The following is a 72,089-nucleotide window of genomic DNA, read 5'->3' as shown; positions in this document are numbered from 1 at the left end:
GTCTATAACCTATGGTTTTTTCAGTGAATTTTCAAGGTTTTGTAAATGCTAATTCCTAACTATATATGGTCTATAACCTATGGTTTTTTCAGTGAATATATATATATATGTATATATAGCATAATGTTATCAGTTGAAGTCATGTATAAATTAATTGACTCATCCTTACATACCACAATGTGCATTTAAGCATTTGAAAATGATATACCAATAGGTTGCCGTTACAAAATAGAATTTATTCTGTAATATGATCATGTGGGCATGCCAACTTCGCTACAGAGATTGGCCTTAAAGTGTTTCTTCTATGTTTATAATACCACGTGGAGGGGGTTGAAAGCATCTCAAGAAAAAAATGGAAAAAAACAAAGTATATAAAAATAGAAAGCGGACTGCGTTTCACTAGTGTATAAGGGTACTTCGGTACTCGAAACACGTCTGACGGTGGCAAAACAAATTAAAGACCTGCTACTAACCACGAAGCTTTGGTGTCCGTTTTCCCATTTTTCAGCATTTCCGGCTGGAGTGCAGGAGAGTGACTGGGATAACACAAGTTGATTGAGATATATATATATATATATATATTACCTACTGGCGGTCGCCAGTAGGTATATATAGTTAGGATTTTTTCTCTATGGGTTTTTTGAAAATTCTATGTCTAATAACTTTGGCGTTTGTGGACGGAATTGGCTGAAATTTTCAGGAAAATGGCACATTTTGTTTCTGAGCAGCCCCTGAAAATTGGGGGGGGTTTCGTCCAGGGGGGGTCGAGAAAAAAGGGGGGTCCCAAAACGTGTTTTTAACATTGAGTTTTCCATAGGGCGGTTGGCCTCACTTTTAGCCCGAACGGCTGAATGGATTTGCACGAAACTTGGCAAAATTGTAGGGACTGGTAGCCCGATGTGCCTTTTGTAGGTCTCAATATATGTGCTCCAGTGGATTTTGAGAAATTAACGTTTAAAAAAAGATATATATCTGTAACAGCGGACTGGGCAGCGGCCCAGGACGCGTACTTTTCGCGCAACGGAGCTTTGTGAAGCGAAGCTGATTGGTTCTCCGGCGTCTGTCAACATTCCAAACAGTCCGTAGCGGCCGCCATCTTGTCTCTCGGTAGGATCGAGAGACAAGAGGAGGTCAAAACAAAGGGGGAAATAACTATAAGGGGGCATAGTAGATCCTCGCTGACCCCCTAGGTTTGATGTGGAGGTTTTAAAAGGGCCCCGCGGGGCAAAAAAAAATAATAATAATAATAATCGAACGGCTGAATGGATTTGCACGAAACTTGGCAAAATTGTAGGGACTGGTAGCCCGATGTGCCTTTGCTAGGTCTCAATATATGTGCTTCAGTGGATTTTGAGAAATTAACGTTCAAAAAAAGATATATATCTGTAACAGCGCACCGCTTCGCGTACTTTTCGCGTTACGGAGCTTTGCGAAGCGAAGCTGATTGGCTCTCCGGTGTCTGTAAACATTCCAAACAGTACGTAGCGGCCGCCATCTTGTCTCTCGGTAGGATCGAGAGACAAGAGGAGGCCAAAGCGAAGGGGCAAATGACCATAAGGGGGCATAGTAGATCCTCGCTGACCCCCTAGGTTTGATGTGGAGGTTTTAAAAGGGCCCCGCGGGGCAAAAAAAAAAATAATAATAATAATCGAACGGCTGATGACCATAAGGGGGCATAGTAGATCCTCGCTGACCCCCTAGGTTTGATGTGGAGGTTTTAAAAGGGCCCCGCGGGGCAAAAAAAAATAATAATAATAATAATCGAACGGCTGAATGGATTTGCACGAAACTTGGTAAAATATTAGGGACTGGTAGCCCGATGTGCCTTTGCTATGTCTCAATATATGTGCTTCAGTGCATTTTGAGAAATTAACGTTCAAAAACAAGATATATATCTGTAACAGCGCTCCGCTTCGCGGAGATAAAATTATATGTGTATTACCTAGCTGTTGCTAACACCAGTTAGCGACGGCTAGTAGGAGATAGCGACCATCTTGGGTCCCACTTTGCATGTGAGTGATATTTATCACTAATGACATGCAAAGTGGGCATGCCAAGATGTTAGCGACTGGAAACAGTCGCTAACATCGCTATCTCCTATTATCAACTTTTGGAAATATTCGAGATAAGCGCGAATATCTCCAAAAAGTAACAGCTGCCCTGAGCAGTTCTTAGCCATGTTATCCAATGGGAGGTGGATAACATGGCTAAGAGCATTAGCTCGGTAATGCATGAATATCGCGGAGTTTTCAGCGACATTAATGCATTGCGCTCGTTTTTTATCGTATTTGCGATAAACCTTGATAATAGCAAGGTTTATCTGCGATAATTTCTGACGGTAAAAAAATCTTTGCAATGCATCGTTAGGGATAAATATCGCTTAACTTTGGTAATATGCCCCAACGTCTGTTAACGTTCGATTCGAAGGAAATCAGGAATTGTTGAAAAACATTGTGTGCGCCATCTTGTCTTTTTTCAAATGCCACACTTTTGTCGTGCACGGCAGCCATTTTAGATGCCTTGACCAGATCCACTCTGTGAACGCTGTCGATCCTTACCATGGCTCCCCACCCTCGCAAGCATCTCCCCCAGGCAGTGGTCACCCCCGCTCTCTGTTTTATGCATGGGTAATAAACCTCCCCCCATCTGCGCTGTTCTTCCCTGAGAATCACACCCTGTGCCCGCCCGACACCTCCCTTTCGCCCTATTCACTACCGCACCCTCTGACACTCCTTTTCCTCTGTGTCCGATTGTCCAGGCCGGTCCTAGGCTATCAGCTAGCCCTGCAGATGTAGTTTATGGCCACAGCTGTAAAGAATCACCCGTCTTCAAAGGAGTTATAGTAGATCAAGGCCCACACTCGATGAGATCCGTCACAGCAGAAGCGTTGCTATTATCTGAAAACCATCCTGTATTGTGATTGGGGAGGGGACCGAGCGTGAAGCGGAAGATTCCAGGGATGACTCTTTGTACATCAAAGTTTTTACAATTATGTGTCACATTAAAAATATATAGCACTCCGACAAAGTAGTAAGATTATAAAACTTTAATAATTTATAAATATATACAAGAAAACAAAAATAGTAATAACATATAAACATTTTTAGAGAAAAACAACGAAGTAGCGGTCGGCTGTGCGAATAGTCCCAACGCAGCACAACGTCCAGATTTCCGGCGTGGGGCGTCGCGGGGGGTGGGTGATCAGTAGCAAACTGTTGTGCGAATAGTTCCAAGGCAGCAGAACGCGCCGAAATCTAGATGACACAAAAGTGATGTCTAGTAAGTTGCCACCCAGCAAATAACGGCGTGGGGCGTCGCGGGGGGTGGGTCATCAGTAGCAAACTGTTGTGCGAATAGTTCCAAGGCAGCAGAACGATGGCACCAAGGTGATGTCCAGTAAGTTGCCGCACTGGTTTTGGTATCCTACAATGCTGCTCCGAATAACGGCGTGGGGCGCCCCGGGGGAGGCGGCGTGAACGGGCCTCTCCAGGTGGAGTGTCATCTGTTGTAGTGGGGCGCCCCTTTACCGTTTCAGTTGCCATTCCGTCCGCTTTTGGTCCACTGTGTCAAAATCCGCCATTCAGCTGAGTTGCGCCCACTCTTGCGGTGCAGCGATAGGCGGCTGCCACAGGACTCTCAAAATGGCGGCAGGCTGTTTCCTTTTTGGGCCTGGTCCACTGAAATGGCCCTGGGACACCTTGGAAATCGGACGCTTGTCTGCTAGGTCTTGGACCCCATTCTCGAAAGCGTCCCCTCCGCCTTGAGAATTCATCAAAAGTTTTGGGGGCCCCGACTCCTGCAGGCTTCTGGTGGGGAGCGGCTGCCATGATTGCTCGCGGAATGACCACGACGGAGCTACGAGATGGTGGTGCTCTCATGGTGACGCCAGCTTCAGTCTGAAACATCCAGAAACAAGGTGGGGCTTTCATCGTTTGGGGGGAAAAAAAAGTTTTCATCCAATGAAAAGTGTTGTTTTTAGGTCATATGATCAAGCCTTCCATCATTAGGAAACCAAAAGTAAAATGAACCAATGAAAAGTTTTATAAAGAAGTCACATGACCTGTTATGCGGCATAGGGTATAAAATGTGGAGAAAATACGTTGGCACGTGAGGCGGTGTCAGTAGCGGACCGATGTGCGAATAGGCCGAAGGCAACACAACGCGCCAAGATCCGGATGGCATCGAGGTGGTGTCATAGTTGAGAGTTCTGAGCAGCGGTTGTAACACTGTCTGAAGCTTATTTGCAGCTGCTGCAGCTTCACTACGCGCGAAGATCCGGATGGCACCGAGGTGGTGTGTAGGAAGTTGCCGCACTGGTGTGGCCATCCTACAATGCTGAAAGTCGGCGTGGGGCGCCCCGTTGGCCTGTGAGTTTGCGTCAGTAGCGGACCGATGTGCGAATAGGCCGAAGGCAGCACAACGCGCCAAGATCCGGATGGCACCGAGGTGGTGTCTAGTAAGTTGTCGCACTTCTGTGGCCATCCTACAATGTTGAAAGTCGGCGTGGGGCGCCCCGTTGGCCTGTGAGATGGTGTCAGTAGCGGACTGATGTGTGAATGGGGCTAAAGGCAGCGCAACAATATTTTCTACTATATTTCCGGTGTAGAAGAGACCACAAGGCGCTGAGATGCCAAGATCCGGATGGCACCGAGGTGGTGTCTTGCAAGTTGTGGTACTGGTGTGGCCATCCTACAATGCTGAAAGTCGGCGTGGGGCGCCCCGTTGGCCTGTGAGATGGCGTCAGTAGCGGACCGATGTGCGAATAGGCCGAAGGCAGCACAACAATATTTTCTGACTGACACCACAAGGCGCTGAGATGCCAAGATCCGGATGGCACCGAGGTGATGTCTAAGTTGCGGACTGGTGTGCGAATGGGGCCAAAGGCAGCGTAACAATATTTTTTGTATGGAAGATACCACTAGGCGTTGAGATGCCAAGATTCGGATGGCACTGAGGTGATGTCTAGCAAGTTGGTGTGGTCATCCTACAATGCTGAAACTCGGCGTGGGTCACCCCATTAGCCTGTGAGATGGCGTCAGTAGCGGACCGATGTGCGAATAGGCCGAAGGCAGCACAACGCGCCAAGATCCGGATGTCACCGTGGTGGTTTCATAGTTGAGAGGCACTTCATCTGCAGTGGGGCGCCGAGATCCGGATGGCACCGAGGTGATGTCTAGCAAGTTGCTGTACTTGTGTGGTCATCCTACAATGCTGAAACTCGGCGTGGGTCGCCCCATTAGCCTGTGAGATAGCAGTTCTTTGGATTTGCGAATAGGCCGAAGGCAGCACAACAATATTTTCTGACTGACACCACAAGGCGCTGAGATGCCAAGATCCGGATGGCACCGAGGTGATGTCTAAGTTGCGGACTGGTGTGCGAATGGGGCCAAAGGCAGCGTAACAATATTTTTTGTATGGAAGATACCACTAGGCGTTGAGATGCCAAGATTCGGATGGCACTGAGGTGATGTCTAGCAAGTTGCTGTGGTCATCCTACAATGCTGAAACTCGGCGTGGGTCACCCCATTAGCCTGTGAGATGGCGTCAGTAGCGGACCGATGTGCGAATAGGCCGAAGGCAGCACAACGCGCCAAGATCCGGATGTCACCGTGGTGGTTTCATAGTTGAGAGGCACTTCATCTGCAGTGGGGCGCCGAGATCCGGATGGCACCGAGGTGATGTCTAGCAAGTTGCTGTACTTGTGTGGTCATCCTACAATGCTGAAACTCGGCGTGGGTCGCCCCATTAGCCTGTGAGATAGCAGTTCTTTGGATTTGGGCCTGGCTCGTCTGCTGTAGTGGGGCGCCCCTTTACCGTTTCAGTTGCCATTCAGCTGAGTTTCGGCTGCTCTTGATGCTACAGCGACAGGCGGCTGCAACAGGACTCTCAAAATGGCGGCCTGTTCTTTGGATTTGGGCCTGGTCCACTAAAATGGCCCTGGGACACCTTAGAACTCGGACGCTCGATTTTTTTTTCCTTTCCTGTACATGCAAAAAAAGGTAAATGCCCGGTACGTTACACGCTTCATCTGCCACGATGAACTCTCTAGAGGAACCGAAAAAAAATATAGTTGTGGTAACTATACCATGCATCGTCATATGGAGAGGTGGCAACAATTAATTATAGTGCTGCATAAAAGAGAGATTTGGAGGAGAACCCCTGACCTGCTAGTACATTCATCAAAGAAGTGGCACTGAGAGCTTCAGAGGCAAGGGAAACGGTCCCAAATATTTAGAAGAACTTTGGAAAGATTAAAATGACATGTTTAGATTGTGGCAAATTTATTTCATGTGGACATCTGAGTGTTACTCTAATAAATACAGCATATGAACATCATCATAGTCGATGGTTGGTAGAGACATTTTGACTATATCCTGGACCTGCCCGTCCTCGCCCAAAATGGCGCCAGAATAAATGGGACTCGTAACTCCTTGTTGTGTACTGGTTGCAGAACCTTGAAATCACGAGATACGTATGCAGTTTTGAAGCACATGGCGGGCGGGGACGAGAATTGATTGAATATTTCGACATCCCTATTGATATTAAGTTCTGATGTGTTATTGATTACTGTACTGTTGAAAGTTCGAATTAACGTCACCCATGGTACTTGCCCGCAAATGTATATCTAGATAATTTTATTGTAACTGGCCCTGTCGTATTTTAATTATAAAATGTACGTCCACCGATTCCGTAACTGTTAGACACCTTAGTTCTTGCAACCTAATGGCCCGCCCGTTACGTTCCTCTACAGTGTAAATGTCTATTCATCATATACGATTACAGTTTGCTCCGTGGCCGGCCCACGTGGTTATAGGCTCGTATTTGTATAATGAAATTTTCACAATAAAGGTTTTTAAAAGAAAACATGGTAGTAGTATATACATTGGTAAAGTTTTTAATAATAGTCACTGTTTTAGAATCATTAAAAGGCAAGTGAAATAAAGCAGACCAATTACATGAAGGGTAAAAGGTATAATACGAAGGAACGCAGTAAAGATAAATGGTCAAGGGCTGTTGTGTTTTCTATTCCTGCAACATAAAGTGATCGATAAGAATCTCATATTCAGGCGTATCGGCGACTAAGACAGCAGGTCGACCCTCTTTTGCTCAACGGCTCCGTCATGGGACGAAGAAACGCTCTTTTTCTCGAAAAAAGAATATATTTTACTTGCAGGACAGTTGTAAAATTTCCGGGAAAGTACATTAGCCTGGAACATTATAACATATATTTAAGAAAAAATAATGTTCGGAAGTAATGAAAAGCGTAATTTTTAGGTCATATGATCAAGTCTTTCATCATTACAATAAGAAAAGTAAAATGAACCAATGAAAAGTTTTATTAACAAGTCACATGACTTGTTATGCTTACGTTACGCGCTGCGCGCCCCGGATGACTTCCGGATGCGCTAACGCGGCGCGTCATATGACGCATTACGCGACAACGCAGGTACAGAATATAGTCAAAATGTCTCCACCAACCAGCGGTCGGAACACAACCCCTTTCAGCAGGCTAAATAGTTCTGTTAAATGACAACAGAAGGGACAGGCAACAAGAACCATCAGTCAAAGAGGGGAGGGCTAGTTCTTCTCTACCGGGTTACATTGGGGCGCTACCGGAACTGATCGAATTGGTAGTCTACAGTGTTTCTGGATGTTTCAGACTGAAGCTGGGGTTAGCATGAGAGCAGCACCATTTCGTAGCTCCGTCGTGGTCATTCCGCAACCAATCATGGCAGCCGTTCTTTATCGTTATTTTGGGCGGGGTGGGTGGCGGAGCCGAGCTGTTTTGCAGCCATCATTGTGTGGAGTTCAGTTCATCTCACTAGTTTTGTATTTGTCATGAGGGGTTGTTCCTAATGTTTCTATTTTTGCGAGGTCAAAAAGAGATCCCATTAGTGGCCTACTGATTTTGCTCGATTCTTTTTCTTTTTTTTTACACGATTTTTCGTTATCTGCAAAGACTAAACAGAGTATTGCGACTCTGTGTTTGTTTGTAAATAGAGAATGAACCAAAGAGAACTAATTCTAAAACAGTAAATACTTGGATAACAATGAATCAAATGGAGAGAGAAGCAGGCACGACGGATTACAATGGGGGCAAAGACCTGCGTTAACTACCTTTCACTATCTGCAAAGAGAGAGTACTCCTAATAGAAATGAGGGGGGGGGGCACCATTCAAAGCAGATCAGTGTGCATAAACACGAAAATGTTTTCACTTACCACGTACTTGACATTCGACAGCTTATGATATTTGCTATTAAAAAACCATTGAAATTCACTGAAAAAACCATAGGTTATAGACCATATATAGTTAGGAATTAGCATTTACAAAACCTTGAAAATTCACTGAAAAAACCATAGGTTATAGACCATATATAGTTAGGAATTAGCATTTAAAAAACCTTATTTTACTCACACAAAACCATTGAAATTCCATATATAGTTAGTTGCACTAACTATATATCGCGCACCTGCAATCCACTGCTGATGATGTCACATATTACATCATTCATGACATGGTCAGTGACATCACTGATGACATCACTGATGACATCTCAAATGACATCACTGATGACATCACTGATGACAACATCCAGTGACTGTATGTTTCTGTAAAGTTAAAATGTGTCTTACATATTGAAGAATGAGTGGAAGTATAAGTGTCTGGACAAAGGATTTAGTAGGTGCATGACTGAATGCATGAGTGAGTGATTAAATGTGTCTCACTGAGTGCATGGGTTAGTGACTAAAGTGTCTTAATTTGTGCATCATTATGTCTGTTGTTCTGTAAACTGCTGCATGTTTTGATCAGTAGCTATATGATTAACTATATGGGTTACTGATTGATTGTCCAAGTATTTGTATGGGAGACTGAGTGTGTGTGTGGCTGGCTGGGAGGTGTGTGACTCTGTGCAGATCAATGTGTACTTGTATCAATGATTGTATAACAAGGTAAGTATGTGTTAGTATATGTTTGAAAATGTAAGGTGCTCTATGTTTAACTGTATAGACAAGAAAATGGTAGTGTCATTGATTCTTTACAGGACTGACTAGGTGTGTGAGTAACTCCATGGATGAGTGGCAGACTGTGAGTGTCTGTATAGGTGTATGAGTGCATATGATAGTGTTGTAAAGATGAGTGATTGTATGTATGAATGATAGTATGGGTGAATGAGTGAAGGTGTGTGTAGACGTAGGAATCAGTGAGTGCGTATGTAGTAACTAGTATTGGTGTGTCAATGGTTTCAAAAATTATATTCTGTATTTAACACTGGGTGAAACAGAGGTTATATTAAAATGTGAGGAGATGCATTGTATTGTCACATGAATGATATCATCAGTGATGTGGTCATTGATGTCAAATGAGATGTCATCAGTGATGTCATCAGTGATGTCATTTGAGATGTCATCAGTGATGTCATCAGTGATGTCACTGACCATGTCATGAATGATGTAATATGTGACATCATCAGCAGTGGATTGCAGGTGCGCGATATATAGTTAGTGCAACTAACTATATATGGAATTTCAATGGTTTTGTGTGAGTAAAATAAGGTTTTTTAAATGCTAATTCCTAACTATATATGGTCTATAACCTATGGTTTTTTCAGTGAATTTTCAAGGTTTTGTAAATGCTAATTCCTAACTATATATGGTCTATAACCTATGGTTTTTTCAGTGATATATATATATATATATATATATATATATATATATATATATATATATATATATATATATATATATATATATATATTCACAGAAAAAACCATAGGTTATAGACCATATATAGTTAGGAATTAGCATTTAAGAAACCTTATTTTACTCACACAAAACCATTGAAATTCCATATATAGTTAGTTGCACTAACTATATATCGCGCACCCGCAATCCACTGCTGATGATGTCACATATTACATCATTCATGACATGGTCAGTGACATCACTGATGACATCACTGATGACATCTCAAATGACATCACGGATGACATCACTGATGACAACATCCAGTGACTGTGTGTTTCTGTAAAGTTAAAATATGTCTTACATATTGAAGAATGAGTGGAAGTATAAGTGTCTGGACGAAGGATTTAGTAGGTGCATGACTGAATGTATGAGTGAGTGATTAAATGTGTCTCACTGAGTGCATGGGTTAGTGACTAAACTGTCTTAATTTGTGCATCATTATGTCTGTTGTTCTGTAAACTGCAGCATGTGTTGATCAGTAGCTATATGAGTAACTATATGGGTTATTGATTGATTGCCCAAGTATGTGCACGGGAGACTGAGTGTGTGTGTGGCTGGCTGGGAGGTGTGTGACTCTGTGCAGATCAATGTGTACTTGTATCAATGATTGTATAAGAGAGTAAGTATGTGTTAGTATATGGTTGAAAACGTAAGGTGCTCTATGTTTAACTGTATAGATTAGAAAATGGAAGTGTGATTGATTCTTTACAGGACTGACTAGGTGTGTGAGTAACTCCATGGATGAGTGGCAGAGTGTGAGTGTCTGTATAGGTGTATGAGTGCATATGATAGTGTTGTAAAGATGATTGATTGTATGTATGAATGATTGTATGGGTGAATGAGTGAATGTGTGTGTAGACGTAGGAATCAGTGAGTGCGTATGTAGTAACTAGTATTGGTGTGTCAATGGTTTCAAAAATTATACTCTGTATTTAACACTGAGTGTAACAGAGGTTATATTAAAATGTGAGGAGATGCATTGTATTGTCACATGAATGATATCATCAGTGATGTGGTCATTGATGTCAAATGAGATGTCATCAGTGATGTCATCCGTGATGTCATTTGAGATGTCATCAGTGATGTCATCAGTGATGTCACTGACCATGTCATGAATGATGTAATATGTGACATCATCAGCAGTGGATTGCGGGTGCGCGATATATAGTTAGTGCAACTAACTATATATAGAATTTCAATGGTTTTGTGTGAGTAAAATAAGGTTTTTTAAATGCTAATTCCTAACTATATATGGTCTATAACCTATGGTTTTTTCAGTGAATTTTCAAGGTTTTGTAAATGCTAAATCCTAACTATATATGGTCTATAACCTATGGTTTTTTCAGTGAATTTCATTGGTTTTTTAAAAGCTAATATCTGTAGCTGTAAAATGTATTCTTCTTTAAATCCCCAAAAATATTTTATATGTTTATTAATAATTTTTTAAAAAATATTTTTTTTGTTTCGCTCCCGGTTCGCGAACCGGGAAGCTTTCCGTTAGCTCAATTTGATGCCGTGACCCGGTCCGCGAACCGGTAAACGTTCCGTTAGCGCAACTGCCGCGTTAGAAATCAACATCGTGACGCGTCGCGGAAGCGCGACGTATCACGTTGTCGCGTAATGCGTCTTATGACGCGCTGCGTTAGCGCACCCGGAAGTGCTCCGGGGCGCGAACCGAGGCGCGAAGCCCAGCTCCCCGGAAGCGATCCGCGGCGCGTCGCAAAAGCGCGACGTATCGCATTGCCGCGTAATGCGTCTTATGACGCACCGCGTTAGCGCACCCGGAAGTGCTCCGGTGCGCGAACCGAGGCGCGAAGCGCAGCGACCCGGAAGCGATCCGGGGCGCGTTCCGCAGCGCGTAACATAAGCGTGAGAGGTCATGTGACTTGTTAATAAAACTTTTCATTGGTTCATTTAACTTTTGGTTTCATAATCATGTAAGGCTAGGTCAGGTGACCTAAAAATAACACTTTTCATTGGTTTAGAACTATTGTTTTTCCCAAATGATGAAAACCCCTCCTTCTTTCCTCACTCTGACTTTCATCATTGTGAGAGGAAGACCTTTATTCATAGTAGAGCAATGGCTTCAGTACTTGCTTCAGCTGGTGCACCCCCACCACCACCTCCACCTCCTCATGGGAAGAGAGGACCACCTCCCCAGGTCATCACCAACACAGAGGAGGAAGAGGAAGAAATAGAGGAAGAGGAGAGAGAAGGACCACAGTTCTTGGAAGAGGTGCCCCGGGTTTCCCATAGGAAAGCCAGTTTCATTTGGCAGTTTTTTTCAATCCCTCCAGGGCAGAAGAAAGTGAATGCGAGGTATGTCACCTGCCTCATTTGCAAAGAGAAATTATCAAGAGGGACTGATAAAAAGTATAGCTATGGGAACTATACCATGCATCGGCACATGAGCAGGTGGCATCCACTCAATTACAGCCGGGCGGAAATTCGTGACATGGAACAAAACCCAACAGCAACTCCAGTGGCCAGGTCAACCTCGTTAATCTCATTGACAGCAGCAGAGGCACGGGAAACCGTGCCAAACATCCAGGATAATTTTGGGCATATGAAATTTACTTGTCTGCACTGCGGTGCATTGATATCATGTGGCAACATGAGTATTAATTCCATCAACCTGGCTTATAACAATCATAATTGCCCTAACCGCCCCACACAGTAATTTTTTTTTTGCTCCTGTTGAGCCCTTTTCAATGCCTGTTTTTTGTTGTTTCCCCCCCCAAAAAAACCAAAAAAAATATAAAATTGTTCAAAAAATACAAAAAAAACAAAAAATGTTCAAAAAAAAAAAAATATATAAAACAACAAAAACATTAAAAAAAAGTTCTTTTCAGAACTACCTCCCCTTTCAAAAAAAATTGCTAGAATGTTTAGCACTCTAGCAAGCTCTATTTCTTTTAGTTCGCTTCCCAGTTCGCTTCCCGGTTCGCGAACCGGGAGCGAACCATTTTTTTTTTTTTTTTTTTTAAAAGAAGAGTAAGTATAAGGAAAGTAAACAGAGAGTGATGTTAAAAGAAAGACAGCTATAGGGAGTAAACCAGAGATACTGTTTAATAGATCTATTTACCGAAGAAAAGACGGAAGAGGGTATAATTGTGGAAAACAAAATAGATAAGGAAGTGAAAGAAAAAAAAGAGAGTAGAACAATAACAAAGAAGAGTTTCTTGGAGAATGTGAGTGAATGTTCAAAATAAGATTAAAACATGGGGAATAACAGAGAGAAAAAATAGAAAACAGAAAACAAAAAATAACAGAAAAAGATTAATTGAAACAGCAAAGAAATGTAAATAACATAGAGCCATATCATCAACATAGGCAATAAAAGTTTTGCAGCTTTTATCGGCAGAAATATGTCACCAAAGCCGCTTTTGCGGCAGAAAACTGCCGCTAAAACCACTTTTGCACCAGTTTTCTGCCAATAAAAACAGCAATAATTTTATTGGCTGTGTTCATAATATGCCCCTTAGTGTGCTTCAACTACACAGAGAAAGCATTATGAACAAGTAGTGAAAAAGTGATCAGTCAAAGACACTAAGAGTAATAGAGACGGAGTGAGTGAACAAGAGTGAGGAACTATGAGAAGAGAGGGACTGAGAAAAAGAGTGGAAGGAGTTGAGTAAGTAGGTAAAAGAGAAAGGAATGAGGAAAGTAGCAAAGGCAGGAAACTGACGGTTAAAGAAATAAAGCTGTGGAACTAATAGTAGGTGAATGTGATAGAAATGTAACGAAAAGAATACAAAACATTTACCTTATAATTGTCGTTAAATTACTCACTTTTTGTTTTTATACTTTCAATCTGTGAAAGAGAGAACAGACATTTGAAAAATATTAAAACATGTATTTAAAAATTACAAAAGACAAGGGAAAAGATTGAAGGACAAACAGTTTTTCAACAACTTTGACACTGACAGAAGCTTCTGATTCTCCAGGCCCCCTACACAGTCCTAAAGATATACATTTTAAACTAACAGTATCTTGATGCAGATGAAGTGAGGCCTATCTTAAAACATGGTGCATCTTTTGCACTGCTGTTGTCTCAGAAAAGTGTCGCAAGACACTAACATTTTAAATGATTGCTTCAGGATGCCAATAAGATGTGTCCTATCCAGAGGTTTGTTTGAGGTGAGACCTACTCAGGGTTCCAAATGAAATTTCGAGTTGTTTGAAGAGAACAGAGGACATAATACATGTGGAGGCCTACCAACGAAGTGATTAATGCCCACTGCACTCTTGAACAAATGTCAGACCTCCTCTGTCTCCAGGAACAGGCCTAAACCTCATCTACACAATGTGGTGTGTAATGTTAGGAAACACAGGTAATATAATTGAAAAACATGCACATTTTATTGCTCATTCCACAATCATATGACCTGTGTTTCCTTTGCTTAGGTATCTCATTGTGGAAATGTAGTCTATCATATGAAAGACTACGTAGAATATGAGCACTGTATGCAAGAACTTTGACACTTACAGAAGCCTCTCCTTCTCCATGCCTCCTACACAGTTCTAAATGTACATCATAAATGGAAACAGTACAGAATTAATTATACATGTTAAATGGTTTATTTTTGCTGTTCTCAGAATGTATCAAATTTCACTAAAAACAGTGACTTGAAGGTATTCATCATATAACAGCGGGGAAAAAAAACCACAATCAAAATGATTGTGTTTAAAAAACCCATACAACATAACAAATCAGAATTCAGAACTCCTTAAAGTTAACTTACTTTCCATGACGTCAAAGGATGTCCTATGAACAGCTTACACTCTGTTGTGCTGTCATTACTTTCAGCCCGCCACTTTCTGAAAGAAAACCTCCATCGTTTTGAAAAACATGTTACATACAATAAATTACTTCTTGCTCTCTACCACAAGTTTCCACAAGGCCAAATCTTGTCAGAGCCATTTATAACTCTTGGATTTCTTGTAAGCCAATCCCGTCATTTGGCATTTCCGCAACTTTCAGAATTAAAATGTTGAAGATCATTTTCACAATCCTGGACTAGTAATATCTTCCCCTTCTTCCTCAGTCATGTTCTACATTTCCTATGACACTGATACTGCTTACTATGAAGCAGACTTACACTACCTCTATGACTACTACAATTATTTAATTCTCTACATCACTTTTAATCACAAAGCAATGTAAAACAGTAGACAGCATTGCAGACTTACATTCCCTCTACTCTATGTTTTGATTGGCTGCTTCAATTAGCTTATAAAAAGAAATAGTTTTTCTGAACTCATTCAAAGTGCACTTATTTCTCCATGACGTCCAGTCTTATGGTTAGAAGTTATGTCTCTGAACTACACTTATCCTCAAGGCCAAATCGTGTAGGAGCCATTAGAACTTCTTGAAATTCCTCAGCGCACATCCCGAGATTCTTTCCCTAAAATTTTGGTTTTAAAAACACCAGGTAAGAGTTTTTAAGGTCATACGGCAATTTTTTTTTGAAAATTAAAACAGAATCATTGCAGAATGACCAGCCATTTCTAGACTTTAAATAAGCTGTGTAATGTCCTGATGTTATTGAAGGACCGTCATGATATATAATTGCTGCAGTTACAAAAGTCCTTCCTGATATTGACAACTGCGAAGCTACAAAATTTTTAATTAAAGTTGTCAATTTTGTTCCATCAGGCCTACATCGTTGGAACATTAAAATGACATACTGGCCATATGTTTGTATAAATAATGTGGACATCATTTCAGATTTACATTGGCTACACTCCATGTTGTGATCAGCTGCTTTTACTAGCTTATTAAAGGAGACTGATTTACTGTCTGGCAAAGTTAAATATATAAATCTTTCTGAGTCTACACTAGTAGTACTTGATACCATACAGTTCTCGCAGTCATGCTGCCATTGATAAGAAAGCCCAAACAGCTGATCTACATCTACACCTTCAGCATGCAATACATCAAGCATATACATTAAAAACTCCTGACAATCTTGCTGAATATTTTGAGAGAATTGTGTTTGGCCTGAACATCTGTCTAACAGATTTCGAATTTCAGACACACTTTCTATGTTTGTTCTATCAGTGCTACATTTTTCTAAGACAGAATTTAACAAACTGCAAAATCTTTGATCAGAATTGACCACAATCTCTTCTTTTACATTTTCTAGAGAAAACAAAACATTAACCACTACATTAGCATAGCAGTTGACACCAGAACTGTTTTCAAATTGAAAACCAACAACATCTTCAACAGAATCCTTTTTGTTTCTGCTTATAATTTCAGGTTCATCGACTTTTCGTCTTTTTGCTACAACCTCCCCAGTATTGGTCACATTTCTTCGTTTCCGGCCTACCACACGTTTCTCAAACAAAGGATATTGAGGCAAATGTGGCGCATACTCTCTTCTTAACCTATTGTATTCCTTAACACAATCTAGATCCGCACAAATGCTTGTGACATCACACTCAATCAAGTACAATCCCGATAAAGTTCTAACTCGTGACAATGCCACATATGCCATACCCTCCTTGAACACAGAACTGCCAATATTCACCAATGCACTGTCTACACTTAAACCTTGCGATTTATGGATTGTCACCGCATATGCTAAGCAAACAGGAAACTGCTTACGGCGAACATATAAGTTTTTTACAAGCAAAAATCTAGCAGAACAACGACCAATTAGCTGTACTTCCTCAATGCCATCAAATTTAATTTTTAAAAATTCAATTCCATCTCTATTTCTGTATTTTACAAAATCAACAACATTACCCATTGATCCATTTACCAGACCTCTTTCAACATGTAAATTCCTTCTTAAAATTATACGGCAGTTCAAGCACACATTCAGAGTCTTTTCAAAACCTGCAGTTTTAGATATACTCTTCTCTAATGAATCCAATTTTGTTTTCAGATTCTCAGACAAAATAATTGTTGATCCCATATGCTCTACTCTGTCAATAGCTTCCAGTTTCACAATCTCTTGCTTTTCTAAATGCAACATTTTGTTGTTGAATTTGGCACATTCTGCAAGAGTTGGCATCAAACATATTCCAGATTTCTTCTCAGTAATTTTCTGAAAAATATTCTCAGGCACAACATCTTGTTCTGGATATAAATTTGACAGTAATCGTGCATGTAAAGCTTCTTTCCCATGCTCGGTCACTTTTCCAATTCTAACATCTTGTAGAATAGTCTTGTAAACTTCATCCTTCGCCTGACGCATATTTTCATGCAGTTCAGCATAATTGAAGTTTAACCATATATTGACGTTGCCAATGCTGCCTAGGCACTTCCTGGTATCTTCATGCGTGAGCATTTTGAACACAGGTTGCCCTTTCACTGGTGTCAGCTGCAGAAGATCTCCGAAAACAATGATGTGTTTGCCACCAAATAACACATCATACTCTGTTTTGAGAACTTCTTGCATTCTCAAATGCACAAAGGCAAGAATGACATTGGAAACCATGCTTACTTCGTCAATGATAAGAAGTTTCATTTTCCTCAAGATTCTTGAAACTTCAAAACAAGCATCTCCAGATAGCTTGTGATATTGTAATTTGTTGTCATGCTCCACTGGCAGCATCAGTAAACGATGTAAAGTAATCCCTTTAATGTTATGTGCTGCCAGTCCAGTTGGAGCGGTGACAACACAAGACAGCGATGACTCTGTCCTTTCCTGCAAATAACATGAAATTGCTTTTATAAGGAAACTTTTTCCAGTTCCCGCTTCTCCACTCACGTACAGTCGGACAGGCTTCAACGACGTACATGAGCACTCTTTCTTGTCATGACTTAATCCATGATCAATTTGCATGGTAACTTCGTCATATATTTTCCTCTGCTCAACGTTGAGTTGTCTTTCCAACTCTTCTAAGTTAACCGCATCCTCCTGAGCATGTGCCATGGCTCTTTCCACTTCATTCATAGCAGTGGCAGCTTCATTTTCGATAACAGGTCCTCCTAATGGATCCTGACTCAATGAAGCAGAACTCTGACTGTCCTGAGAACTGTCTCTGGCAATCTCGGCTGCAATCATTGCTTCCTGCTCAATTTCCGCATTCAACATTTCTACATATTTGGGAAAAGCAGGACATTCTATGGTCTCCTTGGCGGCATTGAAAGAGTCTTCGTAACAGAGAAAATCTCCAAGCAGTTCCTCTTCTGCACGCCAAGGCTTGAAAAGTTGCAAAAGTGCTAAATAGAAAAACTCCTTTTTTTCAGGAAGTTCGCCACTCAATTTTCGATGGTTTACCAAGTGGCATTTTCTTTGCTTGACCAGACATCCCTCACTTCCTATTACAGCATACACTCCTTTCTCAGTATCTTCTTTGATGTTCCTCTTGAATATGTAATTTTGAAGAACCTTATATAAACAAACATTCTCGAGGTGAATGCTTCGATTTGGATAATATGTATCCAACATGTTGGTTTTCAAAATGTCGGTACTGTTTGGCTCCTTTTCCGCCAAATACTCAATTTCCCGCACAGGTTTGAGAACTCGATTACGCGTTGCAGCAAGACCAAGACTCGCCCAAACGATACTCCTAGATTTGGCATAGAGACTTGCTGAAGACAACCGGTCAGAACATTCGTAAGCTCCGATTTCTCGATGCGACAACATCTTCAGACTGAAACTGTACAACTTCTTGCTGAGGCTCTTTTCATGGGAAATGTCCTCCCACATATCCTTCAATTCTGTCTTCTCTTTTTTGGTGATGTAAGACGTCACATACCGAGCCACAGCCATACAGTTATCAGCCACAAACTGTATATCCATGTTAGCATTCCACATGGACAAAATCACCGGGTTGTAGTCATTGATGTACTTGGACTCTTCGTTCCTCTTCAAATTGTATGTGTTTTTAGGTGATTTCTTCATCACATTATGTCGCAGCGAAGACATCAAACTGTTTACTCTTCCTTTAGAAATCACCGGTCGTGGAAAGCCGAAACGACATTTGGTGTAGAACTTGTCCTTGTTTCGGAATTTACGACGACAGTACTTTCCACATCGATGGCTTTGGAAACGCAGAACTTTTTCTCTTATGCTTTTCTTCTCCTTTGCGTTTGGAACAGCACACGTAGAATACTGTTGTATGAAACTCATCACTGAGTCTTCTGGATCCGTTCCAAATTTAGGTGCATCCTTGATCCACAGCAACATATGTATATGAGGAGCACCTCTTGCTTGGTACTCCTTTCTCCAGAAGAAATCCAACACCTCTCCAAGAGGTGGATTCTTCTTATTCATGATGAAAGACATCATAGCTTCAAATCTATGATTGAAGTACCTACATACATTGACTGGATCCAAAGAGCACAGTTCTCCGGGTGTCTTGAATTCGATGTTTTCTACGTTAGCATTTGCCTCTCGTAGAAATTCAAGTAAGTCTTCCCAGCCATACTCGGCACAGCTCAGAGTGAGGAACCATGTGGGAGTTCCTAAGTTCCTCAGCATACATTTTAAATCACCATGACGACGGTACCAGTACTCATTAGTACCACGCTGACACGCCATGAGATTAATCAGGTGAGAATCCAAAATACTGTCTTGGACATTGACTTTATCCATAAAGTCACTTGCCGAGATGTTTTGCATGTGTATACCACTTTTCAAGATGTGGTTCACTGCATATGACAGTCCAGACAGATCGCTTTCAAACAGGAGATGACACAAATAAGGAATGCATTGTCGAAACCTAGCATCTCCTGCATACAATCGCAAAGTCCGGTATTCAGAAGCAGGAATTTGATGAGGTCGCTCATCATTTCTTCCTCCCTGACCTGTTGGAAAAAGCTGTGGGAAACACCGAGCTTCCAAACTTTCCTCCCAAACACTAATGGGACTCCCTTTGGCTTGTTTCATTTGAAACAACTCAATAGCATTCCCCATGACTTCCTTGGAATGCAAAGGATGAACACTATAATGTTCATATATTTCTTCACTAGTAGAGGGTTCTACTTTCTCAATTTGACCAGCACACAAATCGCTATCCTCTTCCTCACTTACTTCCTCTTCTGCAACATATACATTCTTATAGTATTTATTATTTTTTTTCAAATACAATGTTGCCTTTTTAACTTTCCTAACATCCACTAAATCTTGCCATATTTTCTTATTCTTTGTCGGAACCCCATTAACTAAGATAACCAGAGGTTCCTCTTCCACTTTTTCTACTCCAATTGTGTTAATGTTTTTCTTCAAATCTAGAGGCAAATAAACAACTCTTCCCTTTAATCCTCTCTGTAAATCTGATGGAGGCAATTTCCCTGTCTTTGGCTCCATTCTTACAATAGCCTGAAAGGGATGGATACTTTGAATCAAAATAGATTCATAAGTATTTAAATCCTTCAATTCAGAAGGAATCTCAACCAATTCCAGATTATTATGAACTGCTCTAGCAGGCATCTGGTTTTGATTTAATTTGCAACAACAATAAGTACACACACGTTGATCCAATCCCAAATCAAAACAATTTTCTACCATCAAGTATGTTGCGAAATCCTTCCATTCACTATTATTTTCCCTTTCACTTTTTGCATATAAATCCACTAACTTAGTCTGATTCTTATAATAAGTGCGTCGACAACACACACAAGTGAAATTTGGCCTCTCACTTGATTTGACCTGAAACGTCGCAATTTCCCTCTGGAAATTATCTGTACTGGAAACCTGTACACTATCTTCCACATTACCCGCTTCTTCTTGGTCAATTTCAACATTCTCCTCTTTACTTCCAAAGTAACAAAACTCAATTTCTTCACATATATTCTTCACATCTATTTCAGAACCATGCAAAAGAGCAGCGCATAATTGTTTAAGCATAATTGCTGGACTCTTAGCATAATACAACATTCTAACTAATTTCCTCACTTTATTATGATGCACTGCTAGCATCCTGAAATGATGAAAAACACTCTGGCATACTCTCCTGGAAAGACAAGCCAGTGAATGACCATGCAAACCTGTCACTTCTCTCACTCTGCAAGGATCTAATTCTTGCAACAACCTCATTTTCTGCTTCAAACTTTTCTTATTAAATGACCGTACAAAATCACAAAGCAAATTGATGGAATCCTGTCGCACACTGCAAATACTACTACACTTCCAGGTGTACACAGGACCCTTAGCACGTCTTCCTAAAACCTCATTACCTAACACCTCTTCTGCCTCTGTTGTCACAAGTTTTTCTTTTTCAACTGGACAACCATCTTTCACTTCATAAGCACGACCACTGGTGTCAACTGCATGCACCAAATCATTATCCTGGAAATAACTCTCCTCATTAAAAAATGCCTCACAGCTTGAACTATGCATCCATTCTCCAGAAAAAACTTCACAAAAATTACTACGATTAACTATTCTCTTCCATCTACTATTTCTTTTGAAATCATAAATTGCCTTGTTTAGCTTCCTAATTCTATTGATTATCAAAATAAATAACTTACGTTTAATTTCAAATGCCTGATCAATAACTTTCTCAACTTTTTTTTTTCTCTTATAAAAAACCACTTTCTGTTGACCTTTCTTAATATTTTTTAACAAATTGCCAATTATCCTGTTGCGGAACATTCGTTTACGAATGTCCCTAAACTGTTGTTTCCTTCTACTATCATGCACAGAGTTATCTCTTGCTCTAGCAGTAAAATTTTTCATTGGCCTTTCCTTTCCGTTTGAATTGCTTCTCTTTTTCTGGACTGAAACATTTTCTGTAGTAATATTTTTTTTACTACAGATATTTCTTATGAATGTTTTTGTACTCTTACCCGGTGCTTTCTTGGTGACTTGACAAATCTTTTTGTTAGAGGACTGCTGCTTTTTTTCATTAACCTGCTGTCTTTGACGTTTTGCAGCCTTTCTCACTCTTTCTTTGGTTGGCATGCTGAAATCTTGAAATGATCTGCAGTTGAATCTGTGGTAAAATATAATAAAAAATGTTATTAACCACTATTACCCAACAGTAAATCAATAACAGTAATCAAAAACTTAAAACACTACTTGACATTTTTACATAGAAGATTTTTTAGTGCTTGGCAAATTTAGAATACAGAAATAGCAGAAAAGAAATGGAATTTATATTCATGTTACCTGTGCTATTTTATATGTGAATCTGATCTAATTTTATGAGCATATTTTAATATTTTATTGAAGACACTACACATAACCTGTTTTTGAAGGTGTCTTTATTTTTAAATTAAACGGTTTACATTTTTACTTTTTATTTATTATACATTTTTAAAATAAATGTTTATAGTTCCATAGGCTCAAGCACGTCAGCTTCCCATCCTATGTCATATAATTCGGACAAATCTGCATCCTCATCACGTTCTTCTTCATCCTCAGGATTTAAATCATCCAAGGGATCAACATCCACTGATGTTTCAATTACGAGTTCAATGATGAGGTCAAAATCAACTGATTGCTGATTGTCGCTCATGTTGATGTTGTCTTTATCTTTAAAGAAAGATAACAACAATGAGATGTTGCAGAGTAAGAGACAAATCTCAGAGATTATAATAGTAAAATTGTTTAACAAGAGTAACATTTTGCAGCTATTATTTAGCCATGTCCAGCGATGCTGAGCAGGTGAAGCCTATGTCTAATTTTTCAGTGAACAGGACTCATCTCTTCTTAACCTTGGATAAGCCTCACCAACTCTGTGTCCCCTGCACATACTTAAATGTAAAGGGGCAGATTTATGTTAAATGGCACATCCCCAGGCATGCACCAGTTAACGTGCACCACTGCTCTGCCACCCATGGTGTGCCGCATTTACAATCAGATAGGAAAAAGCTGCGTCAAAACCCTGCGCCTGCTTTAAGCAGGCATAGGTCTTGACGCAACATTGTGGAGATGGGGCACCCCTGAGCCTTGCTGGAGCTGCATCGCACTTGCGATACAACTCCAGCAATGCGCCACCTTTACGGCACAGATGCGTCACGCATCTGTGCCATTTTTGCCCCATGCTGCGCCGCATTGTAAATGCAGCACACCATGGGTGGCGGAACAGCGGCGCAGGATGACTGGCACATCCCTGGTGATGCGCCAGTCATCATAAATCTATCCCTAAGCTTCTTATCTTGTTACAGATGAACCGCCATATGTATCATCAAACTATTTTGCATTTCCTAAATAGCGAATTTTAAGGGATAAATAGCGATTCTTTACCATTCCTAATTTGCGATGAGCAAATTGCTAATTGCAAATTACCCATTCATTTCCATGGGCCAGGAGGCCCATAGGAATGAAGGTGCAATTTGCGATTAGCAATTAGCTCATCACAAATTAGGAATTTTTCCAAAGGTGCAGGGGTGTCTCAAGAACACCCTGCTGCACCCCTGAAAAAGAAATTTGGGGGCATATGGCGCACATACATGCCCTAAGGGCATATATGGGCGTCATATGGCACCTTTTGTTTTTTGGAAAAAAAGCTTTTTGAAAAGAATTCGCAAATTACCACCAACTAGAAGTTGGTGGTAGTTTGCAAATCCTTAATGGCATTTTTTGCATATTTTTTGTTTGATACATTGCATTTAAGGAATCGCAAAATTTGCAAATCCTTCAGTGCAATCGCAAAATAAGGAATAGCAAATTTTGCTATTCCTTATTTTGCATCAAACTTGTTTGATACATACCATTTGTCTAATTAGCATTCGCAAAGGCCGAAATTCGCAGAATTTTGACCTTTGCGAATAGTAATTAGCTTGATACATATGGCCCCAAGTGAGGCCTGTCTTGCAACATGGTGCATCTTTTGCATCACTGCTGCATCGGTTTCATGTGGCACGTTTTTTTACACCATGACACATCTGCCTAAATGCATCAATTTGTAATTTTGTCGCCTCATAGCAAATCTTTTGCACCACCGCTGCATCACAAAAGTGACGCACAGTGGCGCAAAAGAGGCATACACCTATCATAAATCTGTCCCTAGCATTTTAAATGATTAATTCAGGATGACGATAAGGTGTGGCCTATCCAGAGGTTTGTTTAAGGTGAGGCCTACTCAGGATTGCAGATTAAAGTTACGCTTGATGAAGAATACAGAGGAGATAATACATGTAAAGGCCTACCAATGAAGTAAGTAATGTCCACTTTATTGCGCCAGTCATCATAAATGTATCCCTAAGCTTCTTATCTTGTTACAGATGAACCGCCATATGTATCATCAAACTATTTTGCATTTCCTAAATAGCGAATTTTAAGGAATAAATAGCGATTCTTTACCATTCCTAATTTGCAATGAGCAAATTGCTAATTGCAAATTACCCATTCATTTCCATGGGCCAGGAGGCCCATAGGAATGAAGGTGCAATTTGCGATTAGCAATTAGCTCATCGCAAATTAGGAATTTTTCCAAGGGTGCAGGGGTGTCTCAAGAACACCCTGCTGCACCCCTCAAAAAGAAATTTGGGGGCGTATGGCGCACATACATGCCCTAAGGGCATGTATGGGCGTCATATGTCACCTTTTGTTTTTTGGAAAAAAAGCTTTTTGAAAAGAATTCGCAAATTACCACCAACTAGAAGTTGGTGGTAATTTGCAAATCCTTAATGGCATTTTTTGCATATTTTTTGTTTGATACATTGCATTTAAGGAATCGCAAAATTTGCAAATCCTTCAATGCAATCGCAAAATAAGGAAGAGCAAATTTTGAATTAAGGACATTTTAAGTCATTTCCCCATGTACAGTGTTTTCAAATTATGATTTGAAAATCGTTTTTAGGGAAAAGGAATGGTTTGTAAATTTATGACAAGGACATAATGGTGTATGCTTCTTTATAAGGCATTTCAGTGTCTCTGATGTCATTTTTCCCATATTACATTAAAAGACCTTTCCCCGTGGAGCACATTCCTTGTAAATATGCTCCCACCTGTGCATGGTAAATTTAGATTTTGACTGTTTGAGTTACATAGCCATGTTAAAAGTGACCCAAAAAAGTTGCAAAGGCTTTAAAAAAACACTTTCATGTGTCTTAAGGACATTTTAAGTCATTTCCCCGTGGGCAGTGTTTTGTAAGTGGCGCAAAAGAGGCATACACCTATCATAAATCTGTCCCTAGCATTTTAAATGATTAATTCAGGATGACGATAAGGTGTGGCCTATCCAGAGGTTTGTTTAAGGTGAGGCCTACTCAGGATTGCAGATGAAAGTTCGCTTGATGAAGAATACAGAGGAGATAATACATGTAAAGCTCTACCAATGAAGTAAGTGATGTCCACTTCATTGCGCCAGTCATCATAAATGTATCCCTAAGCTTCTTATCTTGTTAGAGATGAACCGCCATATGTATCATCAAACTATTTTGCATTTCCAAAATAGCGAATTTTAAGGAATAAATAGCGATTCTTTACCATTCCTAATTTGCGATGAGCAAATTGCTAATTGCAAATTACCCATTCATTTCCATGGGCCAGGAGGCCCATAGGAATGAAGGTGCAATTTGCGATTAGCAATTAGCTCATCGCAAATTAGGAATTTTTCCAAAGGTGCAGGGGTGTCTCAATAACACCCTGCTGCACCCCTCAAAAAGAAATTTGGGGGCATATGGCGCACATAAATTTTAACAACATTCCTTTACATCAAAAATGATTTTCAAGTCATAATTTGAAAACACTGCACCCGGGGGGAAATGACTTAAAATGTCCTTAAGACACATGAAAGTGTTTTTTTAAAGCCTTTGCAAGTTTTTGGGTCACTTTTAACATGGCTATGTAACTCAAACAGTCAAAATCTAAATTTACCATGCACAGGTGGGACCATATTTACAAGGAATGTGCCCCACGGGAAAAGGTCTTTTAATGTAATATGGGAAAAATGACATCAGAGACACTGAAATGCCTTATAAAGAAGCATACACCATTATATCCTTGTCATAAATTTACAAACCATTCCTTTTCCCCAAAAACGATTTTCAAATCATAATTTGAAAACACTGCACATAGGGAAATGACTTAAAATGTCCTTAAGACACATGAAAGCGTTTTTTGATTGCCTTTCCAGCATGGTTGGGTCACTTTTAACATAGCTATGTAACACAAACATTCAAAATCTAAATTTGCCATGCACAGGTGGGAGCATATTTACAAGGAATGTGCCCCACGGGGAAAGGTCTTTTAATGTAATATGGGAAAAATGACATCAGAGACACTGAAATGCCTTATAAAGAAGCATACACCATTATATCCTTGTCATAAATTTACAAACCATTCCTTTTCCCCAAAAACGATTTTCAAATCATAATTTGAAAACACTGCATATAGGGAAATGACTTAAAATGTCCTTAAGACACATAAAAGCGTTTTTTGATTGCCTTTGCAGCATGGTTGGGTCACTTTTAACATAGCTATGTAACACACACATTCAAAATCTAAATTTGCCATGCACAGGTGGGAGCATATTTACAAGCAATTTGCTCCACAGAGAAAGGTCTTACATTAAAATGGGAAAAATAACATCAGAGACACTCAATTGCCTTATAATGAAGCATACACCATTATGTCCTTGTCATAAATATTATAACCATTCATTTTCCTCAAAAACGATTTTCAAATCATAATTTGAAAAGACTCCACAGCTCCTATGCACAATAACACCCTGTCAGTACTAATACTTCACATTTTCTCCAATTACATTTTCTCAAAGAAACAAAATCTATTTGTAAAACACTTGAGACAAAGCAACATTTGAAGAACACAACTTTCTTCATAATTTTCTCCTTAAAGCACACTATATTCTATATAAATTAAAGAAATTTGTTCTCACCTTAGCAAATACTTTGAGTTTCAAAACAGTCTCAGAAACACACCAATTTGTCATCAGCAGAGCAAAAGGTATGCACTCCAGAGTCTGCAGCTATCAAAAGCACAGAAATGCTGTAATTCTTCACACATATCTCTCATGTCACCCAATCAAAACTCTTCCCTCACTTTTTTTCAAATGAAAACCCTTCCCCCCTCTGCCATTTCATGCCTTTTCTGCATGGCAACCACGTCTTGGAAGACCTCTGGTGTTTGCAAGTTCACACAACAATGTTGCAATTGAACTCTGAACTCTCAGTGCACCTCATATCCAGTGCATTCTTTCATTTAATGATTTTTTCTTGACCACTCAAAATACATCTTTCAAACAACTCATCCATGCACCCTAACTTTCTGTTTTCAGCAATCAAAATCCATCAATCACTGTTACTGCTTCATTAACACAGAAACTCCACAGTTTTTTTCATTTTAAACTCTTATTTTTTCAACTGCCATTTCATTGCCACACTTCATCTGACTGCAGGAGAACCTTCTCTCACCATGTTTTCTGTCTGGATTGTTGGACATAGTTACATCTATTGGGCTCAGAGGTATGCTGAGAACAGGAATTTACCTAACCTCAATTTACAAGATGTGGAAATTAAGTGGTTTGGCCACAGAGGATTAAAATGTCACCAATTGATACCATTGGTGAAAACCTTTATGCATTTGCCAAAACCTGACCTGTTAATTGTGCACTGTGAAGGTAATGATTTGGGCACTTTGACTGGGGTAGGTCTGGAAATGCTTTTAAAGGACACCTTTGAGCAATTGATGGCACTTTTTCCTCAGACGGCCTTGGTATATTCAAATATATGCCAAAGACAGAAATGGAGGTGGTCAAACCAATTTTGTCCACAAATTGAGAAGTCGAGGAAGCATGTAAACAAATCTGTTTCAGCTTACATGAGAGACCATGGAATGGGCTCCCTGTACAACAATAACTTGCGTTACTACATGCAAGATATCTACAGAGGAGATGGAGTTCACTTCTCAGATGAGGGCAACAGAGTTTTCATTTTGAATTTAAGACTGTGCATTGGTACCTACTTATAAGTACCTAAATGTACCATAAACCCAAAAGCTCTTCTCAGAGCTACCCTACATCTGATCACTCACAATTATTATTTTACTCTAACTTTTTTCACAAATTTTAAACAAAGTACGCTCCCCGGAGCGCTACCCGGTACGCGAACCGGAAGCTAACCGCGCGAAATTTTTAAAAAAAATGTTTTTTTTTCGCACATATGGGCCTCCTCAGCCACCCTCAGAAAACCTAGGGGGTCAAGATACGACTACCGTGCCCCCTTCTACCCATTCTGAACATTATTTGCCCTCCATCTTGTATCTTAATTCGACCGAAACACAAAATGGTGGACTCCCGTAACGCTTAAGGTTCGCGAACCGGGGCGCTCGCCAGTTCGCGTACCGGGTCGCTCCCTGGGAAGCGCACCATCAAAAAAGGTGGGAAAGTAGTTTACAGAAAAGCGACTGGAGACAATTTCACCAAATATAGATTAGCTCATACTACATACCAATGCCTACCATTTTCACAAATTTGATTGAAATTCCATTTAACCATTTAGCCTGTAGACCTCTCTAAATACCCTGAGGTAAATTACTTCACAAAACACATCTGAAGTGTTGGAATTCACAACCAATTAAAATATTACTTTCATTTTCTACTTTTTTTACCTGACATTTGATTGGTTATCTACCTGAATATATATAAAGGAAGAGAGAGAAACACAACCATTTTGACTACTACTTCCTGAACTACATTGCAAGATCATTTTCACTCACAACTTAAACTTCTTTTTAGAAGGTGAGATATTATTTTATAAATTTGAAAACATTTTCAGATAGTTATATACTATCCCTCTGTAAGAGTTAGACATTGAGAAAGGCTTCTTTATTATAATTATGGATTGATTTAGGTTTCTGTGGTATAATTATGAATTTACTTAGGCTTCTTCACAGGCACTTTTTAATAGTACTACTTCACGCCTGAAACCATACAGTGTCCATAGATTACTTCTCTGTTATAAACTCACAAGTACCTGTCTGAACTTAAACCCAACAGTGCCCTATCTCTACTGATATATTTATTTTTTATGCAAATTACAGCAATAAAATGGAAGGTGAGCAGAATGTTTCCTTCGAAATTGTTCTGGAGAACAACACAGAAAAAGATATTGAGGACAATGATGACTCAGATTTCATGGATGAATCACGGGACCATGAATTAGTTCAATGTGTAGAATCTGTGGATCATTTACTTCATTATGATGACGGTCAAATGTGGGAACTTATGTTCACTCAACAAGAGGACATATCGGACAGTCAAATGCTAGACGTTCTATTAAATTTTGAAAAACAATCCGAAAAATAAAATTGTATGTAATATTAAAAAATTGTTTGAGTCTTTAATCATTTTTATATGTAATTCATAAACTAGTTAAATGTTAGAAATGTTATTAAATTTTCAAACACAATCACAATAATAAATAATTGCTTAAAAAATAAAAAAAATTAAAAAATAATCAACAAGAGGGGGCGTGGCTAGCAGCCGAACATGGCGGCCGCTTGAAGTGAGAGCTCCCGAGGGCACTGCAGCCTTTAATCCATCCGGCACAAAAATCCGCTAACTAGCGCACCTGAAGCGGCGGCGTTCGAGTCCCGGACTTCAGCGGTGTCACCGGTCCGACTTTGGAACAGATCGGAGCACCGGAGCCCGAGTTACATCGAATGGCAAGTTGGGGCCTGTAGCCAGAAGAGCAACACCGGCCTCTCGTGACATCCGAGCCCCGGCGGAAGCGCGGCCGAGCCGGCCGGAAGGAGTGAACGCACCCGGACGCCAGCCAGGCGGTCCCAGGCTAGCCTAACACTCCTGCTAACACCATCCGCTGGCGCGCGGACTGCCGCCACCACCAAACGGGACTGCAGCGACACACAGGTTGGAGCCCTGGCCGCACGAAACGGCGCCCTTCTCCTGGTAAAAAAACCCCCGCCCCCCCCACGAAATCCTAGCGGGCCGGGAACGCCTCGGCGGCCATCAGCGCCCCCCGCGCACCTGGGAGGTAACAGCGGACACTGCTACCGCTGCAGACTTACGGTCCAGAACGCCGGTACCCCGGGGGGACGACGCCGCTCCGGCCGACTGCGCGGGAGCACAGAGAAGGTCTGCATTTTACCGGACACAACTAACAACGCCAACGCAGAGGCAATAACCCGGCGGCCTGTGAGGGGGGCGGCTGACAGAGCTCAGACCCCAAACCATCTGTGGTGGCCGTGCAGGGCGGAGCGACACTGTAAACGTAGGGGGAGGTCGCAGTGACCGCCCCAGCCCAGGAAAAAACCACCAGGGGCACCAAATCGGAACCAACTGGCACTTTCCCGACACCCACGCAAACGGCCACTGAGGCTCAGCAGTCAGCAGACAAGAACACTCAGTCCACCACCCACCCACCGAACTGCTGTTCCCGACTCTAACGGTACACTCCGACGCACGGCGAAGCCTCGAACCTCGCAAATCTTAACACTATGGCGGGTAAAGGCCTCAGGAGTGGGTCTACACAGGCCAAACTGGACAAATTCGCTTACGGCCACCCGAGTCAACAACAGACCACGGGGCGCCCATCTTCGGGACAAGCCCAGGAAGCAGAGAAACCTACCAAAATAACGCTGGAGGACATCATGAAAACACTCTCGGAGGTGAAAACCACGGTGGGCGCCATCTCCTCGGAAGTCTCCCTGCTGCGAGCTGACTTTCACAAAATGGCGGAGAGGGTGTCGCAGGTGGAAGTGGTCACTAAGTCACTGGTGGAAGACACTTCGGAGCTCCAGGTGGCCATGGAAAGGATGCAGAAAGTGACCAAGCTCCTGCACGACAAGTTGGACGACCAGGAAGGGCGTTCACGACGCAACAACGTACGTATCCTTGGGCTTCCAGAGACGGAGGGGAAAGGGGCAATGGACCTTTATATAGAAGACCTTATCAAAAGCAAACTCCAGCCCAAAGGTCTATCTCACTTCTTCTCGGTGGAGAGGGCGCATAGGGTGCCGGGAGGCCCTCCCAAGACGGGGGCAGCACCACGGCCAGTACTGGCCCGGCTCTTCAACTTCAGAGATAGAGACGCAATTTTACAGGCAGCAAGGAACTCGCCGCCAGTGCGGATTCAAAATGCAACCCTAGCCTTTTTCCCGGATTATACGGCGGAAGTGGCCAGACGACGCAAATCCTTCACGGAGGTTAAGAAAGCGCTACGTGACAGAGAACTGCCATACTCCATGATGTTCCCTGCTAAACTGCGGATAGTGGCGGAGGGAAATACTTGGTTCTTCGACACACCAGAGGTGGCGCAGGAATGGCTGGAGGGCTGGAGACCTGCGGGACAGAGACACCGCTCACAGCGTGACCGACCGCGACATCGTCCTGAGAAATCGCCGCCCAGTCAGTCTTCCCAGCGGCCGCTACAGGGAGGCGAAGAGGAAATAGAATCAGACCTTGAGAGGGACCCTTTGGACTCTGGGCAATCGGCTCCGGTGTGACACTGTACTACATTGCCTTCGAGACTGTATGGGCCGCGGATGCCGTGGCTCGGACAAAGCTGAGTAGGGTGGGCGCAGGCAGTGCCCGAAGGGGCCTCACCAACCCCACAAGCAAGTAAGATGTATGGGGGAGGGCGAAAGCACTCTGCACAGTTGGGGAAGCGGGCGGGGAATTGTCCGTGGAGCAGGGTAGCAGGGAGGGGGGATGGGATCGAAGTTTTCGAGTTGAAATGTTTAATTTTGTTTGTAGTCATCGCTCACCACCTACACTGTGCTATTACCTCGACATCAGTATGTCTCCTCCACAGCACGACACACACCGGCGCATGGGCTCCGCCACAGCACACGTCGTGTGCAACACTCCCTCAACTCCTTAATGGCCAGGCCACTTAATCACACGCCCGCCGAGGGCTCCTCCACGGCCGGGAGGGTTCCCCCACTACGCATACTGACATGGAATGTCCGGGGCCTGGGGGACAAAATTAAGAGAGGTTTGGTCCTACAAGCCATAAAACGACAAAACCCAGATATAATACTCCTACAGGAAACCCACCTCACAGGGTCCACCTGCAAGGCCCTAGACAGGAGAGGCTACACAATGGCTGTGCATGCGGACTTCACATCTGGCTCCAGGGGAACGGGCATACTGATGAGAAAGTCATCCCCCTTTATAGTAACACGCCGGGTGGAGGATGACCAGGGTCGCTTTGCCGCGGTACATGGGCAGTGGGAGGGCAGAGCTCTAAATGTGGTATCAGTATATATTCCCCCAGCCCTACACTCTGTGGCCCTTCCGGCACTGGGCAAATTCCTTCTTGATCTCCCTGATGGCGCAACAATTGTTGGGGGGGACTTCAATGCAGTCATGGACCCAATAGTGGACACCTTTCCCTCTAGAACCCGGCCACGCGGTACGGCTCCACTGTCGGACTTTGCGGAAGCCCTGGGCCTTGTGGATCTCTGGCGACAACTGAACGCCGAGACCGCTACATACACCTATTATTCAGCGGTACACAACAGCCTTTCTCGCATAGACTACTTCATGGCACTGGGACTGGGACTGGACATGGTGGACAGGGTGGACACACTACCCAGGGGAATCTCAGATCATTCTCCGATTGTCCTAACGCTCACCACTGGGGGTACACGGAAGGCCCGAATTTACCCTATCTACCCCAACTTTCTGAAAATCCCCAAGATTCGTAAGAGGCTTCAACTGGTAACCACACAGTACTTTGCTGAAAACACGGGCACAGTGGAATCACCCTCAACCCTATGGGAGGCGTACAAAACAGTCCTCAGGGGGGCGGCCATTGCAGCAATTACGGGACACAAACGAGACTCACGAAAGGACCTCACGGACCTGGAGCTGGCGCTCGACTTGGCCAACCATGCACATATGTCGGACCCATCCCCATCCACGACGCACACCCTCATGATTAGGCAACAACAACACCTGGCACACCTCAAAACGACCGAAAAGGGTTATATCGCGAACACTAGACATAGAATTTACGACGTAGGCGACAAAGCGGGCCGTATGCTTGCGTGGCTGGACAGGAGAGGGGCTGGGACTAGAGGCATTCAGAAGCTCAACACAGAGGAGGGGCGAACACTGGTACACCCAGAAGAAATAGTTTGCGAACTAGCACGACACTATCGGGCAGTGTACACACCGGAACGGAGAGTCACTAGACAAATGGCAACGGCAACACTCACAGACCTTACCATCCCCAGCATTACTCAGGAAGATAGGGACACTCTAGAACTGGACCCAACGGGAGAGGAAGTCCAGCTGGCAATCCAGGCGTTGCAATCCGGGAAAGCTCTGGGCCCTAACGGGATACCGGTGGAGTGGTACAAGTCCATGGCTCCAGACCTCAGTACCCCATTGCTGGCCATGTTCTTGGAAAGCAGGGACAAGCTAGAACTACCACTAGATCAACGCACGGCCACGATCGTAACGATACCCAAGCCAGGGAAACCCCCGACAGAATGCAACGCATACCGCCCGATATCGTTACTGAACATCGAAGCCAAGATACTGGCTAAACTGCTGGCTACCCGATTGCTACCCCACCTCAGTACCCTGATCCACCCTGACCAGTCGGGCTTTATGCCCCACCGGAGCACTGCGATGAATCTTAGAAGGGTCCATGGAGTACTAGCCAGGGCGCACCTCCTTGCGGAGCAGGCGGTGATTCTCTCTCTCGACGCCAAAATGGCATTCGATCTGGTGGAGTGGGAGTATCTCTTCGTGGTACTGGAACGTATGGGGTTTGGGCCGAAATACATACAATGGGTACGGTTACTTTATGCGAAACCCGTGGCACAGGTGGTGGCCAACGGCCACATATCGCCAAGCTTCCCACTGAGCAGGGGGACTAGACAGGGCTGCCCCCTGTCCCCCCTGCTCTTTGCTCTGGTGCTTGAGCCTCTGGCCATCCAGATCAGAACCACGTCACTGTTCGCAGGCATCGCATGGGAGGAGGGATGGGAGGACAAAGTCTCGCTATATGCAGACGACATGCTTATCTACATGTCCGCACCTGATACAGGCATCCCAGCCCTGCTTGACCTTTGTGATGCGCATGGGCGCGCATCGGGATACACTCTCAACTGGTCGAAATCCACAATATTCACGTTGAAGGGCCCGGCTCCGACATTGCAGGCGAACTGTCCATTGCTGACGACGTCGGCCTCTTTCAAATACTTAGGCATTGTCATAGCATGTGGGGAAGCGGAGTTTTTTGTCAACAACCTGAAGCCACCCATAGATCGCCTGCGGGCCGATGTTAAATATTGGGCAACCCTGCCCCTGACCCTACTGGGCAGAGCGGCTCTCTACAAGATGATGGCCCTCCCACGACTCCTCTATGTCCTCGAAAATACTCCATATTTGGTACCGCCGCGATACTTTAAACAGATCGTGGCGCTGGTCACGGTCCTGCTATGGAATGCTGGCCCGGCGCGTATAGCATACGACAAACTAGTGAAAAGCTGGTACGAAGGGGGCATAGCGCTCCCCAACATCCAGCTATATTACTGGGCAGCCCAGCTCAAAATTGTAAACTACTGGATCCACGCCCCGAGAAACGACCCGGCCTATCGGGCGGACTGGTCCCAACTTGGGACGGAAGGTATGCTGTCCGTACTCTATAACAAATCACAACTAAAAACACTGGTTGGCCCGACCAAACATACGGCGACGTTGTGGCACATGGCACAGGCCCGTCTGGGTTGGACAGGTCGGATCACTAAAATGACGCCCTTATGGGACACGAAGGCATTGGGAAACCTGAGACGCTGTAAAGGGTTTGAGCGATGGGACTCCATAGGCATATCTACAGTAGGAGACCTGTGGGATACTGACTCAGTGCTACCATTCACGCACCTACAACACCAATACAGTCTAGGACCCACTGAGACGTTTAGATATGTCCAAGTTAGACACGCATTACTACAAGCAATCCCTGCAGGCACCACCCTGCCGGATTCCTCCCCGCTGGAGGATAGGCTGCTGACAGAATACATGCTCCAGAGCGCCACCTCCCTTACCTATAAAAAACTGCTAAACAATCTCCAGGACCCGACACTCAAACTTAAAGAAAAATGGGAGGGGGAGCTAGGTAGCACTGACGAATTCGAATGGAATGAAGCGCTGGCCTCCCCGAAGGAGGTTGGGATCTCGAGTAAGCTCAGGCTAGTACAACTTAAAATCCTACACCGCGTCTACTACACCAGGCCGCTGCTGCACAAAATTGGGAGGGCACTACACCCCTTTTGTTTGAGAGGATGCGGGGAAGAAGGGACACTGATACACACACTATGGGAATGCCCGCACATTTGTGATTTCTGGAGGCAGGTACTCCGCTCACTCTCCCAGGCCCTTAAACTGTCCATATTACCGGAACCACGTAAATGCCTTCTGAACATCTGGGACCCCAATGATCTGGGCAGGTACGAACTGATTTGGGCATCGTTGGCTATGACAGTGGCTAAACGGGACGTAGCGCAGAAGTGGGGGGCGCCAGAAGTACCCACCGCTAGTAGGTGGGCCAAAAACATGGACATTCTCATGGTGACAGAAAGAGCAGTATACGTGCTCCGAGCAGCGCCCCGGAAATGGAACAAAGTCTGGGCGGCGTGGAACAAGTACAGAGGGGACATCTGTGAACCCTTGCCGGAAGGGGAGGACTCAGATTCGGAGGGGGAGGAGGAGTAACTGAACGGTCACGGGATGCTGCCTCGTGAACAGGACAATGCTACTATAGCGGCGCTGGCCCGGCCACGCGCCACAGTGCGTGGAGAGGCACTGACTACTGTACCACATGGGTGGGTGAAATAGGTTGCGATGACACATGGTTAAGGGGGGTAAGTTGGGAAGTTTGTTCACACTGTTCAATGAAAAAAGACTTCGCCATCACTGACACAGGAGGGAGGGGTTATCAGGGAACTCTATCCTGCAGGGTGCAACTCACAAATGATGTATGTAATGTACCTGAGCGATACGGGCAACGCAGTCCATGTTACGAAAAATCGCTCGTCACATATAGAAATGTTAAATTGAAATGCTATATGGGGATCGCCCAATGGAATGTATGTAACTGATAAACCACTATTCCTTCCTTCAATAAAGTTTAAAAAAATAAAATAAATAATCAACAAAACCAACAATCAATTAACATACAGTATTTGAAAAGTCTATCATTCTTTTTTCCTTATAGTACGCTGCCCAGAACGCTTCCCGGTTCGCGAACCGGGCGCTACCCACACAAAAAAACCAGAAAAAAAAATTTTTTTTTGCCCCGCGGGGCCCTTTTAAAGCCTCCACATTAAACCTAGGGGGTCAGGGAGGATCTACTATGCCCCCTTATGGTCATTTCCCCCTTTGTTTTGGCCTCCTCTTGTCTCTCAATCCTACCGAGAGACAAGATGGCGGCCGCTCCGGACTGTTTAGAATGTTGACAGACACCGGAGAGCCAATCAGCTTCGCTACGCGAAGTTCCGTTACGCGTAAAGTCCGCGAACCGGAGCGCTGCCCGGTCCGCTGTTACAGATATATATCTTTTTTTGAACGTTAATTTCTCAAAATCCACTGAAGCACATATATTGAGACCTAGAAAAGGCACATCGGGCTACCAGTCCCTACAATTTTGCCAAGTTTTGTGGAAATCCATTCAGCCGTTCGGGCTAAAAGTGAGGCCAACCGCCCTATGGAAAACTCAATGTTAAAAACACGTTTTGGGACCCCCCTTTTTTCTCGGCCCCCCCTTGACGAACCCCCCCCAAATTTCCAGGGGCTGCTCAGAAATAAAATGTTCCATTTTCCAGAAAATTTCAGCCAATTCCGTCCACAAACGCCAAAGTTATTAGACATAGAATTTTCAAAAATCCCATAGGGAAAAAATCCTAACTATATATACCTACTGGCGACCGCCAGTAGGTAATATATATATATATATATGTATGTATGTATATATATATATGTATGTATGTATATATATATATATATATATTACCTACTGGCGGTCGCCAGTAGGTATATATAGTTAGGATTTTTTCTCTATGGGATTTTTGAAAATTCTATGTCTAATAACTTTGGCGTTTGTGGACGGAATTGGCTGAAATTTTCAGGAAAATGGAACATTTTGTTTCTGAGCAGCCCCTGAAAATTTGGGGGGGTTTCGTCAAGGGGGGGCCGAGAAAAAAGGGGGGTCCCAAAACGTGTTTTTAACATTGAGTTTTCCATAGGGCGGTTGGCCTCACTTTTAGCCCGAACGGCTGAATGGATTTGCACGAAACTTGGCAAAATTGTAGGGACTGGTAGCCCGATGTGCCTTTGCTAGGTCTCAATATATGTGCTCCAGTGGATTTTGAGAAATTAACGTTCAAAAAAAGATATATATCTGTAACAGCGGACCAGGCAGCGCTCCAGTTCGCGTACTTTTCGCGTTACGGAGCTTTGTGAAGCGAAGCTGATTGGTTCTCCGGCGTCTGTAAACATTCCAAACAGTCCGTAGCAGCCGCCATCTTGTCTCTCGGTAGGATCGAGAGACAAGAGGAGGCCAAAGCGAAGGGGCAAATGACCATAAGGGGGCATAGTAGATCCTCCCTGACCCTCTAGGTTTGATGTGGAGGTTTTAAAAGGGCCCGCGGGGCAAAAAAAAAAAATAATAATAATAATCGAACGGCTGAATGGATTTGCACGAAACTTGGCAAAATTGTAGGGACTGGTAGCCCGATGTGCCTTTGCTAGGTCTCAATATATGTGCTCCAGTGGATTTTGAGAAATTAACGTTCAAAAAAAGATATATATCTGTAACAGCGCTCCGCTTCGCGTACTTTTCGCGTAACGGAGCTTTGCGAAGCTGATTGGTTCTCCGGCGTCTGTAAACATTGCAAACAGTCCGTAGCGACCGCCATCTTGTCTCTCGGTAGGATCGAGAGACAAGAGGAGGCCAAAGCGAAGGGGCAAATGACCATAAGGGGGCATAGTAGATCCTCCCTGACCTCTTAGGTTTGATGTACCATTTTGCCAAGTTTGGTGTAATTCCGTTCAGCCATTCAGGCTGTAGACGTATCTAAATGTCCTATGGAAAATTGCATGGGGAAAACACATTTGAAAGTGTTGAAATTTAGAACCAATTAAAATGTTACTTTGGTTTTGTATTTGTGTGTGATGAAAGTTAATTGGTTATGTATATATCTAAAATGAGAGGAAACCACAGCCATTTTGTGATACTACTGTCTGAGGTACATTTGTGAGGAATTTTTGGTGCTCAATTTCTGGTGTTTGGTTTACACAGTACTAACACTTCTCCTACTTTTAAAAAGGTGAGTTGTTAATTTGTAAGGGGAACTATGTTGTACACTTTAAGATAATTTGAAAAATGTTTTCTGTTATTTATTTACAGTCCTTCTGTTATACTAAATACTTGATAAAGTTAGTTTTATATTATGTATTACTAAAAACGATAAATGAAAGTGATTATTTTTTCTGCAATTTACAGCAAGCAATTTCAAAATAAAATGGCTCACAATGAAGAGACCGTGGCAATTTCTTTTGAATTATCCACTACATTTATTGAAATTGACAGCACCAATAATGAAGTATTCTCACAAGGAGGAGATGACTTGAATGATTTTTTGGATCAATCTCTTGATGGCGAATTTATCGAATGTTTGGAGACCATAGAGTTACAAGAATCATCATTGCAGACTTTTCATGAGGAGATTCCTGATGAGATGATTGAAGAGGAAATTCCTGATGAGGACATGTTACTAGTTCTTTCAAATTTTGAAAATTCAGAAGAATAAATTTATATTTAGAAATCAAAAATTGGTTGAGACATTATTCATTTTTATTTTTAATTTATGAGGTTGTAGCGAAGTGATTGTAGTATAAAATGAGACTTATAGTATAGAGTGCAACATTTTTATGTTACATGGTAAGTTTACTCATATTTACTTCCCTTCTTCCACTATATTATCTCCAATGTGTATTTGACATCTCCGGCCTCCTTTCTCTCACTGTGTGTCTCTGATGCATCTTATCGCTGCCATTTTGTGTAATTACAGAAGAGAGTAAAATAAAATAGTTCGGAACGTGAAAAGGGGGCAAAGTAGAGTACCCCTCACCCCCTAGGCCTTCTCAGGCGGTCCCAAAAGGATCAGTTTCTGCTTTCCTGAGAGATTATGGTATGAGTTCCATATACCACAATAACTTGCATTACAACATGCAAGATATCTATCTCCTATTACCAACTTTTGGAGATATTCGCGCTAAGCGCGAATATCTCCAAAAACTAACACCTGCCCTGAGCAGTTCTTAGCCATGTTATCCAATGGGAGGTGGATAACATGGCTAAGAGCATTAGCTCGGTAATGCATGAATATCGCTGACTTTTTAGCGATATTCATGCATTGCGGCCGTTTTTTATCGCATTTGCGATAAACCTTGATAATAGCAAGGTTTATCTTCGATAATTTCTGACGATGCTTAGCGGTAAAAAAATTCGTTGCTAAGCATCGTTAGCGATAAATATCGCTTAAATTTGGCAATATGCACCAACGTCTGTTAACGTTCGATTCGAAGGAAATGAGGAAGTGTTGAAAAACATTGTCTGCGCCATCTTGCCTTTTTTGAAATGCCACACTTTTGTTGTGCACGGCAGCCATTTTAGATGCCTTGACCAGACCCACTCTCTGCACGCTGTCGATTCGTAGCATGGCTCCCCACCCTCGCAAGCATCTTCCCCAGGCACTGCTCACCCCCGCTCTCTGTCTTATGCATGGGCAATAAACCTTCCCCCATCTGCGCTGCTCTTCCCTGAGAATCACACTCTGTGCCCGCCCGACACCTCCCTTTCGCCCTATTCACTACCGCACCCTCTGACACTCCTCTTCTTCTGTGTCCGATTGTCCAGGCCGGTCCTAGGCTATCAGCTAGCCCTGCAGATGTAGTTTATGGCCCCAGCTGTAAAGAATCACCCCTCTTCAAAGGAGTTATAGTAGATCAAGGCCCACACCCGATGAGATCCGTCACACCACACGTGTTCATACTATCTGAAAACTATCCTGTATTGTGATTGGGGAGGGGACCGAGCCTGAAGCGGAAGATTCCAGGGATGACTCTTTGTACATCAAAGTTTTTACAATTATGTGTCACATTAAAAATATATAGCACTCCAACAAAGTAGTAGGAATATAAAACTTTAATAACTTATAAATATATACAACAAAACAAAAACAGTAAAAACATTTAAACAATGAAGAGACCGTGGCAATTTCTTTTGAATTATCCACTACATTTAATGAAATTGACAGCACCAATAATGAAATATTCTCACAAGGAGGAGATGACTTGAATGATTTTTTTGATCAATCTCTTGATGGCGAATTTATCGAATGTTTGGAGACCATAGAGTTACAAGAATCATCATTGCAGACTTTTCATGAGGAGATTCCTGATGAGATGATTGAAGAGGAAATTCCTGATGAGGACATGTTACTAGTTCTTTCAAATTATGAAAATTCAGAAGATGTTGCCTGGGGGTGGGTCGTCAGTAGCAGTCTGTTGTGCGAATAGTTCCAAGGCAGCAGAACGCGCTGAAATCTAGATGGCACGAAGGTGATGTCTAGTAAGTTGCCGCCCAGCAAATAACGGCGTGGGGCGCCGCGGGGGGGGGGGGGAGGCAGTCCAAAGTTCCGTTAAAAGGGCAAAGGAAAGGATCGGTGGTTTGAACCATCAGTCAAAAAGGGGAGGGGGTGCAACAATTTTTCCTACCGGGTCACACTGTGCTTTCACCGGAACTGAGGTCTGCAGGATTCTAGTCATTCAAACTGAGGCTGGCGCCAGCATGGGAGCGCCGACGTCCTGCGGCTACAGTTTCGTCACTCCACGGGCGATCATGGCAGTCATTCCCCATCGGGGGTGTCTGCGGGGGTCGGGGACTCCCGCGGCTCCTCTAGAATCTTCAAGGTCGTGGAGGACTACGGTGGTGGAGTCAACCAGTGACCGGGCCATTTCTTTATGCTGGGCCCGCTCTTGCCAGGTCGACCGCCATTTTGAGAGTTCGGTAGCTACTGGCGATCGCGGGGTCAAATGAGCGGACGGGCTCCACCCTGCCAGGCGAGACGTTGCAGCATCGCCACAGTGGAAGAACCCTTTTCCGGGCGCCTGGAGCGCTGAGGGTTCAGGTGGGAAGCCTCCACCTGGGGAGGCGGGAGAGGCCTGTTCGCACCGTCTCTCCCTCCCAGTGCACCCCACGGCGTCTCGCTTGAGATTTGTTATGGCCGGACCAGGCGATGAGGACGAGAGGGGGGGGGGTCGGAGGCATGTGCAAGACATCCCCCCCCCAGGGTTGTTGCAGCAATTATTCAAGAAAGAAGAAATGTCCCGTCCGTATTTGGGCCGGACCTCCGGTGGATGGCGGCCGGACGCCCTTTGCTCTGGCCCCATGAACGGGTTCCTTGGCTCATCGGCTGCAGCCGGATCCCGTCGGCCCCAGCCCCCGGCCGTTGGTGGCCGGACCGGGAGAGAGTGTGGAGGGACAACCTGCAACTCTCAAGGGCCACCGCGGCCGGACTGGGAGAGAGAGGGGAGGGTCGAGGACACGGATATTCCCCCCCCTAAAACTCTCCAGTGTTGTCAATCCCCCTGGCCGGGTCCCGCTGGCCTCGGCCTCTCCTCCGGCTACACCCTACGTGATGATCTCCTGGCCGAGGCGTGGCAGCAGGACCCGCCTTATATGTGTTGCTTCCGGCTGGGCGTAGCCGAAAACCTGTTGCCCTTTGGAAGTTTCTAGAATGGGGCGGATGTCTGCTGACTTCTATCTTTCCCAGTTTGCCGTTATTTGGCCGTGGCAGGCGGTGGGACAGACACGTTTTGGGGCAGTGAGGGGCGATGTTTTCAGGTTTCTTATTACGGGCTTACTTCTAACGTTTCTTGTTTCTAGGACAATAATAGGTTTTATCATTACGTATTGTTATCGTTTCTTTGTTTGTTATTTAATAAAAAGTTCATCAGTGGCCTACTGATTTTCGTTTTCCTATTCTTTTCTTTCCAGGTTGTTTCATGCTAAAGTTTCTGTTAACAGGATACAGTGATCACTTCGTTATTATTGCATATGTCCTTTTCACTAGGGGTGCTCTCTTGTCGGGCCAGATGACCTATCTCTCGTAAATGGTCCGGGTGAAACAGGTGCATCAATCAGTGGGGAGTAGATAGGCATGACAGATTACAACGGGGGAGAAAGGTCCGCATTACGTACCCTTTCACTACTTGCAAAGATTTTCCTACGTTTATTTGCAAACAGGGAATACCTCCAAAAAGAACTAATTCCCAAACAGTCAATGTTCGGACAATCAATCAATCAATGAGGAATGAAATAGGTACGACGTGTTAAAGGCTTGCGTTACCTACCCTTCACTATCTGCAAAGGGAGAGAGAATATTCCTATTATTCCTCGTTTGTAGGCAGAGAAGATCCTTAAGAGAACCAACTTCGAACAATTCAATGCTCGATTCAAACAATCAACAAGGGGTACTGTGAACACAAATGAACGCCGCTTATGTACATACACATTGCTATTTTCAACAGGTTGTTCCTAATGTTTCTATTTTAGCGAGGTCAAAAAGAGATCCCATTAGTGGCCTACTGATTTTGCTCGATTTCTTTTGTTTTTTTACACGATTTTTCGCTATCTGCAAAGACTAAACAGAGTATTGCGACTCTGTGCTTGTTTGTAAATAGAGAATGAACCAAAGAGAACAATCAATCAAATGGAGAGAGAAGCAGGCACGACGGATTACAACGGGGGCAAAGGCCTGCGTTAACTACCCTTCACTATCTGCAAAGAGAGAGTACTCCTAATAGAAATGAGGGGTGGGGGGCAGCATTCAAAGCAGATCAGTGTGCATAAACACGAAAATGTTTTTACTTACCACGTACTTGACATTCGACAGCTTATGATATTTGCTATTAAAAAAACATTGAAATTCACTGAAAAAACCATAGGTTATAGACCATATATAGTTAGGAATTAGCATTTACAAAACCTTGAAAATTCACTGAAAAAACCATAGGTTATAGACCATATATCGTTAGGAATTAGCATTTAAAAAACCTTATTTTACTCACACAAAACCATTGAAATTCCATATATAGTTAGTTGCACTAACTATATATCGCGCACCCGCAATCCACTGCTGATGATGTCACATATTACATCATTCATGACATGGTCAGTGACATCACTGATGACATCTCAAATGACATCACTGATGACATCACTGATGACATCTCATTTGACATTACTGATCACATCACTGATGACATCATTCATGTGATAATACGATGAACCTCTTCAGACTCTAATATAACCTTAGATACACTCACTGTAAACATACACTCACAGACTGTCACTCATCCATGGAGTTACTCAGACACCTAGTCAGTCATGCAAAGAATCAATCACACCTCCATTTTCTCAACTATACAGTTATACACACCTTACTTATTCAAACATATACTAAAACATATTTACTCTCTTATACAATCCTGGATACAAGTTCACAATGATGCATCCAGCCACTCACACATTCACTGGCTCCTATGCACAGTTATTTATATATGTCAACTCTCACATGTACTGTATTTTACATATGTACTTACTTTGACATGTAGCACTGAGATATCCATTCACTCACCAATACACTCATGCACACAGTCAACCGCCCATACAGCTGTTTCCACATGCACTTTTGAACCCATACATCTAGTGAATCAACTGCTCACACATATATGCACAGAGTCATACACCTCCCAGCCACCCACACACACACTCAGTCTCCCATACAAATGCTTGGGCAACCAATCAATAACCCATATAGTTACTCATATAGCTACTGATCAACACATGCAGCAGTTTACAGAACAACAGACATAATGATGCACAAATTAAGACAGTTTAGTCACTAACCCATGCATTCAGTGAGACACATTTAATCACTCACTCATACAGTCAGTCACGCACCTACTAAATCCTTCATCCAGACACTTCTACATCTACTCATTCTTCAATATGTAAAACATATTTAAACTTTACAGAAACACACAGTCACTGGATGATGTCATCAGTGATGTCATCAGTGATGTCATTTGAGATGTCATCAGTGATGTCATCAGTGATGTCATTTGAGATGTCATCAGTGATGTCATCAGTGATGTCACTGACCATGTCATGAATGATGTAATATGTGACATCATCAGCAGTGGATTGCGGGTGCGCGATATATAGTTAGTGCAACTAACTATATATGGAATTTCAATGGTTTTGTGTGAGTAAAATAAGGTTTTTTAAATGCTAATTCCTAACGATATATGGTCTATAACCTATGGTTTTTTCAGTGAATTTTCAAGGTTTTGTAAATGCTAATTCCTAACTATATATGGTCTATAACCTATGGTTTTTTCAGTGAATATATATATATAAATATATATATATATATATATATATAAATATATATATATATATATATATATATATATGAAGACGCCACTCCACGGAGGATTGTTCACAGAACCTTTAATTGCGAACAGCGAGAGCAGCCCATTCATTACTGTCCCTTACGCGTTTCGGTGTTACAGACACCTTAATCATAGGGGCCATGAAACCCTCGGGTGTACGTGCGCTGTACAAATTATGGATAAGATAAGATAAGATAAGATAAGATAAGGGGGAGGGGGAGTTTGGCAAAATCGGGTCAGTACTTCAACCTCTTTGTCCCAAAATTGCAGTCACTTTCCAGTAAGCGGCATGCTGGGTATTGAAGTCCAATTATACCTTCCAGTAGGGTCCGTTTTTCTGCCAATTGTTTTTGCACCAAATTCATCAAAGTTTATCACAGCCCTCCAGTGGGCTACAGGGCTGCTTTCCCTGTTATATATATACCAAAGATGTAGCAGGATCAGGGATGTTAAGGGACAGAAACAAATTGAGGATTATCATGGGGTACAGTAAGCAACAGACAACTATACAGAAGATCATACAAACAAGCTGGCCACTGGTCTTAAATGACCCAGTGATAGGACCCCTGCTACTGCAGAGGGTGTCACTTACAGCAAAGCCCCATCCATGAGAGACAGCCAGGTGAAAACCAATCCAGATATAATTGAAGGAACAAGCTGGCTTCAAACACCTAAAGGCTTTTTCAAGTGCAACACATGTAAGGCGTGCCTACATGGTATCAACAAAAACATGTATTGTACCCCCTTTAGCAACAGGGAATACAAGATCCAAAAGTCACTGACATGCAAAACGGAATATGCTGTATATGTGCTGCTGTGCCTGTGTGGCCTCCAATACATAGGCAGCACAAAACTACAAGTGCATAAAAAAGTGTTGCAACATCTACGCACAATCACAAATCAAGATAATACTTACCCAGTGGCATGCTATTTCAGGGAGTTCCATAAATCCAATAATCAGGAACTCAGCTACTATGTGATTGACTTGGTCCCCCCAGCAGGCGTGGTGGGGACAGAGAATACAAGCTCAGAAAGCTAGACACTAGATACATTTTGAAACTTGATACTAAACACCCATGAGGACTAAATGCAACAGAGGATTTATATACATGTTTATAATGACCAATTTATGGTACCCGTTTCGCCTATCACAAGGCTTGATCACATGATCAAGCCTTGTGATAGGCGCAACGCGTTGTGTGAATAAACAGCAGTTAATTTGATGTGACACTGGGTCTGTCGTTCCTGAGAGCGTGCGGATTGTAAAAGTTACGAGAAGGTATATATATATATATATATATATATATATATATATATTTTGGAACACAAGAAAGGCGGCACAACCGGATACTTATTAGAAGTTATTTATTTACACCAACACTCCACCGACGCGTTTCAGCCTCACGGCTTTTCTCACGGTCAGCAAGTCCTTTTTTGCTTTCTCTTTTTATACTGGCCCACATGAGCCTTAAAGTGGCATTGTGGGATACGTAGTTTATGAAGCAAACATAATTAAAAAAGTTAGTGAACAGACAAAGGACTGGTATGTTCTGAATGTGCAAGTATAGTACTTAGCGTCCAAATTTGTTTTCACTTCAGGGCGTCTCTTGTTACATGTGTTTTCAAAAGTTCGAGGTTTTTTCAAAGTTTTTTTGAAGTATAGGGTATAGGGTCAAGTACCCTTATCCATGTTTTAATCTTGCCAGTGTTCATATTTACTCAAGATGTATGTGGAGATCCTCTCCAAAGTTCATGCCTCTGGGCTGTTTTGTGCGGAATCGGACGATGAGGCGTGATTCCATCTGTCGAAGAAGACGGACTGTGTCTCCTCCTCTCTCTGATTTATTCAGCATTTTCAATCCGTAGAAATTCATGCCTCGCCAATCCCCATTTTGGCAGGTGCTCAAGTGTTTTGCTGTGGCATACAACATGTTTGAATTCTTCACAGGTCGGATGTGTTCCAATATTCTTTTCTTTAGCATGCACGTGGTGGATCCTATATATTTCATTCCACATTTGCATTCCACCACATACACCACATTTTTTGATGTACAAGTGATGTACTGATTGATCTGCATGTATTTACCATCAGGTTCCAACACAGTCTTCATTTTTTTACCTATTTTACATGCTTTGCATGTAGTACATGGCTTGAATCCTATATTCTGTTCCGTCCACCATTTGGGTTGTTCTTTAGTCTGGAAGTAGCTCTTAACCAATAGGTTTTGAAGGGATGTGTTCTTCTTGTACGTGATGGAGGGGTATTTACCCACCAATGGTTCTAAATCCGGATCGCTGCTTATCAGATGCCAATACTTCTTCATTTTTTTAGCTATTAGCTCACTTTCTTTGTTGCACGTTGTTATGAATCTCGGTGGATCTCTTTCTTGTGTGGTTTTTTGTTTTTCAACCAACGTTTCTGCTCTGCTGATTTTGTCTGCTTTCTTTTTACAGTCTTGTAACACATAGTCCTTGTATCCTCTTGACTGGAATCTCGTTTTACTTTCAAGTATTTTGTTTTCGGCATCTTCTGGCTTTGAACAGTTTCTTTTTATTCGTACAAACTCCCCATATGGGATACTTTTAAGTAGCGATTTCGGATGGAAGCTGGTGCCATGGAGAACACTGTTCGTTGCTGTTTTCTTCCTAAACAGTGTTGTTTCCAGTTTGCCATCTGAGATATAGACCTTAGTATCCAAAAAGTCTATCTCCTTGTTGTTGGTAGAGCATGTGAATTGAAGGCCGACCTCATTCTGATTAAGTGCGGTGAAGAATTTTTGGAATTGTTCATTGGTTCCATTCCAGATCAGAAAGAGGTCGTCGATATATCTGACCCATAAAACTATACGATCCATTTCTTCTGGGTCGGTGTTGTTCCATGCTATCATTTTTTCCCAATACCCCATGGTGATATTTGCATAATTGGGAGAAAATGAAATCCCCATGGCTGTGCCACATTCTTGTTTGTACAAGTTGTTATTGAAAAGAAACACATTATTTGTGAGACATAATTTTATCATTTGTAGAAGCATTGATGTGTGTTCCAATTCTTTTATGCTTCGTTGTTGTAGGAAATATTCACACGCTTTCAAACCTACATCGTGTCTTATGGAAGTGTACAGCGACACAACATCAATTGTCACTAGAAGATAACCTGGATTCCATGAGATGTCCATTAAGATTCTTAGAAAATCTCCAGTGTCCTTCAAATACGATGGCATGCTCTGCGCGATGGGGGCGAGGAAAGTGTCAACATATCTAGAGACCTTTTCGTACAGTGAGTCACAAGAGGACACGATGGGTCTCCCTGGTGGATTGATTAGTGTCTTATGAATCTTGGGTAGGAAATAGACACACGGAGTGATGGTAAATTCCGTGGTCATATATTTCAGTTCATCCTCATTTATCAATCCTTTGGTGCGCCAGATTTTCAGTTGTTCATTTAAATCAGACATCATTTTCAATATTGGATTAGTTTTCAATTTGCTGTAATGTTGAGGTATATTCAGCTGTCGTTCCGCCTCCAGAATATAATCACTCGTGTCCTGAATAACAATATTCCCCCCCTTATCGGCGGATTTTATTGTTATGGTGGCATTATTCATCAGATTTTGTATAGCCTTCCTTTCTTTGATTGACAGATTTTGTCGTTTGTTATCCTTGACTTTTATCAATTTGTCAATTTCTTCCGACATTGCATCTGCAAATAGATCAATTTTGTTGCCTGGTGATAGAACTGGGCAGAAACGAGATTTTTTCTTTAATCCAGTATTTTTACTTAGATTTGTTTGGATGTTCAATTGTTGTAGCATTTGTGAGTCCGTTACAGTGTCTCCCTCGGGATTGAACATTGTTTCAAATGTTTCTCTTAGGTCAGGTAGTTGTTCAATTGTAGTTGTACATTCCTCCATCGCTATTTCCGTTATGTCGTTTGTGTTATTGGATGCCACTTTGTTTGCATGAATTTTGGCCAGTTTGAGTTTTCTCACAAACTTATATAATTCAATTTTGGTTTGTGGATAATCGAAATGGGCTTCTGGACAGAATGATAGGCCCTTGTTTAATACATTTTGTTCATCATCCGTTAGACGATATTGTGATAAATTTACAATTAGATTATTTACTTCCTGTTTCGTAGGGGGTATTGCCTTCTTTCGCTGCTTGGTCCTGCGGGTTTTTCGGTTGGTGGTAAGGGACTTGGTTGGTTTTGCATGCCTCTGCCTCCTCCCCTTCTCTGGAAGGGCATTCTCCCTCTGCTTCCTCTGGCGATATTTTTTTCTAGATTCACCATTTTCACTTCCTCTAAAATATTGAAGTTTTTTGACTGTTCTCCTGTCGCTTCAATTAGGCTTGCATCAGATTCGCTTCCGCTAGATGCCTGTATGTGAGGAGGGAGATTTTTCTTCAAATTATCATATCGTCGCGCAAAAGTAAGGATACGCCCATGTATATAATCTAATTCGTCCCTTTTAAACTTTCGCTCTTTACGTTCTTGTATTTCTATTTCATAAGCGTCCAGTCTTCAGAATTTCTGTCTGAAACCGGCTGTTTTTCGCGCACTCATTAAGTCATCAAACCCCGCCCGAAGGGGCGTGGCCACCCCTGTGGCCTGTTGGTCCATGTAGTGCTGCTGTGCTTCTCTAGTGAGTGGCCAGGTCTCATATCGAAAATAGTCAATGGTGTCCCAAGTGGGTGTGCGCACGAAGGGCTGAATACTGTCCTGGTTTCAGACAGAAATTCCCCAGCACCCCATGAAGAAGTGCTCTCCAAAGCACGAAACGCGTCGGGAGGGAGAAGTAATTTTGCCACGACGGCTGTCCATTGCCTTTGCCTGTGCTGAATAAATGGTGAACAGAATCCTGAACTCCCCTGTGTTGCGTCATCTCTTTCACAGGCAAACTTATGTTTGGATATATATATATATATATATATATATATATTCAAGCTCGCAACTTCGTTTCCTTTCTATAAACAAAGTAGAAGCACTCCGGAGTAAGCGGTCAAAGATGTTTATTCCAGCAGCAAAAGTGTGCACAGACGCGTTTCGGATGCCTAGTCCTTCGTCAGTGTTTCAACATCGCGTATATAAATATTGTTGTTTTTGGAATCTTCTTGTGCTGTATTTAACGCGCGTCCCAACATTTTGGTCTAAATGTTATAGTATCATTATGGCCGCCCGATTTGCATGTGAAAACAGGGTGTATGAGCCGTCATCGCTTTCCATGTGTAAGTCGCGATGACGTACTCAAATACAGCCGCCTCACTACACGCGATGTTGAAACACTGATGAAGGACTAGGCGTCCGAAACGCTTCTGTGCACACTTTTGCTGCTGGAATAAACATCTTTGACCGGTTACCACGGAGTGCTTCTACTTTGTTTATAGAAAGGAAACGAAGTTGCGAGCTTGAATATTTACACGCGGTACCGGCGTGTTGAAGCACCTGCCCACGAGTGCCCTGGGATTTTCTTGGTACAGAGAGGAGCTTCGAGATATATATATATATATATATATATATATATATATTCACTGAAAAAACCATAGGTTATAGACCATATATAGTTAGGAATTAGCATTTACAAAACCTTGAAAATTCACTGAAAAAACCATAGGTTATAGACCATATATAGTTAGGAATTAGCATTTACAAAACCTTATTTTACTCACACAAAACCATTGAAATTCCATATATAGTTAGTTGCACTAACTATATATCGCGCACCCGCAATCCACTGCTGATGATGTCACATATTACATCATTCATGACATGGTCAGTGACATCACTGATGACATCACTGATGACATCTCAAATGACATCACTGATGACATCATCTAGTGTCTGTGTGTTTTTGTAAAGTTTAAATACGTTTTACATATTGAAGAATGACTGGATGTATGGAAGACTGAGTGTGTGTGTGGCTGGCTGGGAGGTGTGTGACTCTGTGCATATCAATGTGTACTTGTATCAGTGATTGTATAAGAGAGTAAGTATGTGTTAGTATATGTGTGAAAAGTATGGTGTTCTGTGTTTAACTATAGATGAGGAAATCGAAGTGTGATTGATTCTTCACAGGACTGACTAGGTGTATGAGTGCATATCATAGTGTTCTAATAATAACTGACTGTATGTATGAGTAATTGTATGGGTGAATGAGTGAATGTGTGTGTAGACGTACGAATCAGTGAGTGCGTATGTAGTAACTGGTATTGGTGTGTCATGATGTCATCAGTGATGTCATTTGAGATGTCATCAGTGATGTCATTTCAGATGTCATTAGTGATCTCATCAGTGATGTCACTGAAGTATGGTGTTCTGTGTTTAACTGTATAGATGAAGAAATGGAAGTGTGATTGATTCTTTACAGGACTGACTTGGTGTGTGAGTAACTCCATGGATGAGTGGCAGTGTGTGACTGTCTGCATAGGTGTATGAGTACATATGATAGTGTTGTAATAATGAGTGACTGTATGTATGAGTGATTGTATGGGTGAATGAGTGAATGTGTGTGTAGACGTAGGAATCAGTGAGTGCGTATGTAGTAACTAGTATTGGTGTGTCATGATGTCATCAGTGATGTCATTTGAGATGTCATCAGTGATGTCATCAGTGATGTCATTTGAGATGTCATCAGTGATGTCACTGACCATGTCATGAATGATGTAATATGTGACATCATCAGCAGTGGATTGCGGGTGCGCGATATATAGTTAGTGCAACTAACTATATATGGAATTTCAATGGTTTTGTGTGAGTAAAATAAGGTTTTGTAAATGCTAATTCCTAACTATATATGGTCTATAACCTATGGTTTTTTCAGTGAATTTTCAAGGTTTTGTAAATGCTAATTCCTAACTATATATGGTCTATAACCTATGGTTTTTTCAGTGAATTTCATTGGTTTTTTAACAGCTAATATCTGTAGCTGTAAAATGTATTCTTCTTTAAATCCAAAAATATATTTTATATGTTTATTAATAACTTTTTTTTTTTATATATTTTTTTCTTCGTTCCCGCTTCGCGAATCGGGAAGCTTCCCGTTAGCTGACCTTGATGCCGCGAAATAGACCGCGAGCCGGTAAACGTTTCTTTACCGCAACTGCCGCGTTAGAAAACAACATCGTGACGCCTCCCGTCCGCATGACGTTTCGCGTTGTCGCGTGATACGTCATATGACGTGCTACGTTAGCGAACTCGTACGCTTACCGAGTCGCAAAGCACAGGTTTCTGGAAGCAAACCGGGAGGCCCTGCAAAGCGCGTAACGTAAACACAGCAGGTCATGTGACTTGGTAATAACACTTTTCATTGGTTCATTTCACTTTCGGTTTCCTAATGATGTAAGACTAGGTCATATGATCTAAAATGAACACTTTTCATTGGTTGAGAACTATTTTTTTTCCCAAATGGTGAAAATCCCTCCTTCTTTCCTCACTCTGACTTTCATCATTGTGAGAGAAAGACCCTTTGTTGCCAGTGAGCAATGGCTTCTTTACTAGCTTCAGCTGGTGCTTCCCCACCACCTCCACCACATCCAAGGAAGAGTGGACCACCTGCTAAAGTTATAATTCAGCAAGAAGAGGAAGAAGAGGAACAGGACGACCTAGATAATCTCCCTATTATGGCCAGAAGATCTGTTGTACCGGAAGTAACGGGACCAGAGGGCAGGGAGATGGTGCCAAATATACAAACGAGATTTCGTGAAGTAAAACAAGTCTGCGTACATTGCAGTGGATTCATTTGCTACGGAGAAAGTAGCATCACTCTGATCAACAGAGCTATTGACAATCATGCTCATGTTTGTCCGAAACTCCCCAAACAATAAATTCTTTTTTTTTGTTTTCTTGCTCCTGTTGAGCCCTTTACAATGAATCGTTTTCGTTGCCCCCTCCGAAAAAAAAACAAAAAAAATATAAAACTGTTCAGAAAAATTCAAAAAAAGTAAAAAAATGTTCAGAAAAATAATAAAAAAAATATAAAACAACAAAAACAATTTAAAAAAAAGTTCTTTTCAGAACTACCTCCCCGTTATTAAAAAATTGGTACAATATTTGCAACTGTGCCAACCTCTATTTCTCTTAGTTCGCTTCCCAGTTCGCTCCCCGGTACGCGAACCGGAAGCGAACCAAAACATTTTTTTTTAAAAAAAGAACAGTAAGTATAAGGGAAGGAAACAGACAGTTATGTTAAAAGAAAGACAGCTATAGGGGAGTAAACTAGAGATACTATTACCCGTAATCCACTGCTGATGATGTCACATATTACATCATTCATGACATGCTCAGTGACATCATCAGCAGAGGATTGCGGGTAACAGTATCCCTAGTTTATTCCCTATAGCTGTGTTTCTTTTAACATAACTGTCTGTTTCCTTCCCTTATACTTACTGTTCTTTTTAAAAAAATTTTTTAGATCAGTCAGAAACAGTGAAAGTAATGAAATATAAAAGACTACGTAGAATATGAGCACTGTATGCAACAACTTTGACACTTACAGAAGCCTCACCTTCTCCATGCCTCCTACACAGTTCTACATGTACATCATAAATGCAAACAGAACAGAATTAATTATACATGTTAAATGGTTTATTTTTGCTGTTCTCAGAATGTATCAAATTTCACTAAAACAGTGACTTGAAGGTATTCATCATATAACAGCGGGGAAAAAAAAACACAATCAAAATGATTGTGTTTAAAAAACCCATACAACATTACAAATCAGAATTCAGAACTCCTTAAAGTTAACTTACTTTCCATGACGGCCAAGGATGTCCTATGAACAGCTTACACTCTGTTGTGCTGTTATTACTTTCAACCCGCCACTTTCTGAAAGAAAACCTCCATCGTTTTCAAAAACATGTTACATACAATAAATGACTTCTTGCTCTCTACCACAAGATTCCACAAGGCCAAATCTTGTCAGAGCCATGTATAACTCTTGGATTTCTTGTTAGCCAATCCCGTCTTTTCGCATTTCCGCAACTTTCAGAATTAAAATGTTGAAGATCATTTACACAATCCTGGACTAGTAATATCTTCCCCTTCTTGCTCAATCATGTTCTACATTTCCTATCACACTGATACTGCTTACTATGAAGCAGACTTACACTACCTTTATGACTAGTACAATTATTTAATTCTCTACATCACTTTTAATCACAAAGCAATGTAAAACAGTAGACAGCATTGCAGACTTACATTCCCTCTACTCCATGTTTTGATTGGCTGCTTCAATTAGCTTATAAAAAGAAATAGTTTTTCTGAACTCATTCAAAGTGCACGTATTTCTCAATAACGTCCAGTGTTATGGTAAAAAGTTATGTCTCTGTACTACACTTATCCTCAAGGCCAAATAGTGTAGGAGCCATTAGAGAACTTCTTGAAATTCCTCAGAGCACATCCCGAGATTCTTTCCCTAAAATTTTGGTTTTAAAAACACCAGGTAAGAGTTTTTAAGGTCATATGGCAATTTTTTTTTGAAAATTAAAACAGAATCATTGCAGAATGACCAGCCATTTCTACACTTTAAATAAGCTGTATAATGTCCTGATGTTATTGAAGGACCATCATGATATATAATTGCTACAGTTACAAAAGTCCTTCCTGATATTGACAACTGTGAAGCCACAAAATTTTTAATTAAAGTTGTCAATTTTGTTCCATCAGGCCTACATCGTTGGAACATTAAAATGACATACTGGCCATATGTTCGTATAAATAATGTGGACATCATTTCAGATTTACATTGCCTACACTCCATATTGTGATCAGCTGCTTTTACTAGCTTATTAAAAGAGACTGATTTACTGTCTGGCAAAGTTAAATATATAAATCTTTCTGAGTCTACACTAGTACTACTTGATACCCTACAGTTCTCGCAGTCATGCTGCCATTGATAAGAAAGCCCAAACAGGTGATCTACATCTACACCTTCAGCATGCAATACATCAAGCATATACATTAAAAACTCCTGACAATCTTGCTGACTATTTTGAGAGAATTGTGTTTGGCCTGAACATCTGTCTAACAGATTTCGAATTTCAGACACACTTTCTATGTTTGTTCTATCAGTGCTACATTTCTCTAACACAGAATTTAACAAACTGCAAAATCTTTGATCAGAATTGACCACAATCTCTTCTTTTACATTTTGTAGAGAAAACAAAACATTAACCACTACATTAGCATAGCAGTTGACACCAGAACTGTTTTCAAATTGAAAACCAACAACATCTTCAACAGAATCCTTTTTGTTTCTGCTTATAATTTCAGGTTCATCGACTTTTCGTCTTTTTGCTACAACCTCCCCAGTATTGGTCACATTTCTTCGTTTCCGGCCTACCACACGTTTCTCAAACAAAGGATACTGAGGCAAATGTGGCGCATACTCTCTTCTCAACCTATTGTATTCCTTAACACAATCTAGATCCGCACAAATGTTTGTGACATCACACTCAATCAAGTACAATCCCGATAAAGTCCTAACTCGTGACAATGCCACATATGCCATACCCTCCTTGAACACAGAACTGCCAATATTCACCAATGCACAGTCTACACTTAAACCTTGCGATTTATGGATTGTCACCGCATATGCCAAGCAAACAGGAAACTGCTTACGACGAACATATAAGTCTTTTACAAGCAAAAATCTAGCAGAACAACGAGCAATTAGCTGTAGTTCCTCAATGCCATCAAATTTAATTTTAAAAAATTCAATTCCATCTCTATTTCTGTATTTCACAAAATCAACAACATTACCCATTGATCCATTTACCAGACCTCTTTCAACGTGTAAATTCCTTCTTAAAATTATACGGCAGTTCAAGCACACATTCAGAGTCTTTTCAAAACCCGCAGTTTTAGATATACTCTTCTCTAATGAATCCAATTTTGTTTTCAGATTCTCAGACAAAATAATTGTTGATCCCATATGCTCTACTCTGTCAATAGCTTCCAATTTCACAATCTCTTGCTTTTCTAAATGCAACATTTTGTTGTTGAATTTGGCACATTCTGCAAGAGTTGGCATCAAACATATTCCAGATTTTTTCTCAGTAACTTTCTGAAAAATATTCTCAGGCACAACATCTTCGTCTGGATATAAATTTGTCAGTAATCGTGCATGTAAAGCTTCTTTCCCATGCTCGGTCACTTTTCCAATTCTAACATCTTGTAGAATAGTCTTGTAAACTTCATCCTTTGCCTGACGCATATTTTCATGCAGTTCAGCATAATTGAAGTTTAACCATATATTGACGTTGCCAATACTCCCTAAGCACTTCCTGGTATCTTCATGCGTGAGCATTTTGAACACAGGTTGCCCTTTCACTGGTGTCAGCTGCAGAAGATCTCTGAAAACAATGATGTGTTTGCCACCAAATAACACATCATACTCTGTTTTGAGAACTTCTTGCATTCTCAAATGCACAAAGGCAAGCATGACATTGGAAACCATGCTTACTTCGTCAATGATAAGAAGTTTCATTTTCCTCAAGACTCTTGAAACTTCAAAACAAGCATCTCCAGATAGCTTGTGATATTCTAATTTGTTGTCATGCTCCACTGGCAGCATCAGTAAACGATGTAAAGTAATCCCTTTAATGTTATGTGCTGCCAGTCCAGTTGGAGCGGTGACAACACAAGACAGCGATGACTCTGTCCTTTCCTGCAAATAACATGAAATTGCTTTAATAAGGAAACTTTTTCCAGTTCCCGCTTCTCCACTCACGTACAGTCGGACAGGCTTCAACGACGTACATGAGCACTCTTTCTTGTCATGACTTAATCCATGATCAATTTGCATGGTAAGTTCGTCATATATTTTCCTCTGCTCAACGTTGAGTTGTCTTTCCAACTCTTCTAAGTTAACCGCATCCTCCTGAGCATGTGCCATGGCTCTTTCCACTTCATTTATAGCAGTGGCAGCTTCATTTTCGATAAGAGGTCCTCCTAGTGGATCCTGACTCAATGAAGCAGAACTCTGACTGTCCTGAGAACTGTCTCTGGCAATCTCGGCTGCAATCGTTGCTTCCTGCTCAATTTCCACATTCAACATTTCTACATATTTGGGAAAAGCAGGACATTCTATGGTCTCCTTGGCAGCATTGAATGAGTCTTCGTAACAAAGGAAATCTCCAAGCAGTTCCTCTTCTGCACGCCAAGGCTTAAAAAGTTGCAAAAGTGCTAAATAGAAAAACTCCTTTTTTTCAGGAGATTCGCCACTCAATTTTCGATGGTTTATCAAGTGGCATTTTCTTTGCTTGACCAGACATCCCTCACTTCCTATTACAGCATACACTCCTTTCTCAGTATCTTCTTTGATGTTCCTCTTGAATATGTAATTTTGCAGAACCTCATACAGACAAACATTCTCGAGGTGACTGCTTCGATTTGGGTAATATGTATCCAACATGTTGCTCTTCAAAATGTCGGTACTGTTTGGCTCCTTTTCCGCCAAATACTCAATTTCCCGCACAGGTTTCAGAACTCGATTACGCGTTGCAGCAAGACCAACACTCACCCAAACGATACTCCTGGACTTGGCATAGAGACTTGCTGAAGACAACCGGTCAGAACATTCGTAAGCTCCGATTTCTCGATGCGACAACATCTTCAGACTGAAACTGTACAACTTCTTGCTGAGGCTCTTTTCATGGGAAATGTCCTCCCACATATCCTTCAATTCTGTCTTCTCTTTTTTGGTGATGTAAGATGTCACATACCGAGCCACAGCCATACAGTTATCAGCCACAAACTGTATATCCATGTTAGCATTCCACATGGACAAAATCACCGGGTTGTAGTCGTTGATGTACTTAGACTCTTCGTTCCTCTTCAAATTGTATGTGTTTTTAGGTGATTTCTTCATCACATTATGTCGCAGCGAAGACATCAAACTGTTCACTCTTCCTTTAGAAATCACCGATCGTGGAAAGCCAAAACGACATTTGGTGTAGAACTTGTCTTTGTTCCGGAATTTACGACGACAGTACTTTCCACATCGATGGCTTTGGAAACGTAGAACTTTTTCTCTTAGGCTTTTTTTCTCCTTTGCGTTTGGAACAGCACACGTAGAATACTGTTCTATGAAACTCATCACTGAGTCGTCTGCATCCGTTCCAAATTTAGGTGCATCCTTGATCCACAGCAACATATGTATATGAGGAGCACCTCTTGCTTGGTACTCCTTCCTCCAGAAGAAATCCAACACCTCTCCAAGAGGTGGATTCTTCTTATTCATGATAAAAGACATCATACCTTCAAATCTATGATTGAAGTACCTACATACATTGACTGGATCCAAAGAGCACAGTTCTCCGGGTGTCTTGAATTCGATGTTTTCTACGTTAGCATTTGCCTCTCGTAGAAATTCAAGTAAGTCTTCCCAGCCATACTCAGCACAGCTCAAAGTGAGGAACCATGTGCGAGTTCCTAAGTTCCTCAGCATACATTTTAAATCACCATGACGACGGTACCAGTACTCATTAGTACCACGCTGACACGCCATGAGATTAATCAGGTGAGAATCCAAAATACTGTCTTGGACATTGACTTTATCCATAAAGTCACTTGCCGAGATGTTTTGCATGTGTATACCACTTTTCAAGATGTGGTTCACTGCATATGACAGTCCAGACAGATCGCTTTCAAACAGGAGATGAAACAAATAAGGAATGCATTGTCGAAACCTAGGATCTCCTGCATACAATCGCAAAGTCCGGTATTCAGAAGCAGGAATTTGATGAGGTCGCTCATCATATCTTCCTCCCTGACCTGTTGGAAAAAGCTGTGGGAAACACCGAGCTTCCAAACTTTCCTCCCAAACACTAATGGGACTCCCTTTCGCTTGTTTCATTTGAAACAACTCAATAGCATTCCCCATGACTTCCTTGGAATGCAAAGGATGAACACTATAATGTTCATATATTTCTTCACTAGTACAGGGTTCTACTTTCTCAATTTGATCAAACACCGACCAAATATGGCTTGCGTGTTGCAAGGCACACCAGTTCCTGCTATCATCCCCACGTTCAAGTTCTTGGAAAATGGTAGTTATTTGATGCTCAATAATGAAGATTGTTCTGGGTTAATTAAAAGTATTCATTTTATCGTAACAGTAAATGAACGGGTTATTTGCTGCAGAAATGTTCTATTTCCTCCCACACATGAACATAGGGAGTTTTCAATCTGGCCACAAATACCAACCTTGGGAGCACATTTCAACGGCATGGCAAGAATAAGAGCTATTTTGTCTCAGAGAGAGGTGGCCTTGAGTTCGGCCCGTGAAACTTTCGTGCTTCACACAGCGAACACCCGTACAGAGGTGCAGACCCTTTTCAATTCAGATTTGCCTTTCAATTTCAGCAAGATGGTTCGGACTATCTCTAACGCGTCCTCCACAAAGGGCCTGGCGCACTTTTTTAAAGTTGTTACCAGTGGTCTCGTGACTTCATTTGAGAAAATCTTTGGAGTCATCCCTGCTTTCTTACATTCTATTTTTTCCACTCTGCTTCGTGGATTCCCATTTTTACTTGCATTACCAACGGACGCTCTTGTGCTTTTTTACATTTTTAAATATGGATGTCCCTCCTGTGCAAGCTCCCGCCCTGCATCTGCTGACACTGTTCCGCAATCGCATGCTAGAATATTATGGCACAATGCCGTTGGCGATATTAAGCACGGCATATGGATTATCTTTTCTATGCTGATGTGATTCCTTCAAATCTAAGACACTAAAGTATCGGCACGCCCTAAACCAACACAAAGAGACCTTCTTAGCAAATAATATATTATGTGTATTAGGGAGGGTGAGATATAAGCAGCCACGGGCCGTGGAGGGAGTTACGGTGGGGCAGGGATGCGGGGAGGGGGAGGGGCAGGGTGGAGCCCTCTCCACCCTGCCCCTCCCCCTCCCCGCCTCCCTGCCCCACCGTAACTCCCTCCACGGCCCGCGGCTGCTTATAAGTGTTGCTAACTCTTATTCATTTACAGCATGTTAACATACTGTCACCATTCGCTTTTTATGTACTATTGACTATGCTGGTAATTTTGCTACTGATAATATGTGTACTTGTATAATCTAAGATACTACGCCTGAGAAGACGGCATTAGTAAATAAACATTTCAAATACACATGTGTTCTTCTTAACTCCATGTTCTCGTTTCTAAGAAATATATAACGACCGACTGTTCATGAGTTCCACGTATCCTGAGGTACTATAAGTTCATATTCTGGATTGTCTAAACATTGAGAGTTTGTTATATCCAATGTGACACTGTACCTAGCTTGCTAAGGGGTTTTGATTACTAAGGTGAGTTTTGGGACACCCTAATTCGCCGAGGTTCCAATCCTCTGTCCACAGTTCTGTGTCAGAACAGAAACCCTGCGACAGGGGCACCCCTCAACCTTACTGGAGCTTCATCACACTTGCGATACAACTCCAGCAATGCGCCAACTTTACGGCACAAATACGTCACGCATCTGTGCTGTTTTTGCCCCATGATGCACCGCATTGTAAATGCAGCACACCATAGGTGACGGAACAGCGGCACAGAATGACTAACACATCCCTGGTGATGCGCCAGTCATCATAAATCTATCCCTATGCTTCTTATCTTGTTAGAGATAAACCGCCATATGTATCATCAAAGTTTTTTGCATTTCCTAAATAGCGAACTTTAACGAATAAATAGCGATTCTTTACCATTCCTAGTTTGCGATGACCTATTTGCTAATTACAAATTACCCATTCATTTCCATGCAGCAGGAGGCCCATAGGAATGAAGGTGCAATTTGCGATTAGCAATTACCTCATCGCAAATTACGAATTTTTCCGACGGTGCAGGGGTGTCTCAAGAACACCCTGCTGCACCCCTAAAAAAGAAATTTGGGGTCATATGGCGCACATAAATTTTGAAAACATTCCTTTACCTCAAAAACGATTTTCAACTCATAATTTGAAAACACTGCACATGGGGAAATGACTTAAAATGTCACATAAAAGCATTTTTTGATTGCCTTTGCAGCATGTTTCAGTCACCTTTAACATGCCTATGTAACGGAAACATTCAAAATCTAAATTTGCCATGCACAGGTGGGAGCATATTTACAAGCAATTTGCTCCACAGACAAACTTCTTACATTGAAATGGGAAAAATAACATCAGAGACTCTCAATTACCTTATAAAGAAGCAGACACCATTATGTCCTTCTCATCAATATTAAAACCATTGCTTTTTCTCAAAAACGATTTACAAGTCATAATTTGAAAACACTCCACAGCTCCTATGCACATAAAAGCCCTGTCAGTACTAATACTTCACATTTTCTCCAATTACAATTTCTCAAAGAAACAAAATCTATTTGTGAAACACTTGAGACAAAGCAACATTTGAAAAACACAACTTTCTTCATAATTTTCTCCTTAAAGCACACTATTTTCTATCTAAATTAAAGAAATCTTTTCTCACCTTAGCAAATACTTTGAGTTTCAAAACAGTCTCAGAAACACACCAATTTGTCTTCAGCAGAGCAAAAGGTATGCACTCCAGAGTCTGCAGCTATCAAAAGCACAGAAATGCTGTAATTCCTCACACATATCTCTCATGTCACCCAATCAAAACTCTTCCCTCACTTTTTTTCAAAGCAAAACCCTTCCCCCCTCTGCCCCCTCTCTGCTTTTTCTGCATAGCAACCACCTCTTGCAAGACCTCTCACACAACAATGTTGCAATTGAACTCTGAACTCTCAGTGCACCTGCATATCCAGAGCATTCTTTCATTTAATGATTTTTTCTTCGCCACTCAAAATACATCTTTCAACGAACTCATCCATGCACACTAACTTTCTGTTTTCAGCAATCAAAATCCACCAATCACTCTTACTGCTTCATTAACACAGAAACTCCTCAGTTTTTTTCATTTTACACTCTCATTTTTTCAACTGCCATTTCATTGCCACACTTCATCTGACTGCAGCAGAACCTTCTCTCACCATGTTTTCTGTCTGGATTGTTGGACATAGTTACATCTATTGGGCTCAAAGGTACACTGAAAACAGGAATTTACCTAACCTCAATTTACAAGATGTGGAAATTAAGTGGTTTGGCCACAGAGGATTAAAATGTCACCAATTGATACCATTGGTGAAAACCTTTATGCATTTGCCAAAACCTGACCTGTTAATTGTGCACTGTGGAGGTAATGATTTGGGCACTTTGACTGGGGTAGGTCTGGAAATGCTTTTAAAGGACACCTTTGAGCAATTGATGGCACTTTTTCCTCAGACTGCCTTGGTATATTCAAATATATGCCAAAGACAGAAATGGAGGTGGTCGAACCAATTTTGTCCACAAATTGAGAAATCGAGGAAGCATGTAAACAAATCTGTTTCAGCTTACATGAGAGACCATGGAATGGGCTCCCTGTACAACAATAACTTGCGTTACTACATGCAAGATATCTACAGAGGAGATGGAGTTCACTTCTCAGATGAGGGCAACAGAGTTTTCACTCTGAATTTAAGACTGTGCATTGGTACCTACTTATAAGTACCTAAATGTACCATAAACCCAAAAGCTCTTCTCAGAGCTACCCTACATCTGATCACTCACAATTATTATTTTACTCTAACTTTTTTCACTAATTTTCAAGAAAGTACGCTCCCCAGAACGCTTCCCGGTTCGCGAACCGGGCGCACTCCACGCAAAAAAACAAAAAAAACGGTATATATTTTTTTGCCCTGCGAGACCCTTTCAAAGCCTCCACATCAAACCTAGGGGGTCAGGGACGATCTACTATGCCCCCTTATGGTCATTTGCCCCTTCGCTTTGGCCTCCTCTTGTCTCTCGATCCTACCGAGAGACAAGATGGCGGCCGCTACGGACTGTTTGGAATGTTTACAGACGCCGAAAAACCAATCAGCTTCGCAAACCTCCGTAACGCGAAAAGTACGCGAAGCGGAGCGCTGTTACAGATATATATCTTTTTTTGAACGTTAATTTCTCAAAATCCACTGGAGCACATATATTGAGACCTAGCAAAGGCACATCGGGCTACCAGTCCCTACAATTTTGCCAAGTTTCGTGCAAATCCATTCAGCCGTTCGATTATTATTATTATTTTTTTTTTTGCCCCGCGGGGCCCTTTTAAAACCTCCACATCAAACGTAGGGGGTCAGCGAGGATCTACTATTCCCCCTTATGGTCATTTGCCCCTTCGCTTTGGCCTCCTCTTGTCTCTCGATCCTACCGAGAGACAAGATGGCGGCCGCTACGGACTGTTTGGAATGTTGACAGACGCCGGAGAACCAATCAGCTTCGCTTCACACAGCTCCGTTGCGCGAAAAGTACGCGTCCTGGGACGCTGCCCGGTCCGCTGTTACAGATATATATCTTTTTTTAAACGTTAATTTCTCAAAATCCACTGGAGCACATATATTGAGACCTACAAAAGGCGCATCGGGCTACCAGTCCCTACAATTTTGCCAAGTTTCGTGCAAATCCATTCAGCCGTTCGGGCTAAAAGTGAGGCCAACCGCCCTATGGAAATTAACATGGGAAAAACGCGTTTTGGGACCCCCCTTTTTTCTCGGCCCCCCCTTGACGAACCCCCCCAAAATTTTCAGGGGCTGCTCAGAAACAAAATGTGCCATTTTCCTGAAAATTTCAGCCAATTCCGTCCACAAACGCCAAAGTTATTAGACATAGAATTTTCAAAAATCCCATAGAGAAAAAATCCTAACTATATATACCTACTGGCGACCGCCAGTAGGTAATATATATATATATATATATATATATATATATATATATATATATATATATATGTATATATATATATATATATATATATATATATATATATATATATATATATATATATGCAAAAACTCCAAACAACACCACTTCCGGGTCAGACCGAAGTCCGGTCGGCGAGGTAACAGAGGAGACGGACCACCAGATGCGCTTCACAGGTTCTTTATTGCAAGGTTGTCGGTAGGCAGGAGGGCACTACGCGTTTCGGGCTTGAAAAGCCCTTGTTCACATCAATATATATATTCACTGAAAAAAACATAGGTTTCAGGCACGTTATAGTTAGAAATTAGCATTTAAAAAACCTTAGAAATTCACAGAAAAAAACATAGGTTTTAGGGGCTTTATGGTTAGTTGGACATTTCACTCGCACAAAACCATAGAAGTCCCCCCGTTATAGTAAGTTCAGATAACTATAACTTGCGCGCCCGCAATGCACTGCTGATGATGTCACATATTACATCACTCATGACATGGTCAGTGACATCTTTGATGACATATCAAATTACATCACGGATGACATCACTGATGACATCATCCAGTGAATGTGTGTTTTTCTAAAAATTAAATATGTTTTATATTTTTATATCTCAAGGTCGATGGAAAAATAAATGGGTATATAAGTGTCTAAATGGATGATTCTATTTTATAAAATTGATTGTATAACTGACTGATTAAGTGTATCTTAGTGAATACATGGGTTAGCAAGTAATGTTTAAATATGTACATATCTCTATCAGTCTCTCACTTTGTGTATAAGTGGCTGCATGTGTTGGTGAGTAGCTACATCAGTGTCCATATGGATTATTAATAGTTATTTTGAGCATCAGTATGAGTGTCTGAGTGTCTGTAAGGTTCGGTGGGGAGTATTACTTAGCACATAGATGTATGAATGAGTGACTCACTGTTGTGTGTTGAAGTCAGAATTTGTGCAGGACTGTATGGGCGGATGAATGTGTGTATGGGTGTGTTAGTGAGTGAATGACTGTCTCAATAGTGTCTTTATGAGTAACTACATATGTTTTAAACTAGTATGTATAAGTATTGGTGTATATAAGTGAGTATATGTAAGAGTGAGAGATTGAAAGAGTTTCTGTATAAATTAGTATGTGTTTCTATAAATGATTGCTTAAGAGAGTAAGTATGTGTAAGTTCTGAAGAAGTAAGTGTGGTGTTGTGTGTATAACTGTATATGCAAGTAAATGGATGTTTGATACTTTGTTTGCATGTGTGACTATGTGTGTGAGTAACACTATGGATGACAGTTGTTGTGTAACAGGATGTATAGGTGTATGAGTACATATGATGAGTGAGTACATGTATGAGTGACTGTATAGGACAGTTGGTGAGTGAGTGGTTGTGTGTGTAGATCTTAGAATCTAAGTGGTATTGGTATGTTCCCTTTTTTGAAAATGTTAGTTTCTATTTTTGAGTGTGTATATCAAAGGTTATATTAGGGTGAGAGGAAGTTTGCCACTCTATCACAAGGATGATGTCATCAGTGATATCACCAGTGATGTCTTTTCAGATGTCATCAGTGATGTCATTAGTGTTGTGACTGACCATGTCATGAGTGATGCAGTATGTGACGTCATCAGCAGTGCATTGCGGGCGTGCAAGTTATAGTTAGCTGAACTAACTATAACGGGGGAATTTCTATGGTTTTGTACGAGTGAAATGTCCAACTAACTATAATGTCCCTAAAACCTATTTTTTTCCGTGAATTTCCAAGGTTTTTTAAATGCTAATTTCTAACTATAACGTGCCTGAAACCAATGGTTTTTTCAGTGAATTTCAAAGGTTTTTTAAATGCTCATTTCTAACTATAACGTGCCTGAAACCTATGGTTTTTTCAGTGAAATTCAAAGGTTTTTTAAATGCTAGTTTCTAACCATGCCTACAGAGGTAGGACATGTGAAGAAAGAAGAAAAAATGCAGACAAAGAAAAAAACGAAATGCAGAAAGCAGCAACAGAAGTCCACAAAGAAGAAGAAAAGGGCAGGAAGTAGAAGAGATGTACAGAAAGTGCCAACAGAGGAGCAGAAAGTCCTCCTGTACCACAACTTTTTCTGACAGGTACTGATGGTAACTGAATCTGACTAACAAGGCCTAGAGCCAGTGCTATGCTAAAAGATGCTTAGAATACAGTGAAAACACCTACAAACACTAGGGAACACTATGTGTTGGGGTACCCCTGTGATTACCATGACCTCCTCTGTAAGACTCTAGTACATAATAGGGCAGGGGGATTAAAACTACCTCTAAAACTACGCCATAGGGTGCGTTTGTACACTGGTGAAGGGAGGAGGGTGCCTGAGGTGACAAGTGTGCAAACATGCCCTGTGGCCGTTTTAATTTGGGGGATAAAGTCCCCTTGAATCCTGCGTGTCCCTTCGGTCCAACTAGCCCACCAGGTATCTCCAGTAAGCGCCATAGAGCTGCGATGCAGAGAGGTGTAAAAAGGGGCACGGCCTGGACCACCTCTCTGCAACGCAGCACAGTGGTGCCCAAGGACCCTCAGGATTGAAGGGGAATTATTTCCCCAACTTAAAACTCGCCACAGGGCGTGTTTGCACACATCACCTCAGGCCCGGACCCCTCCCTTCACCACTGTGTAAGCCCGCCCTTTGGCCGTTTTAAGTTGGGAGATTAAGTCCCCTTGAATCCTGAGGGGCCCCTAGGTTCAAACTAGCCCACTAGCTACCTCAGTAAGTGCCACAGAGCTGCGTTGCAGAGAGGTGTATAAAGGGGCACGGCCTGGACCACCTCTCTGCAGTGCAGTGCAGTGGCATTTACTGGAAGCACCTGGTGGGCTAGTTGGCCCCCATGGGCCCTCAGGATTGAAGAGGAATTATTTCCCCAACTTAAAACGCGCCACAGGGCATGTTTGCGCACAACACCTCAGGCGGCGTCCCCTTCCTTCACCACTATGTAAACATGCCCTGTGGCCGTTTTAAGTTGGGAGATTAAGTCCCCTTGAATCCCTACGGTCCAACTAGCCCACTAGGCACCTCCAGTAAGCGCCACAGAGCTGCGTTGCAGAGAGGTGTAAAAAGGGGCATGGCCTAGACCACCTCTCTGCAACGCAGTGCAGTGGCGCTTACTGGAAGCACCTGGTAGGCTAGTTGGCCCCCAGGGGCCCTCAGAATTGAAGGGGAATTATTTCCCCAACTTAAAATGCACCACAGGGCGTATTTGAACACGTCACCTCAGGCTCCGTCCCCTCCCTTCACCACTGTGTAAACACGCCCTATGGCATTTTTAAGTTGGGAGATTAAGTCCTCTTGAGGCCTGAGGGTCCATAGGGTCAAACTAGCCCACTAGGTACCTCCATTAAGTGCCACAGAGCTGAGTTGCAGAGAGGTGTAAAAAGGGGCAAGGCCTGGACTACCTCTCTGCAGCGCAGAGCGCTTACTTGAAGCACCTGGTGGGATAGTTGGCCCCTAGGGGCCCTCAGGATTGAAGAGGAATTATTTCCCCAACTTAAAACGCGCCACAGGGCTTATTTGCACTCGTCACCTCAGGCCCCGTCCCCTCCCTTCAACACTGTATAAACACGCCATGTGGCGGTTTTAAGTTAGGGCATTAAGTCCCCTTGAATTCTGAGGGTCCCTAGGGTCCAACTAGACCACTAGGTACCTCCAGTAAGCGTCACAGAGCTGTGTTGCAGAGAGGTTCAAAAAGGGGCATGGCCTCTGAACACCTCTCTGCAACGCAGCTCCCTGGCGCATACTGGAGGTACCTGGTAGGCTAGTTGGGACCCTCAGTATTCAAGGTGAAGTAATTCCCCAACTTACAACTCGCCAGGGGGTGCGTTTGCACAATGGTGAAGGAAGAAGGCCACGCCCCTTTTTACAACACTCTGCAGTGAAGGTCCATGGCGCTTACTGAAAATACCTGGTGGGCTAATTGGCTCCCAGGGGACCTCAGGATTGTAGAGGAATTAATTCCCCAACTTACAACGCACCACAGGGTGTGTTTGCACACATGTCACCAATCGCCCCGCCCTCTCTCTTAATCGCTGTGCAAACGCGCCCCGTGGCGCGTTTTAAGGTGGGGGATTAACTTCACTTGGTCCCTGGAGTGCAACTAGCCCATCAGGTACCTCCATTAAGCTCCTCAGAGCTACATTGCAGAGCGGTGTAAAAAGGGGCATGGCCTCTGAACACCTCTCTGCAACTCTAGTTGGCCCCCAGGGACCCCCAGTATTCAATGGGAATTAGTTCCCCATCTGCAAACGCAACAGGGGGCACATATGCAGAGTGCTGCAGAGAGGGGGCGGGGCCTCCGGAAGGGTGTTTTTTTATTATTGATTTTTTTAAGAAGGGTGGCTGTGTGCCCCCCTTTCTTTTCCTATTTTACTGACCCCATCCCCCAGACCAAACCCCAATTATATATATATATATATTTTTTAAATTGGAAGTGGGCCGCGTTTCACAGTTTGCTATGGCAGGGTGGGAGCCGAGAGCGGCCCGGGACACTGCAGGAGCCGGATTTGGGGGGTGGCGGTCCCCAGGGCCATCGAGGGCTCCTGGAGGGGGGCTGCACGGCCCCCCTCCCACCATTTACAAACTCCCTAGGGGATGTTGGTCCCCGGGGCTTGGGGGCCCACCACGGACCCCCCAATTTTATTTATTAGAGCCCCAGGGAGGTGGCGGTCCCCGGGGCGTGTGGGGGGTTCAAGCCCCCCACACAGGAAGTTCATTTTTTTAAATAAACAAGCCCTGGGGGTGGCGTTCCCCGGGCTGCAGGGGGGCCATGTGCCCCTGCCAATATTTTGTAAAAGCCCCGGGGGGTGGCGGTCCCCAGTGCTTGGGGTGCCTTTGAGCCCCTCACCCATTTACAGTAAAAGCCCTGGGGTGTGGTGATCCCTGGGGCTGCGGGGGGGCCATGAGCCCCCTGCAAATACTTTTGGAAAGCCCCAGGGGGCTAATTAATAATGAGGCGCCTGGACCCGCGCTTCATTTTTAAAAATTTTGGCCAAATCCGCGGATCCTCTGCAAATTTAGCGATTTAAAAAAAAAAGAAAAAAATCTTTTGTTGTTCCTGGGGGTCCTTGTGGGACCCATGAACAGGCCTAGGGGGTCAGGGTGTTTCTACCCTGGCCCCTTTTCTTTTTTTGCATTCGTTTTCCTGATTTCTTGTGCCTTGGTTCTACCGAGGCACAAGATGGCTGCCAACACTTCCTGGTTTGAAGTGTTGTCAGCCAATTAGCATGAAGCTCGTATTCGGGAGGGTACATGGATCCTCCGCGGCCATAGATATCGAAACTTTTTTAATTTTTATTTTTATCAGCAACTACTGAACGGATTTACACCATTTAACAAAAAGAGATCTTTCTGAACGAAGGGCTACCTTTTTGCCAAATTTGGTGTAGCTCCGTTCAGCAGTTCGGGCTGTAGCCGTGTCTAAAGCATCCTATGGGAAATTGCATGGGGAAAACATGTTTTGTGACCCCCCCTTTTTTCTCATCCCCCCTTGACGAATCACCCCGAAACTTTCAAGATAGGAGCGGACCGGAGCGGGCCACGGGTTTTGAAAATTTCGCAAAGATTCGCCAATCGGCCCCAAAGATATTGGGGATAGAATGTGCCGGATTTCCTATGGCAAATAGGTCCTAACTATAACTACCTACTGGCGACTGCCAGTAGGTGATATATATATTTATATATATATAATAATCACAATTGAGAAAGGGTTCCTTCTGTGATCAAGCCCATCGTCAGGTGGTACGCGGAAGAACCACAGCCGGACCTTGTATTCCGAAATTTGTTGAGAATAAAGCGCACACTCGAAAGTCCTTTGCTTGTGCAAATGTAATCTTTTTCTTTCTTTTCTATGGTAACTAGGCCCTAACTATAACTACCTACTGGCGATCGCCAGTAGGTAATATATGTATATATATATATATATATATATATATATATATATATATATATATATATATATATATATATAACACACACACACACACACAAACAACATTTACATAGACATTTATACTTACCTTAAATAGACTTTCCATGCATGGTAAAGTCATGTGTGGTGAAGGCAGATCAGTGGTAAAAAGTTGCACCATAAAAAATGTGCGGTAAAGGCACTACTTGGTAATTTCCGCATTGTAAAGGCTGTTTCCCAATCAGAATGAGGTAATCTTGTCTGTATTCCCTTCACTATCCTGTTCTTTACTTTTCTGGACTTCCTTACATTTTTGTTTCCTCTTCTTACATCACCTTGCGCTTTGCCTTACCGCATTGTTAGAGGGTGTTTCTTTGTTCCTCTGTCACATCTATTTCTTCTCATTCTCTTTGATAACCTCGGGCCCCATGCTCTCTTTCCAAGGGGGAACCCTTTCTGAAATTGTTTGATTTACCACTGCAGAGGTGCAGTTTTCTACAGCATTAATTGCTGCCTGCGTGCCAGCCAAGATGTGGCATCACAGTCATTAGCTGCAAGCAATTGTGGCACACCGCAGAAAAGGAAAGCTATTTAAACGGAAATGGAATAGAACAAATGTGTGATAAATTAAAAATACTTGGATCTAAATAAAGTTTCAACACATCCCACACAGTTTTAGCAGTTTAAGTTATCTTCATGAGCAGGCTGTGCAATTGTAAAAACAAAATATATTATTTGGTGGTCATTTACGACACACTCACACAGACATAACTGCTTCAAGGCTACTTCACAGCATGCTATGGAAAAGATGGGCTTGTATTTATCTTCAGCTTTGTAAAAATAAAAACAGCTGAACCGGATGAAATATGTTAACCAGTTGAAACTAGTTTTAGCCTAGCATTGCAGCTCTTTTTATTTACTGGCACAATATTATTGACAAAATGATAGTGTCAAAAATATTGTTTAGTACAATATCGTGCTCCTATACTTATAATGGTAATTACAGAAATATTGAAGAAAAAAAATCAATGACACTAATATCGTCCACAAAGATACAATATATATATTTTTTATATAAATAGAATTTAATGTAGTAAATGTTAATGGCCTCATTTATGAGTTTTTGGCTCAGGGTTGCGTCACAACAAATCTTGCTGCGCTACCCTTCGTCAAAATAAAAGGGTAGGAATGCGCCGTAGCTATAAGAAAGAGAAAAACCAAAGGTGATGATGGACGGAGCGTTGACAATACAAACACTCACCCCCAGTCAACTGATCTGGGTTTAATCCATCACCGTTCTTTAGCTCACTCCGCCACCCCAGTTCAGACATGGCCATATGCAAATCAGTCTGAACCTGTGCCTCATGGGAACAGTCCAGCCCGAACGGGAAACATCCTTTACAACGCAACTTTTACCATGCAGTGCCTTTACGACGCAACTTTTACAACGCAAACTATTACAACGCATTGCGCTGGGGGGCGCTCTAGGATAGGGAATCCGTTTAATTTACTATCCAACACCTTCCCTAGTGTCCACGGGGACTGGAGTTGGAATAGTAAATTAAACTATTCACTATCCAGCACCCCAAAGCGCTATGCGTTGTAAAGGTTTGCATTGTAAAAACCGCGTTGTAAAGGCATGCGTGGTAAAAGTATGCGTTGTAATGTCATATATCCAGCCGGAACTGCCAAGCCATGTCTTCCCTGGACCGGAATCAAGCTTCCCAGGACTGGTTTCTGGCATTACAGCCGTCTTCAGCCGGGCTTGCTTGACTCCAGTGGCAAAGTGAGCATGGGACTCACGTCTGAGCATACCCTGCCAACTTAGGGCGAACAAAGAAAAACCAAAGGTGATGATGGACGGAGCGTTGACAATACAAACGCTCACCCACAGTCAACTGATCTGGGTTTAATCCATCACCGTTATTTGGCTCACTCCACCACCCCAGTTCAGACATGGCCATATGGAAATCAGTCTGACCCTGTGCCTCATGGGAACAGTCCAGCCCGAACTGCCAAGCCATGTCTTCCCTGGACCGGAATCAAGCTTCCCAGGACCAGTTTCTGGCATAACAGCCGTCTTCAGCCGGGCTTGCTTGACTCCAGTGGCAAAGTGAGCAAGGGACACACGTCTGAGCATACCCTGCCAACTTAGGGCGAACAAAGAAAAACCAAAGGTGATGATGGACGGAGCGTTGACAATACAAACACTCACCCGCAGTCAACTGATCTGGGTTTAATCCATCACCGTTCTTTAGCTCACTCCGCCACCCCAGTTCAGACATGGCCATATTCAAATCAGTCTGACCCTGTGCCTCATGGGAACAGTCCAGCCCGAACTGCCAAACCATGTCTTCCCTGGACCGGAATCAAGCTTCCCAGGACCGGTTTCTGGCATTACAGCCGTCTTCAGCCGAGCTTGCTTGACTCCAGTGGCAAAGTGAGCAAGGGACTCACGTCTGAGCATACCCTGCCAACTTAGGGCGAACAAAGAAAAACCAAAGGTGATGATGGACGCAACGTTGACAATACAAACACTCACCCACAGTCAACTGATCTGGGTTTAATCCATCACCGTTCTTTAGCTCACTCTGCCACCCCAATTCAGACATGGCCATATGCAAATCAGTCTGACCCTGTGCCTCATGGGAACAGTCCAGCCCGAACTGCCAAGCCATGTCTTCCCTGGACCGTAATCAAGCTTCCCAGGACCGGTTTCTGGCATTACAGTCGTCTTCAGCCGGGCTTGCTTGACTCCAGTGGCAAAGTGAGCAAGGGACTCACGTCTGAGCATACCCTGCCAACTTAGGGCGAACAAAGAAAAACCAATACAATACAAACACTCACCCCCAGTCAACTGATCTGGGTTTAATCCATCACCGTTCTTTAGCTCACTCCGCCACCCCAGTTCAGACATGGCCATATGCAAATCAGTCTGACCCTGTGCCTCATGGGAACAGTCCAGCCCGAACTGCCAAGCCATGTCTTCCCTGGATCGGAATCAAGCTTCCCAGGACCGGTTTCTGGCATTACAGCCGTCTTCAGCCGGGCTTGCTTGACTCCAGTGGCAAAGTGAGCAAGGGACTCACGTCTGAGCATAACCTGCCAACTTTGGGCGAACAAAGAAAAACCAAAGGTGATGATGGACGGAGCGTTGACAATACAAACACTCACCCCCAGTCAACTGATCTGGGTTTAATCCATCACTGTTATTTGGCTCACTCTGCCACCCCAGTTCACACATGGCCATATGCAAATCAGT

This window comes from Lissotriton helveticus, chromosome 10, assembly GCF_964261635.1.
Source record: "Lissotriton helveticus chromosome 10, aLisHel1.1, whole genome shotgun sequence".
NCBI classification, from domain to species: Eukaryota; Metazoa; Chordata; class Amphibia; order Caudata; family Salamandridae; genus Lissotriton; species Lissotriton helveticus.
Note: the sequence above shows the minus strand (reverse complement) of the source record.